At 41.8% G+C, this 72,089-nt stretch overlaps 1 protein-coding gene and 2 pseudogenes across 2 annotated transcripts; 1 reads left to right on the top strand and 2 right to left on the bottom strand.

The window, feature by feature from the left end:
- Positions 1-38,015: 38,015 nt before the first annotated feature.
- LOC148015686 (uncharacterized) lies at positions 38,016-39,047 on the bottom strand. The gene has a single exon (XM_087665232.1). It carries the CDS (start codon positions 39,045-39,047, stop codon positions 38,016-38,018), a length of 1,032 nt encoding a protein of 343 aa, XP_087521358.1.
- A 2,291-nt stretch (positions 39,048-41,338) lies between these two features.
- On the top strand, positions 41,339-55,034 carry LOC148015687 (uncharacterized; annotated as a pseudogene). Its single transcript, XR_015688375.1, has 7 exons — positions 41,339-41,469; positions 41,571-51,480; positions 51,578-52,067; positions 52,149-52,231; positions 52,318-53,159; positions 53,243-53,343; positions 53,792-55,034. The product of XR_015688375.1 is annotated as an uncharacterized LOC148015687 (transcript).
- LOC148015688 (MFS-type transporter clz9-like) lies at positions 44,594-45,587 on the bottom strand (annotated as a pseudogene).
- Positions 55,035-72,089: the final 17,055 nt, after the last annotated feature.

The raw sequence follows: 72,089 nt of genomic DNA on the forward strand, positions 1-72,089 counted from the left end.
CGGATTTTTGTCCCTTTTTTCATGTGAACATACCTTTATTCCATCAAAATTCCATTTTGAATTGACATTCTTGTCTAATAACATTCCTCGGACATTTTTCCTTTTTGTTGCCGCATGTTTTGCTTGACAATTTGTCTTGAATTGATTTTCATTGCATTTTTTGTGTATATTTTTATTGTTTTTTTCATGCGAACCACCCCATTTGTCATCAAAACTATGTTTAGACCTAATATCCCTCTCTATCCCATCAAAATAAACATATTTGCTTGATGTTGCATTCTATTTTAACTTTTTTATTTTTTGTAGTTAATTTCTGATTAAGTTTTTGAGTTTTCTTTTTTCCATGTGAATGTGCCCTATTCTTATTAGAACGGCGTTCTAACTTGACAGGCATGTGTAGCACCTTTGCTCGGACATTTTTCCTTCTTTCCACACTTCATTTTGGCTGATGGATTTTGCATTATTAATTTCTAAGTGTATTTTTATTCATGTTTTTGTCCTTTTTCTACGTGAATGCCGATTTTTGGCTCAGATTGTGTGTCGAGCATCCACCGTGTCACGTCCCAACCTTTGCTTGCTTCTCTCGTTCCCATCTGATCCTATCATGACTTTTTTTTAAACCCAAGTTCCGTGTAAGTGCGTGGGATGGGGGGTGTTCAATTTTTTTTTACTTTTCTTTTTTAAAAAGAAAAAAAACCCTCCAAAAGTTTAAAAATTTTTCCCTCCAATTGTTCCCTCTTGTACCCTCCCCCTCTCCTTTCTCTCCTTCCTTCTCTCTCCTCTCTCTACCTCTTGTCCTACCATCTTCTTCTTCTTCTCGGCTCTACACTCTCCCTCTCCTGGCCTTTCCCACATTCCCCCCATCCTCACTCATCATGGCCTACCCCCCATCAACCCACCTTGCCAGCTTGTCCCATCGACCCAACCCCTTGCCCACTGTTCCTCCATCCCCTACGCCACCCCCCCCCCCCCCGCCCTGTCCCAATGCGCCCATGCACCCCTTCCCACCCCCACAACCCACCCACCCTCCTAACCATCCCTCCTGCCCGTACCCTTGTCCCCCCCCCCCCCCCCCCCCAAAAAAAAAATTTATCCATCCCTTCCCCCCCTTTCACTTGTCCCCCCCCAAATTTATCCACCCATTTGCCCACCACCCCCAATTTATCCCCCTATCCCCAATTTAGCCCCCCTCCAAATTTGGCCCTTCCCCCTATTTTTGGTCCCCGCCCCACCTTTGGGTCCTCCACCCTCCGTCTTCAATCCCCTCCTTCAGCCACCCTCGCATCGTATCATGGGTGTTCATGTGAATCGTGTCAGGCACATTCGCTATTTTTTTTTCATGGTCATTCATGCTACATGGTCAATCACGCACAACTTTTCTTAGTTTACGTGTGGATGCCGTCTACGTCCCTGTTCATGTATGAGGACGCACGTGTGGTTTTCCCCGAGTGGTGGATTTGTTGTTCTTCAAATGTTGTGTTGATGGTACTTGCCTTTTTACCCACATATTATTTATTATTAAAAAACAAAGAAAAAACCAAAAACCTAACAAAAATACATAAAATTTCATTAAAACGTCAAATTAAATGGGAAAATTTGTTAAAATTTTACACCAAATTAAAAATTTTTGAAAATTGAAACAATGCATTTCAAGTGAAATTTTACATTAAAAATTTAAGAAAATATTTTAGAAAATCTAATCAAATTTCATAAATTTATGAAATATCTATAAAAATTCATTAAAATAACTAAAAATTTGCCAAAAAATCCAACACACTCCCTTACATAAATTTCACTCATTTTTAATTGAATATTTTCTGTTGCCAACATAACATCATAATTGAATAAATAAAACAAACATAATACCCAAATTAAAAAATTTAATAAAAATAAAAACCTAATAAAACCTAACCCTACTCACTTACAATTTACATAAATAAAATCCACCCAAACAAACAAAATAATAGCACAACCACACCCTTTAAAAAATTAAAAAATCACAAATAAAAATGAAATAGTAAAATATAAATACAATTATAAAAGAAAAAACAAATACCACAAAAATGAAAGAAAAAACCATAACTCGCAAACTAAACCAAACACTCCTATTATTTTCAATGGCAGGTATTAGCCATAAGATTTTTTTATTTTATTGTTATGTAGGAAGTCGACTCTCTATTGGTCGACCCGCTGCACTCTGATTTGTGGATTTTTTTCTGGATGTGAAAGTTATGATGATTCTTTTTCCACCTTGCATCAGACTTTGAGGGCGCCATATACACATTATCAAGTTCCATTTTTTTTTTCTTCTTTACGTACACCATAACACATATTTAATTTGTAAATAAAATTAACCCGACCATTGCACCCACCAAATTACCAGAATACACCCTATAAAATTTTATAGTAAAATCAATTGATCGTTAATTGTGAAAGGAACCCCCGTTGTTGCAAAGCACATGGCATATTAATCCACATAATTTTGTAACTTAAAATTCACCCCTAATGTCCATAATGCACATGCACACATGTTGCAAACACATTTAATTTGTAAATAAAATGAACCTCCCACCATCACGCATGCACGCACTTTGCACCAAACATCATCTTATTTGTAACAAGGAATTGCATTAGTAGAGACCAAAGTTTACTCTAAGTCTGAGTGGGGTTGGGTTATGTGATTCGATTCACCATACATTAATGGATAATTTAATAATAAGTTGCAAAATAAAATGTTCACCCATAAAAGGAATTCATGTAGTTCTTACCCACCCACATCACCTCACCTTAGGATGATGAGATATGCTTTTACGGGGTTGGGGTTTATCAATCAAATGGTAGTCTTGTCAAGTCTTATTTGTTATTAGTGGTTCTAACATGAGTCTGTTATGGTTTCTTTGCTCAGGTCTGAGCCAGGGATACGGTGTGACTTAATTATATTTAATTTGGATTGCTTGATTACGGGGGATTAGGGCACATGTCTGTCTGCATAGCATGAAGCTTTCGGTCACACATGTGCATAGGTCATATCAAAATTTTTCTGTAGGTTATGGTTTGCTTGGGGTTGTCCGGTTTAGTCTTGTCAGTCTTGTTCTTTGCTTTAATTTTTTTTATCTCAATTATGAACCATGTATTGGTTTTTTATAGAAATTTCCTACTTTGGTTTCTTGCTTTTGTGTGTTTTTGCTTGAATATTCTGAATGGTACCTTCTGAACCTCCTACGCTTGTGATTTAGCATCTTCCCCTTTCGATCCATGATTATTGCATTCATAAGGCTAGTCTTCATCTTTTTGTGGCCCTAAGGTTCCCTCTAGTGGGATATGAAGCTTTATTACTCTTTTTTGGAGACTTGCAAGAAGCTTTTAGGATTGGTTTATGGCCGTTGGTTTTATTTATCCCTTGCCACTATCAGTGAGGCCGTGTTCCTACCTTTTGCAACTTCTGTTGTGTCTAGTGGTAATCATTTATTATCCACTGTAGAGATTCTTGCCCTATTGCAGAAGGGGACCTCTATTCCTTTGGTAGCGAATAAGGTTATCACTAGTTCATGAGTTTTAGTGGCACATATTTCCTCTCCCTTGTGAAATCAATTATGCCAATTTCTCCATGATCGATTTATATTAGGCAAACTTCATCCAAGTGTTTGTCTAGGGAACTATTCACTACATCTATCAGAATCCTTGAGGGGGTTAAGTTTAACTGGACAACCTTTTTGTTGGCTAAAATGGATCAACATTTTCAACGTGTAAAGAAGAGTCAACTTAGTGTTGTTTTCTATGGGGTTTTTCTATAGAAGATCATCAATTGGCACATCCCCTAGGTGGCATTCTTGTGCCTGATCTTGTTCCACTTCTGCAGCAATCTTCTACTTTTGTTCCTTCTTCTCCTATGCAACCCAACTCAAATTCAACGAATGTGCCCCCTGTCATGATCATTCATAAGAAGCACCACACACAATGTCCTTTTAATTTTTCCCCTATTCCATCCCCTGTGGTACATATTCTAATACCTAAGGTGTCTAGTAGTTCCCTTCCTCCATTTCTTGCATGTCCTAATTTGTTTGCGGTACAACAGGAAGGTACATTGGATTCACAAATTCCTTCATCCCTCCAAACATTGATTATTGGCACCTTGTTTTCCAAGCTTATGTCAAATGCCCAAACTACAATGGAAACAACTTGGACTTCCTGTCTCCAGTTTGTCTACATAGGAGTTTTTGCCTCTTTGCAGGACAAGGTGGATTCCTCGATTTGTTAATTGAGTAAGACACTAGAAGATTTGGCTTCAAAAAGGTCTACCCTTAGTGGCATCCATAAGGAAATGCAAGGAGCTACAATTTTAATGGATTCTCATAAAGGTGCCTAAAATAGTTACCCTCTCTGTTCCCCCTCTTGCTTCTATTATTCCTTCTGTTGTGGCTTCTAAGGAGAAGCTAGAAAATTTACAGGAACATGCTAGGTTGTGTGATGCCTTTGGTACCAAAGAAAAAAGGTTACAGCATCATATGGATTGTGTGTAAGAAGCTTTTACTCATTGCAGTGAACTTGTTTTCCCTCCGCCCTCTTTTTGGCTTAAAATATCATCACTAGAGGTTGGCATTATATATCTTTTTGAGTATAGTGGGTTTATAGTCTCTAGAGGGTGGTTGGTAGGATCTTTGGTTGAGTGATTTGCTTAAATTAGTGTTTGACAGAGCCTCAGATGACTTGCTTGATCCTCAAGCCAAATTACTCTCTTTTATGTATATTAAAGGAGATTTGCAAATTGCAAATGAGGAGGATTTGAATATTTATGTGGGGGATGTGGTTTTGCAAGCTATATTGTATGTACATTCTGTGAAGTTCAATCTTGTGGATGGTCTGTAAATTTTTTATCAACGCACATCCTGTGCTGACATGGGTCCATGCTATTGACCGAGTAGTTTTTATAAGTCTGATATCCAACAATTGCATACTAAAGTGTTTAACACCTTGTTAATAATCCCTTGTTTACTGAGGAGTTCTTCCAAAATTTTAAATTATGTTGTTCTATTTATCCTCATGATCCTCATGATCCTATTTCCTATTTCCTCAATGCTACTCGCCTTCCTTCTTATATTCATCTTCTTACCACTAATCCTAAAATTCCATTCCTATTTTATCTTTTACCCCTACTTTATTCCTTCATATTCCAATTTTTACTCCCTACCCTTTTGTTGATCCTAATATATATTCTCCTCCTACAGATCCTTCTCTCGTTATTCCTTCTATTTCTATTCCTTCCAGCTTTTGTATAGAATCACTTAAAACCTTTTTAGTATCATTTCCTTTATTTTCAATATCATTATCTTTACACTTTCAATCTTTCTATGGTCTATCATATCCACCTCTTCAATATTCTACCCTCATTCCTATTCCACCTCCTACTGAATATATCAATCTTCCACCTCTATATGTATTGGATAATCCTCAATTTGATAATGATGTCCTCCATCACCACGGCAGTGGACTTTACATGATTTTGTGACGGGACATGTATTAAATTGGCCCCTCATTCCTGGTCCTAGGAGACTTCAACATGTTCGAACTCATATCTTCAATTTGCTCGTGTGCATGCTCAGTACGAGGATACTTCTGTATTCCTTGCTACACATTTTTGTTGGTATCTTGCCTTCATGCATCAACAGTCAAATCTCAACACTCAGAAGACCATTCCAAAATTGACAATAAATCCTAATGAGAATGTGACTGCTCAAATGGATGTGATATACTAATTTGCACATGCATTTCCTACCTGATTCATTATCTTATTTGAAAGGATGTGTTGTCTACAATTCCTTCAGAATGTACCTCTTCATTTTGTGGATGAAAGCAAAACCCTAGAATATCTCAAGCTTAGCATGAAGTTTAAGAAGAAATATATTTATCCTACATAGAAGTGATGTAGTCTTTGGATGTATCATCTTTTTTATGAAAATTTCATTATTTTTAGCTCTCCATTTTTGGGGACTATCCACAAGGAGATGATGAAGTTTCTGTTGAAGAATATTAAAGTTAAAGCTAATCAAAGTTGGCTAGTAGTTGAAGTTAAAGATTGTCTAGATGACTATATATTGCAATGCAGAATACTCTCATATCCTTTACTAATTTGTTTGATTCTAGTTTGGCATACTAAGGATTGATCTATACTTTAAGGTGTTTTCCTTTTGTCAATATGCTTGCTAGATCTAGGTTATTTTGATGATTGATGGGATCGAGGTTGGTTTATAAATGTTGATTGATTGATAATGAAGATAAAGTGATGAGCTTTTATTTTAAGCTTTTATTCTCCTTTTCTAAGGTTGCAAGGACGCTTCATGATTAAGTGGGGGGATATGTTGAGTGCTGAAATGAGGGTGTGTTGATTGAACTTTGATAACTTTGGAAGTATTTTGCAAGTATTTTGGGATAGTTTGATTATGTTTGGAAGAGTTGTGATGGTTTTTTATTGAGATTTGATGTTCTTATAGATTTTGTGATGGGTCTATTTGGTTCTATTAGGTCATTGTTGCCTCTGTTTTGATTTATTTTCTTTTTGTTTGTGATGTTGGGATTGTGAATAAGTCTTTTGAAGAATAAATGAAAATATGTTGGATGCTTTTGAATGGTTGAAGTGATTTTGGTTGGAGCTATATGGTTTTTATGCTTTTTATTGGCCCTCTGTTGAGCTTCTATAGAGCCTTTATCTTTGTTTTATTTTATTCTGTTTGCTTCTGTAAACGTTTTATGGGATAGATGTTTAGCTTGGGAATGTTTTTCAATCTTGGAAGAGGAAGAATGCAAGCTCAAAATAGTTCAAAGAAGCAAAAGAAGTAGTTAAAGAAGACTTGAAGTGGATATCGTGATAGTGATAATAGTGAGCTCTCAAGGGACACTATAGTGGCTTTGGTGACTCTTCATATCAGACATACCTCTTGGGAGGGGTATCCAAGACCAAGAGGGAATTATTTAGGATTATTGATTATTATTCCAATGTACTATTGAGTGAGGATATGTGTGAGAGAGATCAAGAATTAGAGATAGTCATTTCTATGCTTAAAAACATTGTATCTATATGAGAGATTGAGAGAAGACTATGAAGACATTGAAGACGAATACTATGAGATGAATACTATGAAGACATTGAAGATGAATACTATGAGATGAAATTCCATTCAACGTGGAGCATTATTTTGTGTTTTTATAGTTCTTTGATAGATTCTAATAAGAATATGAAGAGTATGATCAATTTTGTTAAAGATAAAGCCGTGGGAGATTCTTTCTATAATGTTGCTTGAACATTTGATTGTGCTTGGTATTATTTTTCATGATGTGGTTATATAAAGGATGAAAAAAGATTGTTGATGCATATAAGATAGATTTTCTTGCAATAAGATCCTTGTTTCCTTGGTGTTCTCTTGAGAGCTCCAACAATCAAGATGACTATAGGAGAAAAGATGTCTATAAGAACATGGTGTTGACTTTGATTAAGTATTTTCTCCTATGTAGTCAATATAGCTACCCTATGCTAAGTTTCGGCCTTGGTTGTGTAGTTAAATGTATGGATCTTTATCTTATGGATGTAAAAATAACTTTTTTACATGGGGACTTGCATGAGGATATCTATATGCAACAACCTAAGGGCTTTATGGAAAATAGCAAGAAGCACCTGATGTACGAGTTGAGAAAGAGCCTTTATGGCCTTAAGTAGGTACTAGGGAATGGAAGCATAGGTTTAATGATTTCATGTATTCACAAGGATATACTCACAGTGATGTGGATTCGTGTTTATACATGAAGTAGGCCCATGATAATAGCCTTATTATCTTGGTGCTTTATGTTGATGATATATTGATTGCTGGTGTGGCAAAGCTTATGATGAATTGGATGCTTTGAAGACTTGGCTCAAGAAGAGATTTAAGATGAAGGATATAGGATAGACCTCACATATTCTTGGTATGTGTATCACACATAATCGCTCTTAGGGGCTCCATTACCTATCACAAAAAGCATACATACAAAAGGTGCTTGAGTGATTCTATACACAAGATGTTAAGCCTATTAGCTATTCTTTACCTTCCCATGTGAAGGTTAGTCAAGTTGATTGTCTCTAGTAACCATGAGTAGAAGGTCAAGATGACCAAGATCCCTTATGCATCCATAATGGTTAGTTTGATGTATGCCATGATAGCCGCTTGCCCTAACATAGCATTTGCAGTGGGACTTGTGGCACGCTATATGGCTACACCTAGCCAATGACATTGGGACACTATAAAGGGTATCATAAGGTACCTAAAAGGCACTACAAATATATGTATTTTCTATGGTGCCCAAGATATTACACTCATGGATTACATTGACTCCAACTATGTAGAACATGCAGATAATAGAAAGTCCACATCTAGGTATTGTTGAGATGACAAGCTCAACACATGCGGACATTAATGATGGACCGCCTGGTTAGATGGGTCCACACGTCTATACTTAGCATGTCAGTAGTCATTATGACTCTCACATGGCCACTAACTCATTACTTATTATATTCAGGTTGTTACACCTATTTACAACTGGCATAGTTATAGCGCCAGTCGACTAGTGTAGTCGGTTATGCATTGTTTGACTTAGCAGGCCACTTTCCTTTATGTTGTATCTTATCTATACTTTGTGTACATTGTAAAATGTGTGGAATAAGAAGAAGAAACCAGCAAGAAAACGTTTTGGTCTCCATCTCTCTTCTTGTCTCTTAAGTGAGCTTCTCCTTGTGCATTCTGTGTGTGTTCGGCGCAGCATCTCGAGCAAGTCCCCCACCACACGATTCTTGACATGGTATCAGAGCCGCGCCACTAAGAGAGGCTAATTTCGAAGGCTGAAGTGAAGGAGAATAAGCAAGGTTCGAGCAAGCAAGCCACGAGTAAGAAGCTCTTCCATCCTTCCACTCTCTCTCTCTTGGATAGTGCATGTGGAGGCACCGGAAGCAGGGTTGAGCAAAAAACCTCAGATTGCTGTGAGATTTGGTGTGCAAGCCGTGCACTATTATTTTGGGCATATGAGGCCGTTTCGGGCCCCGTTTAGAGCCACAAGGTTGTGGACAGCAGTTTCAAGGTATATTGTGATTTCGGTTGTATTAACCAAAAGTGGGTGCACAAGTTACAAATTGCGAATCTATAATTTTTGAGGTGTTTGCAGGAAGCAAACATAAGGTTTATCCGTAAACAGGTTGCAGATTACATGTACTGTTGAGCAATTAGTGAAAAGGTTGCTTGGTGTATTACTGTGCACGTGTTGTGGAAGATTGCAGAAGACTAGCTTGCTGTGCTATATCCTTGTTTGTGATAATGGCAGCGAACAGTGGAAATCCTATTATTGAGAAGCTCGACAAGAACAACTACCCTTCATGGAAGTTCCGTGTGACGAACTTCCTCATTGGAAAGGGCCTTTATGAGTTTATCTCAGGTGAAGAAAAAAAGCCAAAGCTAGGTATCCTTCCGATTGTAGATGAGTTAAAAGCATGGAAAGAGTGGAATGCGAAAGGCAAAAAGGTGATGTATTGGTTATCTGCAGTAATTGATAATACTATGCTGGGACATATCAGGAATGCAGAAACTCCACATGCAGCTTGGACGATTTTTGAGAGTATGTTTTCAGTAAACACAAAGGCACGAAAGATTCAACTCAAGCAAGAGTTGAATGCCTTGAAGAAAGAGAAAATTTCTATCAATGAGTATGTGTTAAAGGTGAGGAGCATTGCAGATGCTTTAGCAGCAATTGATGCAATGTCGGATGATGATGATTTGGTTTCATTCACTCTGAGTGGCCTTAACAATGAGAAAGCATGGAAATCATTTGTTACTTCAGTATATGTACGGAAGCCATTTTCAGATTTTGATGAGCTGATCTCTCTCATGATTACTAAAGAAATCAATATGTAGGGTGATTTATCTGAAAGAAATGATGAACAGGTCCAAGCATTTTACTCGAGTTCAGGAAGGGGATGTGGTAGATCCTCTTCAAGAGGCCGTGGTACAGGACGTGGTAGTGACAACCAGCAAAACAGATTGAATCAGCAATTTGGCGATATGCAGGTTTCAGGAGGTCATGGTAACTTTAGAGGCAGGGGAAGCTTTAGAGGAAGGGGTGGATGGCAGAACAGAGGTTCTAACAACTCTGGTATTGTGTGTCACTACTGTGGCAAAACAGGTCATATTGCAGTCCAATGTTATGCTAAGAAAGATGATATTCACAGTGGTAAATTACAGCAAGGAAACTATGCATTGTCTTCACGACAGAATGAAGACAAAAATGAACGTATGTTTGTTATGCAGCATATGTTAAATGCTGTTACAGGAAGGGGAACACATGATGATTTTTGGTATGTTGATTCAGGTGCATCCAATCATATGACCAGCCATGTAAAATGGTTTGGAGAGATGTAGGATTTGCGAAATACAGGTTATGTGTAGACGGGTGATGATTCATGCCACCCAATTTCACACATTGGAAAAGTTCCCTTGTCCTTGCATGATGGTAAGACAACGAGTCTTTCAGATGCATTACATGTGCCATCTATTACAAAGAACTTGGTGTCAATCGGTCAAATGGTAGAGCAAGGGTTGCAAGTCAGATTTAATGCAAAGGGCTGCTTTGTAGAAGACTTCAATGACAAGTGCAGGTTGGTTGCAAAGGGAAGTAGAGTTGAACGTATGTTTACTCTGGATGCTGGAATTCCTACTATGAATGCTGCTATGTATGCTAAAGGAAAAGGTGTTGTTGTTGCAGATATTGAAATTTAGCATAAACGCATTGGACATGCAAATGTACAAAGACTGAAATTAATGCAGTCCAAAGGGTTGGTTACAGGTTTGCCTACATTTAGAATTACAGAATTTCATAAGGTATGCGAAGCATGTCAGTTTGGTAAGCAGGCAAGACAACCCTTTTCCCATGACAGAGATGTAAGCAGAAATATCCTTGATGTTGTGCATACATATATTTGGGGGCCTACACAAAATATATCTCTTGGAGGCAGTTCATACTTTATCACATTCATTGATGATTCTTCTAGAAAGCTGTGGGTATAGTTTATGAAGGAAAAGAGTGAAGCGTTTGAGCACTTTAGAACTTTCAAGGCTGCAGTTGAAAGAGAAACAGGCTTGAAAGTAAAGTGCTTGAGGTCAGATGGAGGGGGAGAGTACCTCTCGAATGAGTTCAATGATTTTCTAAGGTCTCACGGGATAAAGAGACAGTTCACATGCAGGTATACCCCACAGCAAAATGGGGTTGTAGAAAGGAAAACAGGCATATTGCAGAAGTTGCACGCGCCTTGATGGCTGAAAAGAATATGCCTAAGCATTCTTGGTCTGAGGCTATTCATACTATTGTTTATATTATGAACAGAACTCCCACAGCTGTAGTTCATGGTATGACTCCTGAAGAATGCTTTACTGGCAAGAAGCCTGATGTATCACACTTGAAGGTATTTGACTGTGTTGCATACGTTCATGTGCCAGATGAGCTACGCAAGAAGCTTGATCCAAAGGCAGAAAAATGTGTTTTTATTGGATACTCTTTAGAGCAGAAAGGGTAATGTTGTTATAACCCTGTCACATGTAAGTTCAAAGTGAGTAGGGATGTCATCTTTGATGAAATGAGCAGTTGGTATGCATCTAGTGGTGATGCATTGGATGATGATGATGATCACGACACTCATGTGCAGGCTGAAAAGCAAGAATCACAGACTCTTAGTGGACCAGAGACATCATCTGGTAGTCCTTGGTCTAGGAGACTAAGGAGTGGCTCTACATCTTTAGGTGTATCTAGTAGCACTACAGGTAAAGACAAAGGAAAGAATAAAGTGTCAGATGGCATTGATGCAATTCTTGATGGAGACTCCAGTGGCTTAGAGAGCTTGGATGATGAGTTTGGCATTCCTTCAGTGAGGACTCCAGGTGTGCAGAGAGCACACGTCAATGCAAAGACTCCATTGAATGATCTAGTGGTACGCAGGTCTAGCAGGGTGAGATACCCTGTTAAAAGATTCGGTTTTGAAGGTTATGCAGCTCACCATTATGCTTATATGGTGAAAGTGATTGAGGATGTTGAGCCCACATGTTATGAGGAGGCTGTTGGTCATGCTCATTGGGATGCAGCAATGGATGAGGAGATGGCTGCATTAGAGGCCAATAAGACTTGGGATCTAGTATCATTGCTAAAGGGCAAGAAAGCTATTGGATGTAAGTGGGTTTATAAGATTAAGCACAATGCAGATGGTTCTATTAGTAGGTACAAAGCTAGGCTGGTTTGCAAAAGGCTATGCCCAGACATATGGCATAGATTATGAAGAAACATTCAGTCCAGTTGCTAGGATGGCAACTGTCAGATGTGTGATTGCTTTGGCAGTAGTCAAAGGTTGGAGGTTGCAGCAAATGGATGTGAAGAATGCCTTCTTGCATGGTGATTTGCAAGAAGAAGTGTATATGGATCAGCCAGCAGGTTATGAAGATTTAGAGCATCCCATGTATGTGTGCAAGTTGAAGAAGGCGCTCTATGGGCTCAAGCAAGCACCTAGAGCATGGTCTGACAAGATCAGAGAGTATCTTGTCAATATTGGCTTTTATGTTTCTGATGTTGATCACTCACTTTATGTGAGAAATGGAGATATAGGTTTGGTCATCATAGTCATTTATGTGGATGACTTGATTATTACAGGTAATAATGATAGTGGGATTGCTGAAGTCAAGGACTTTTTGAAGAAGAAGTTTGAGATGAAAGATTTAGGTGAGCTAAGGTACTTCCTTGGCATTGAGATGATCAGATGTGATGATGGTATATGGCTGTCCCAAAGACAGTATGGCTTGGATATGTTGTCCAAGTATGGTATGACAGCATGCAAACCACTTTCAGTCCCATTGGAGCAGAATGTACAGTTGAGTGCTAATGTTGGGGATGAGATAGAAGACCCTACTATGTTCAGGAGGATAGTGGGGATTTTAATCTACATGACCATTACAAGGCCAGACTTGAGCTACGATGTTGATCTTGTTAGTCAGTTTATGCAAGTACCTAGAAAGCCACATTTGGATGTAGTCAGATACATATTGAGATATGTGAAGTCCACATTACATTATGGACTTTTCTATGAGGCAGGTACAGATGTACAGGTGTTTGGATACACAGATGCAGATTGGGCTGGTAGTATGTCTGATAGAAGATCTACCAGCGGATACATGTTCTCTCTTGGTAGTGCAGCAGTTACTTGGAGCAGCAAAAAGCAATCTACAGTTGCTTTGTCGAGTACAGAGGCTGAGTATAGAGGTGCTGCTATTGCAGCATGTGAGGTGGTATGGCTGCAAAAGTTATTGGCTAATTTAGATGTGCAGATGGAAGGTCCAGTTGTCATTTATTATGACAACATAAGTGGTATACAGTTGGCTAGGAACCCTGTGTTCTATGCCAGGACAAAACATATTGAGGTACACTACCACTTTGTGAGAGAGAAGGTACTAGTAGGTGAGATTGACTTGGTGTATGTCAACACACAGGATCAGATAGCTGACATCTTCACAAAGGCATTGGGTACAGAGAAGCTTCAAAAGTTTCGAAGCTTACTTGGAGTTGCAGAGATGCAGTTGAGCTTGAGGGGGAGTGTTGAGATGACAAGCTCCACACATGCAGACATTAATGATGGACCTCCTGGTTAGATGGGTCCACACGTCTACACTTAGCACGTCAGTAGTCATTATGACTCTCACATGGCCACTAACTCATTACTTATTATATTCAGGTTGTTACAAATGGCATAGTTATAGCGCCAGTCGACTAGTGTAGTCGGTTATGCATTGTTTGACTTAGTAGGCCACTTTCCTTTATGTTATATCTTATCTATACTTTGTGTACATTGTAAAATGTGTGGAAGAAGAAGAAGAAACCAGCAAGAAAACGTTTTGGTCTCCATCTCTCTTCTTGTCTCTTGAGTGAGCTTCTCCTTGTGCATTCTGTGTGTGTTTGGCGCAGCATCTCGAGTAAGTCCCCCCACCACGCGATTATTGGAGGTATGTCTTTACTTTTCCTAAGTGTGTTGTTTCTTAGATATCGAGGGTGTAGAAATGCATGACCTTGTCTACTACCAAGGCAAAGTATATTACAACCGATAATACTTACAAGGAGGCACTCTAGCTAGGATATCTAGGCAGACCTTGGTATTATTATAACGCCTACATTGCATTAATATTCTATGAGTGCTATTCAATTGGCCTAGAATTTGGTCTTCCATGCGAAGACAAAGCACATTGAGATACCCCTTCGCTTCTTCAAGAAGGTGGTAGAGAACAAGTATGTTGACTTTTCAAGATCTCGATCGATGAGAATCCTACAAATCTACTCACTAGAATTCTCTCAATGGAACATTTTGCCTTTCCTTAGAAAGATGATGAGCATATGATGTGAGATGACATATATTCCTCATCATGTTATACTTTATGTACATCTATACTTTGTTACTTTTTTCTTATTCTCAGCTCACTTCAGCCACATTCATCTTTAAGTGGGAGGTTGTTGGGGGTAAATGCACTTATATCTACACTGCCCTATATTTACTACACATACTATCACTGTATACCTATACACTGCAAGTGGTAGGTACCCATCACTGCCACTTTATTTTTTATTCTTTCAGTGACTATTGAATTAGGGAAGGTCTGTCACACATTGTGACTATTGAAGTTCCCACACACACACACACACACACACACTCTCTCTCTCTCTCTCTCTCTCTCTCTCTCTCTCTCTCTCTCTCTCTCTTCTCTCTCTCTCTCTCCATTCGCTAGAGCCTGTATCTCTCTTGCTTCTGCTTGCTCATGCTTCCTCTCAAGCTCCATCTTTCATAAGAGCACCCCAAGTTTTTGGGACAAATGAACCCTTGGTCTAGTAGTTGTTTCAACTACTCCTTCGGTTCAATTGCTTCAAGGGTAGGCATCTTATATGGTCTTTTTGCGACTACTTTTGCTCTAATGTTAACATAATTTCACGATCTACTTCTTGTTCAATAGTTAGCTCACTTAGTTCTTTAAGGGAAACATCTGCGTACTCACTTAGCCATGAAATTTCATCTTTATCTTTATTGTGATCTACCTTGTTGAGTTTGCTTAGATAAACATGAAGTTATTTTCTCATTCCCATAAGAATTCAGGTTACCTTGGCTAGCCGGTTTACATTTCCTATGATTGAACTATTTTCCCAAATAGATTTTTGAATGTTACACAATCTTTCCTTTAGTGTACATTTGTTTGATTAAGAACTAGTAGTGCATCCCTAAAAGATAATCATGAACTCCTAGTGGCATGACTCTAAAGTTTGTTTTGGTGGGTTTCTCTCCTAGTTGAAATTCCACATGGTTGATTGCCTAAGTTGAGAGAGTTTCTTTCCTATTTGCCAGCTCTATTAGAAATTTCCTAGTAACTTTTAGTTTTAGTTTCAACCATTTTGCACACTTAGTAAAAATGAATGAGTGGTTAGCCCCAAGTCAATGGGCATTTGGAAGGGAGGAACTTAGTGGTCTACAAGGATCTAGATAACAAAGAATTGGCCTCCAATACCTTCGTTGTTTTCTACAACATGCATGAAACCTCTCTCCACTTCTTCCTAAGGGGACAAATCCACTTCATCACCCACAATGACACATACATGTCCGAACTCTAACTTTACCTTCTACTTCATGCTTGTATCCTCAATTGTTGAAACTTCCTCCTCTCGGCAGGTTTTGCAGCTAGCATTGATGTTGGCATTCATTTGTTTATCAGGACATTGAGCTTGAAACTGCCTTGCCTTGTTGCCATTATCATTATTATTCTTACAGTTATTAGCAAGATTTGGCATGATCCCCATTGTAGTACCCACATTGGTGATTCATAGGGGCCCTTTTGAAATGAAAAAAACTATTATTATATTGGTAGGAGTTGAACCTATTATTGTGCTTGGGAAGGGTAGCTATCAACATATGTGCTCTTAAGGCATCTTCCAAATCAGTAGGTCTCATCATCTCAAGCTAGCCATTGAGAGGATTATTTAGTACATGCCACTTGTTGACTCATGGACATGTATTGAGCATATTTTTGTAACATCTCAAAATAGGAATAGTAACCCTCTAAGATCAATCCTTGTTGCTTCAAGCTAAAAAACTCATTCATTTTCAAGTTGGTTTGATACATAGGTGATAGGTATCAATGTTGGACTACAACCTTTATCTATCCCCAAGTTAGTGTAGAGTAGCCTCAAGGATTGTCTTATTACCATGCCACTACTTCCACCAAAGATGTGCTTGCCTTGTAAGCCTAAGGCATGCAATTATTACTTGACTAGCTATGCTAGCTTCTATATAGCAAAGAAAAAGTCTTCCATATGCTCAATCCAAGTTTTGGCATTAATCTCCAATTTCATTCCTTCTCCATTAAATTCAAGAGGCTTAACCTACTTGAGAAGGAACTTCCTTTTTTGCTCATATGTCAAATCACTCAGAGATAGGGATACCTAGAAGATTAAACCCTCTTATTTCGTAATTAGAGACATAGCAAAGTTTGGTTACTATAATTGATAATTCATCTAGGAAACTTGACTAATTTAGAGTGTTTTTGACCTTCGAAGATCTTAAGATAATAACATTATACTTCCTCTTAGAAAAACTGTGTATTCACAGCATTCTTAGGTTTCCTATATTTAACCTAGTTGCTGATAGATTTATCCCTTAATCCTATTATAAATGACATGCTTAATTTCAAGATATAAAACTAATGTCATTGATTTATTATAGTACAAAGAAAACTTTCACGTACTTAATTTTTATATTCACTATCACACCATAGGCTTGTACAAAAAGTTGATATAGGAAGCTTGCACATGCTCAAAACGTTTTTATATGTAACCTATGACTACATGGTTGGGCTAGATGATTCTAGTGACACAACAATAGACCCATTGGTTCAAGACCATCATCTCTCCTTCTCCATGCACCATTTCATATGGCTCATATGAAATGTAAATAGTCAAACTAGGTGAAGTCTCTCCACCCAATGAAGTCTACATACATTATGCTCTAGCTCAACATTCATGTCAGTATCATATAGAGTAATAGATAGGTGTCATACCCATGCTACTTGTTAGGACTAGGCATGAACTCAATACATCATTACTTTTCCTTCATTTCACTTTCCTGCTTTATTACATTTTTTCCATAATAGTTACCAATAAGTTCTCTTTGTTTCCTTTTTTTCTATCAAGCCATTTTTTGCTATAAACATTCTCCTTGGTTCTATAGCTACCTTCTTTTTAATTCCAATGAATTTGAGTGTTGAATTACATCTTTCAATCTTGCGATAACTCTTCCTTAGATCTCATTCTCCACTAGAATATTGCTTATTGCGATTTTGCATTTGTGGATTTCTCATTTCTAGGGAAATTACCAAGTTCCAAGCATTCATATTTGCTAGGCCTTTTTTCAAATAATATCATGGGCTTTTCAATAAAAATGGTCCCTCTTTCCCTCTATTTTCATCATCAATATTAGCTTTCCTTAATTCACTTAACAACCATAAGTACTTCATTATTCAAGAGATTTAACACTCACTCCATTACCACATGTGATGTACCCACCAAACTGTGGTCTAAGGGTAATGTTTTAATAGTCATTTAGAGTCCTATCCTAGTTTGTGCCATCTAGACTAGATGCATAAACTTTTCCAACTAGGTAGCCTTGGGTCTACCTCATAGCAAAGCTCAAGACTCTCCATACCACAAGAATTGACTTAAAGAATCCTATGACCTAATCGTCCCAAAAAGCATTCTATGCCTAGCCAAGAAAGATCACATTGTAATTAATCAAGGCTAAGAGTGGACTAATTGCCACACTTGGTTCAAAGAGAGTGAGAGATGAAGGGGAGATAAGTTGTATCCCTCTACCCATAAGGCATAATCTTGAATTCAGCCCCCTAAAATGGTGCTTAGTCGATTCTAAGATACTAATCCTAGGAAGCCATTGATTGACCTTGATCCTATTTTCCATTAGTTTTGGATTGGGCTTGATCCTATTTTCCATTAGTTTTGGAAAGCACCTGATCATGTTCACCTAGCCATTGAACATTTCACTGAGGAGCCAGTCTTCTACTTTTCATGAATGCACCAAAGTATTCTTTAATTATCTAAACAAGGCATGCTACATACATTGTGTGACACATACAATTAGCATTCTTAATTAGTCTTTAGCATAAGGTTCATTACACTCTTCTTTAAGCACATTTATATGAAAACAAGTGAAAGCATTCATTTCAAAATAGTTAATCTAATATAGATATTCATAGTTGTAATTCTGCACCTAAAGAGCCATAACTCCAAAAATATCCATTAAAAAATGGTAACTACCTTGTTTGTAATAACTAGTACTAGACTCCCATTGTCCATTACATTGTATTTGTGTGTGTTTCTTCCGTATCATAGGCTCAATGGTGAATATTGTCAAAACTGGCCAAATCCCTTGGTTCTTACTCCACCATAAAAGGGGAAACCTTCTACACATGACCTCCAACCTACACATTTTTCAAGCACTCATAGGTAGGTAAACACCAACTCCTATATGAGAGTCCTAATGAAGCCCTTGGGAAGGCATGATGCCAATTAAATTTGTCCAACATTTGAAGCGTGGACATTGATTAGAATATTCTATTATATAAAACACAACCAATAATCTATACAATGCTAACAACCTTTCATTTCCAAAAATTTAGTAGGATGATGCTACCTCTTTACTTTTCATAAGAGTATTAAGCAATTTGGAGAATTTTGGGCTTGTCGAAAGGCCATAATCATCCAAAAATTCAACCACGTGATATTTTCAATTTGCAATGTAGAGAACAACACTAACATTGCTATGATTTTCATAAAACCAACTTTGTAGTTAAGTGGAGAACAAAACTCAAATTTTGGCCAAACATAAGCAATTGAAAAATAAAAAAGTTTAAATTGAAAAATCTAGATACAGTGGGGTAGTGGGACTCCAAATTGCACAAAAACCATACCAATGCACATAGTGAGGCTAAGGGATCCAAAATGTGCAATTTGATCAGATTCTTGGTCTCTGCATAGATCCACATGGATCACAATACATGTACTTAAACATCTAATAAAATACTATTTAGACCATAGCTTCCTTACATCATATAGAGCTTACCCGTACCAATATATTGGATTGCAATTTTGGCTTTACAAATGATCCCAACTTATGCCGTCAAAAAAGTACAAGGCTACTAAAAATGGATTTGAAATATGAATTTACATTTAACGTCATTGGAATTTTAGGTATACATCTACATGGTTAGGACAAGAGGCGAGTGTGGTCATTATTGGATTTGGTGAACATTCGTGGATTGCTATCTATCAAATTTCACAAAATGACTTGAGACTGAGACTTGAGAAGAAATTTGGAAGTTAGTAGAGGAGTTGAAGAAGTAACACCAAGTAAGGATTCTTATTCTAGTCAAGGTGAACTTCTAGGGATGAACAATTAAAACACTAGAGTTACAAACACAACAATCAAGTATAAGAATGTAAGGCACATCCTCCTAACCCTACTCTATACCTTATGCATTTAAAATCCAGACTTGAGGTAAAATAGTTATCTGAAAAGTGTGAAACCAAATCAACAAATGTCCTTACATTTTCACAATTTTTTTTAAAATTCACACTAGAATAAATTCTGACAAATTTTGGATTACATCGGAACACCGAGGAAGGGGAAAACATTCTTTCTCTTATATCTCGAGTAGGAGGGAAAGCCCCCTAATACCTTATGGACTCCAAATTGGATTTCATAAAAAGTAGCAGCCTCAGTCCATTTTTGTATTCTTGCCACTAGTGGAAGATGACATAGGATCCCACTAGCTAATGTTGACTTCTCATGTAGATGACTTAGAATTCCACTTTGAATACTTACGTAGATGACTTATAATTCCACTAACTGATGTTGACTTCTTAAGTAGATGACATAGGATCCCACTAACTAATGTTGACTTCTCAAGTAGATGACTCAACATTCCACTTTGAATTCTTAGGTAGATGACTTAGAAATCCACTTTGAATTCTTAGGTAGATAACTTAGGATTCCACTAACTAATGTTGAATTCTTAGGAAGAAGAAGTGAAAGGAGAGATAACAAGTGGAAAGAGGGAAAATATCTAAGTGAATTTCTCTCATTTGGAGACAAATGGAAAGAAGGAAACTTGTAGAAGAATTGAGAAGATAAATGATAAGGAAGAAGGATAAGTAAAATCAAATGGGAGTGCACTTATCTTATCAAAAGTATATAAAAAGATGATTTCTATTCACATTTAGGGATGAAGAGTAGAAAGTAAGATTGGTGCAATTAATGAATAACTTTGTAGAGAAAACCTTGTAGAAGCCATAGCCAAGTCTCTCAACTTCCCATAATCATCCACATACTCTCCAATCAAAGTATTATCTCCCCTAAATTAATCTATATACTCTATCAAGCTTAATTAAGGACTCTACACACTCCACTAGTTTAAGAGGAGTGGAAGGGTGAAGAAGGAGAAGAGGGAAGCTATCCTCTTCAAGGTCTACCATTTTCCCTCAAGCTTATTGGAGAAGAACCACGTTGTCAAATTCTTAAGGGCCATTCCAAATAAGGTCATGATTCCTCTCTGTTCTAATCCAAAATTCCTTAATCCTCTTCATGACATTAATCCTCTCCATGGTACTAAAGGTAAGCCTAAACCTAATTGAATGGAACAATTGTTAATCAAAAGCACCCCATTGGCATAATCATATATAGAAAATTTTGGTACTTCACTATCACAAATCACTTATAGGAATGTTACAATCTATGTTGTACCAATGATCATATGATAGTTGCACACCATTTGCACATTCTCACTTATGGAGTTTGCATTTTATTGCTCTAGGGATAAACATTTAGTGCACTCAAAGGTATTGCACTTGCACCTCACATTACAAGGATTTAAGCCTATAGCGACGGCAGGTAGCGACGCAGGTAGCGGCGTCGCTATTTAGCGTCGCAAATGCGACACCCCACAGGGGAAAAAAAACAAGCCGAAACCGAGCGTGGGTTTATTTCGCGTTTTTTCGTCTACTGTTTTGAGAGCAAGAGCGAGAGAGAGAGAGAGAGAGAGAGAGAGAGAGAGAGAGAGAGAGAGAGAGAGAGAGAGAGAGAGAGAGAGAGAGAATGACCGTCGTGAGATTGGGAGAGGAAGAAGGCTTGCCGCCGCCGCCGCCGTTGTTCGCGAAGGAGAGGAGGAGCCTTCATCATGAAAAGGAGCCGCCAAACCCTCGCTATATCTCATCACAGTGAGTCTATTCTCTCCTTCTTTTGCTTGTATAGGGTTTAATTCTCTTTCTCTTTTGCTTGTTTAAGAGAGGAAATGAGAGAGAAAGAGAAGGAGAGGGAGAGGGAGGGAGAGAAAGAGAAAGAGAAAGAGAGGGAGAGGGAGAGGGAGAGGGAGTGCATTCTCTCTCTCCCTCTCCCTTTTGCTTTTATAATTTGTGTATATATATTGAGAGAGGGAGAGGAAATGAGAGAGAAAGAGAGGGAGAGGGAGAGGGAGAGGGAGAGAGAGAGGGAGGGAGAGGGAGGAAATGGAAGAGGTTGTGGGCAAAACTCTCTATTCACTTTTTTGAAGTGTTCAAATTAACATATCATTCTTGTGTGTGCAAACTTGAGAGCTCTCTTCTCTCTCCTTGTATCCTATCTTCTTATGCTTCACATTGAGGGCGAGGGTGAGGGTGAGGGTGAGGGTGAGGGTGAGGGTGAGGGTGAGGGTGAGGGTGAGGGAGAGTGAGAGAGGAATTAAGTGAGGAACTAGAAGAGTGAAGCTTCTCTCCTATCTTGCATTCTTCTCTTCTTCCCCTTCTTCTTCTACAATTTGGAGGGTGAGAGGTGGAGTTGAGATGAGGTTGGGATATTCCTCTTTCTTTTCTATGCTTCCTCTCTTTGTTGGAGTACTTGAGGAATGGATGGATTGCAAAATGGAGTGGCGTAACCAATTGAGGGAGCCATGCTTGGATTGTGAGGCTGAATTGATTTGAGATGATGATTTGATTGGTTGAGTATATTAGAGTAGATAGAAATCAACAACTCAATTTTTTTATTAAAAAACTCTCTAATAATTTGTAGTAGAGATTCAAATTGCATTGATTGATGATTGCTATGAAGGATTAGTTATGTCCAACGTTTATCAATTGCATTAGGAAAGAAATTAGTTATGTCTACTGTTATGTCTAATGATTGCTATGGAGGATTAGTTATGTCTAATGTTTATCAATTGTATTAGGAAAGAAATTAGTTAAACTTTTTTGCTTACGACATGAAATTAGTTCTCTAGATAAAACACCCTATGGGTTGCATTCAAATTGAACTCACAATGTAACTCATCTAAATGCAACTCATTGGAGAGTGTTAGGAGCATTTAAATGGAAGGACCTCTTGACTAAAAGCTAGCAGGAAGAGAGGAAGATATTTTCCAAATAAAACATTTAAGGAAGAAAACGAAATGAGAGAGGGAGAGGAAGAGAGAAAACGAAATGAGAGAGGGAGAGGAGAGAGAAAAGAGAGAGAGAGAGAGAGAGAGGAGAGAGAAAAGGAAATGAGAGAGGGCACTAAGGCTCAATACATAACCTAGAAGCATATAAATACCACTGGCAACACTATGACAGATATAAGTACTAGATCCAAGACAAAACATCAAACCATCCTATGATAGGGGTACTACATCCAACGAGTATCAAGAGAGCATGTACATGTCACAATTAGTCCTATTGTCTCACTATAATATATCTAACAAATGGCTCATGTATCATCCAATAATAAGAGGCATGAAGTGTCTTAAATAAATGCTTGATGTGAGAAGTGACAGTCAAACTCAATGAGACTAAGCTTCAATCTCAATCCAAGTGCATTCTAGAAGCATGGCCAAGTATATGGCATCAACCATAGACATTAGTGTAGCATGCAAAGTAATCAATAAGCATCAACAAGCAATAACCATGAAGTTTCTCTGACAAAATAGCATTCAACCCTACTTATTACAGAAGTGAAAACCTCTATAAAATTGAGTAAATGAGTGCTCAAATTAGTCCAATAGCATGCCAAGACATTGATACAGCATCCCAAGTGATCTCACATCAAATAGACATCTCGAAAAGCATAAGTGACCTTCAATAAACAATGATGAGTGAAGGGTTTTTCCAAATTGTATTACAAGTCATTAAATTATTTGTTGTAACGTAGACAATATGGAAAACAAAGAAGGTCGTGTTGTTCAAGATCGCGAGGTGTATCTTAATCAGCGTGTCCCATGTCCTTGCTCTCAATGCAAGTTGGCAATCGAAAACGTTGATTGTCTATAAAACACGTACGACAATTTGGTGAGTTTCAATCTGAGATCATTGATTAGGCAATTGCGTATTTTCAGCAAACGGTAATTTGAAGTTAATATCAATCATGCATTGTACTCGCAAGCTAATTGAATACCATATACAATAAGATTGGGTCTTGCTGTCAAATTTTCTATCCAAGGAGGTGATGTCTCGTCCCAAGGGGGAGTACACCCTTTGCGGCCAATTAGAAGAGTACGTGGGCGTGCAATGGATGGAATACAGGAGCCAATCCACCACTCGCAAGGCCAATCTATACCGTCAATGCCAGAGGAGACAGGCAACCTTCCAGACCTACCTAGAATCTTGGAGCCTGAGATGGAGGCACTGATCGATGCATTGATTCTCATGGATGTCGAGACTTTTGATCCGCTTAGAGAGGAAGCATCCATACCATTATATGATGGGTGCCGAGTATCTCGGCTGAAGACACTGTGCAAGCAAAATACGGGTGGAGCGATACGAGTGTGACCGAGTTGTTCATGTACCTTGTACATATGCTTCATTGATTTTTTTTTCGGCACTATTATTACAAACATTTGTGCTTTTTCAAGGTGTTTTATGATTTTTTTCAGGTTATTGAAATATCATATATTACCACTTGCAAATACCATGCCTGAGTCTGGTGATGATGCACGACATGTTTTACGGAAGCTTGGCATGGACTACAATAACATCCATGCATGTATCAACGATTGCTGTCTGTTTCGAGGAGAATACGAGACTATGGAGACATGTCCAAAGTGTGGTGCTCACAGGTATCGATAGGACTTGCAAGGGCAAACCATCCCTTAAAAAGTTCTCAGACACTTTCCGCTTATTCCCCACATAAACCACATGTTTTGTACGTCCGGCATGGCGAGCTTGACAACATGGTATGCACAGAATAGGTCCACGGATGGAGTTCAACGAATATCAGCGCATTCGCGCGCATGGAGCCACATTGACTCTACCTTCCCAGGCTTTGCCCGAGAGCCAAGGAATCTTCGGCTTGGTCTCGCAATGGATGGTGTTAACCCATTCGGTCTACGCTCAACTTCGTACAATGTGTGGCCTATAGTCCTTGTCAACTACAATATCCCTCCATGGCTTTCTACGAAGAAAGGACATCTCATCCTTAGCTTGCTCGTCCCAGACCACTACAAAGTAAAAAATATGGACGTGTACCTTTTTCATTAGTCGATGAGCTTAAGATTTTGTGGGAGGAGGGGGTCACTGTGCAAGATATGAGCAGGCGCGATGGTCGGCGGTCAGCCAATATTCGAGCCATTTGCATGTGGAGGATGCATGAGTTTTCGGGATTGGGAGAGTGCTCAGGTGAGCAGGCCTCCATTCTCGCTTGTAATATCTATATTTTATCTCATTCAATCAAGTATTCACTAGGTCGTGGTGTTGAAACAGGTCTGGTTACCTCAGGTTATCATACATGTCCATTGTGCGGGCCACAGTTAGACTCCCGAAAGTCACGAACCATGAAGAAGATAGTATATCAAGGACACACTGCTTTCTTGCCAGAGGATCATGAACTCAAGGAAGGTTTTCTTGGACGACCTCCAACACGTATGAACGCCGCAGGCTAGTACGAGCTGAAAATGGTCCACGCGGAATCACATCCAAATGGAATGCGGCGGTTCTCAGTTTTCTACGAGTTGCCATATTGGACCCACTTACAGGTCAACCACTTGTTGGATCCCATGCATATTTTCAAGAATGTGGGCAGCTTATTATGGGACCACATCACAGGAAAGAGTGACACTATAGGGGCACGAATGGATTTGAAGGAGGTAGGTAAGATGGAGGCGCTTTGATCGCAGTCGAGTGCTAATGGTCACGTGCAGCTTCCTCGCGCTCCTTGGGTTTTTTCCACTAAAGAAGAGCGCATTGTGAAGCAAGTAATCAAGTCTATCCACACTCTGACGAGTATGATGCGTTCTCTCAAGTTCGCATTTTCTAAAGACGACCAATTATCAGGGCTAAAATCCCATGACTAGCATAAGATATGTCAGGTTTGTACTACGAATGGATTGTAATTAGCATGGGCATTTTGCTATTTGGAATGTAGCCATTATTCATAATGCTTTCTCATTTGTGGTAGTTTGTACTACCGATCACCATCGCAGGATGTCTTACTCCAGAAATACGCAAGGCCATTTACAAGTTGTCGACTTTGGTGCAATGGATCTCACAGAAGGAGTTTAAGACGTCCTCTATTGAATCCACAAGGCGGGGAGCAGTGGAGACGGTCTGTCTCTTTGAGAAATACCTGCCCACCACCATGCTCACGATACAAATCCACTTTCTTGTGCATCTTGTAGATGAAGTGGAGATTGCTGGACCTGTCCATACGCGATGGATGTTCTTCTTGGAGCGCTTCTTGAAAACCCTGAAAGGCATTGTGCGACAACGAGCTCAACCAGAAGGTAGCACGGCCGAAGGTTGGTTGGTGTCTGGCGCTAGTGCATATTTCACAATGGCTACCAACGGTGGAACCAGACAATGAAATGCTATGGTCGCTGAAGGATGATGATAGACTGACTGGAGATGTGGTGGTTGGAAATGGGGTAGAAAAAAGAATGGATGCCTCAATGGAAGAGAATGTGAATCGCTTTTGTATGTTGCACCATGCCTCTATGGAGACGTGGCTCGCCAAGTACCAGATCATTAAGCAAGATCGAGAGGAAGCGCTAGCTGAATTCCGATATAGTACGCGTCATTGACCGATTCGATATCCCGAAGGCATGGAGGAGATGCCGCAGTTTATGTCAACGCGATGGTTGCATGGAGCTTTGACCGCAGCGTCTCGCGAAGGGACAGAGATCTCAATGGAGGAGTGGGAATTCTCAAGGGGATGTAGTCCAAAGGTGATGAGGGGTTTAGAATATGTTGTATCTAAATTTTATATGCGACATCTAATTTAAGTGTTTCAATGTACAGTACAAAATATATAGTGCAATTTGGTCGCACGGACGGCATTTTCGCGTGGAGCGTATTGACAAAATACGCTCCACAATGGACTGTGGTATCATGGCAAGGTTCGAGCAAGAGAGCTAGCGACAAGCAACGGATCCAAATACGTTTGTGGATGAGATTGAGTATTTTGGGAACTTGCAAAGTATTGTTACGGTGGATTACCGTAGCTTCTCCATGATACTATTCGATGTGCAGTGGTTCAGAGTGGTACTTGGAGGAGTTGGAGCAACAGTTTGATGAGGTCTATCTGGATTTCTCGAAATAGATTCCGAAAAAAAATGGACGGATTTGCGCGACACCTTTGTGTTGCCGGCCCATTGTGAACATGTGCATGGACTCATTTGCTTGCTAATTGTATTACGACATGGTTTATGTCACAATGGTTTGAACTCTCTTGTACGTGTTTGTGAACACGTAATCTTCTATCCAAACCCCCGACAACCTCGATGGTGGTATGTTATACCTTCAACTCCCCGAAGTGCGAGAGTATATGATCAAAGCGATGTTCCGAGCATAGATGAAGATAATATGCAAATAGAGGGGTCGATATTGCAAGGGGTGGAGGCCGTCGAAAGCTTGGAGCTAGCATCGGCTAACAATGATGGAAATACAGGAGTCCAAGAATTCTTTGAGAACGAGGTGGACTCATTCTTTTGTGGTGACATGTCTATCGACCTTTCAGTGTATGCGGAGTTGTGTCAGGAGATTAACATGGGACCATAGGATACTTCATACTTGGAGCATCCACTTACTCAATTCGTTGACCAATCGCTTATAAGGATACATAAGATATGCATTTTAAGTGAGATTTTTTTAAATGATTTATATTATTGTGCTTCATATGATTTAAATTGATTATTCTAACATCATTTTTTATCTGTGCAAGTGACATTTTCAGGATGAGTCAAGGGATGAGCGATGAGGAGTTACAGGACACCTTCGCACGCATGTCTCCAAACCAGATCGCCAAATTCAGAAAGATGGCAGACCAGGAGCTGTCTCGGTCTTCGTCAGGGCACTCTGCTAGATCTGTTTCAGCGCGATCGGATGCTTCGGCTTCTAGCAAACGATCTCAACGCTCACGACTTGGGCCAGAGGGAGGGAGTGCATCGGGATTAGGGGGATGCTGCAGAGATACAGAGGTAGTGAGCCCGCGGTCGACACGGGATATAGATGCGACTCCTCGCTCTCGTGGCTTAGGTGAATATTGTGGAGACACAGACGCGGTGTCTCCGTCTCGTCGATCAGCTGGAATCGTGTCACCTCCAGGATTTGTCACACTTGTGGGGACGTCTACTCCAGTTACTCCCGCTTTTTCGCAGTTAGGTGGCACCCTTGTGGGTGCCACTCCGAGAGATATTACCCCCGTCGGTACACCGGATGCACAGGGGTCTCCTGGATATGCCCAGGAACGTGGACGCAGATGGGAGAGGACCCATCTTAGGTAGACTCCTGGGGGTTACGGATATCTAGTCGATAGTAGGTCAGGAGCCATCATCATGAATGATGAGGGGAGGAGGGTGATGGCTCACATGAGAGAGTTGTGCCAACAAGTTTTTCGGCACAACGTCTTGGATCATTGGAAGAACATACCGGAGGGGAGCAAGGACTACATAGTAGCATCCTTGCGCAAGGAGTTTCTGGTGCCAACCGCGCAGTAGATAGATTCTTCTCTACGGGCTGGATGATGGATTGCATGCGTGCATACATTTCACATAGACGATCCGACGCACGCAAGGCAATCAAGAGTGGGGCTGCAAAGCCCGAGTGGTTAGATGCAAAGGATTGGCGCCGACTGAGGGAGGAGGCTACAAATTCTCCAGGACGTTGGAGTCAGCAGCGCGAGGCGACGAGGGCACGACTCGAGGCCGGAGTGGTCCATCATCTTGGGAGTGACGGCCACAGGACATATTTGGAGGACTTTGTAAGTTGTTCTTTTGTTGTGCTTGTTTATTTTTTTGAAATATTCTTTGTACTGATAATCATGTTTCTAACAGTTAGCATTTTGTTTTCTTTGGAGCACTCCATTACAAATCACAATCCGACTGGCCTTGAGACTCGATATGCAGAGAAGCACGGTCTCACTGCATTGATTGACCGATTGTATAGACGCGGCGGCCCTGTAAGTCACTCATCTTTCTTGTCTGTAGTTACCATGAGATATTTGAATGCATTATTGTATGGTGGACTGATGTGTTGTTTCTTTTTCTGCAGAGTCCGTTCGATGCTCCTTTGTGGCGGGACGAGCTTTCGGGGGACGAGGATTTGTAGCTCGCCCGGAGCTCACACACCTTTATTTTTGAGTCGCCTGATCTATGTAGACATTTTCTATGTATTAGTGATATCCTGTTATGATTGTACCAATCGCTTTTTATGCGACCATGTATTTATTTCATGTATCAGTTTTATGATTTAAGTATACATTGTTTTTGTTTGCAAGCGTATTGTACACAGTAGTGCAGAAACTATTTTGTATGGCTCTCATAAAGCACATAGTGCTATTCACAATTTTTTTTCCCCTATTACCGTCACAAATTTTACTGCTCGTGTCGGTATTGGCGTCGCTATCAGCGTCGCATTTGCCAATACCGATGATAGCTAGCTGATAGCGATGCCAATACCGGTGATAGCGACGGTTTGCGACACTAATAGTGATGCCAATACCGGTGATAGTGACGCCAATACCGACTGTTCTATGGCGTCGCCAATAACGACGCTTTTTACGACGACGGGGGCAAATTTTGTTGTTTGCATTTTCGTCGGTATAAGGCCTATATCTTGTAGTGTCATGGTTTGCACTAAAGTTAGGATCATTTTTGAGAACCTATTGTATGATGTTGCATTCTAAAGATTTGCACTTGCACCTCATGGTTTGTACTAAAGTTAGGATCATTTTCGAGAACCTATTGCAAGACGTTGCATTCTAAAGAATTGCACTTGCACCTCATGGTTTGTAGTAAAGTAGGATCATTTTTTAGAACCTATTGTAAGATGTTGCATTCTAAAGATTTGCACTTGCACCTCATGGTTTGCACTAAAGTTAGGATCATTTTCGAGAACCTATTGCAAGATGTTGCATTCTAAAGATTTGCACTTGCACCTCATGGCTCACATTAGAGATGGATCATTATTGAGACATTTGCATTGTTCATTCAAGTTTGTCTAGTTTCAAATTTGCTTTGCAATTATTGGGGGGGGGGGGGGGGGGGGGGAAGTAAGTGGATAGCTTCACAGAATTCATGGTCGTGTTTCTTGAGCATAAACTCCCACAGCTTCCATGGAGATACCCATAGAAGGCAAAGGATGCAATAAAAATTGGGAAAGCATTTAAATATGGGGTTTAACCAAGAAAACTTACGATGAAACTATACACTGAGCTCTCATGAGAATTGTTGTCTTATTTAAGTTATTGGTTAAGATTAAAAGGAAGTAGGAACTAAGGGCTTATAAATCAAGGAATACCTAATTCCTTCAACTAGGATTAGAAAATTTATTGAGAATATGTGAAGTGGATAGCCCTAGCACAACATATATATTCTAGGAGTGAATTTGTCTGAAATGTTTGGATAGAAGGCCGTGGCCCACCAGGTGTTTACCTGTAGGGACAAGCAGGGAGGGCCCTTTATGGCTAGGCCAGATAACTAGCAAAACACGGATCTAGAGTATGGCAAAAGCTATGGAGGATGGAAGATGAATATACAACTCATGATGACATATAATTAAATAAACTAACTCTTACATAAGTGAATTAGGTTCCAATATAGATTAGCTTGGACTCATAAACACATTCTTGTGTAAGATGGACAATGACACTGACAGTGACTCAAACTGATAGTTCCATTACCTTGTTGTGAGTGTCAACCAAGTACATGCCTTTATAGCTTTTGGGATAGTGCCATTCTCCTCACTGTGCATATGGGATTCTAAACATCTCTTCCTAGAGCATACATCATTTGTTTATCTTCCGTACAAAGCCACTTATGGGCAAACCTCTTTTGGGCACACATTCAGCCTCTATGGGCATACATTTGGCCTCTATGGCCAAGCATCATTTGCTATTCTCAACACCCCCCTCAAATGGCGAGTCTCTACCCTTGCTAGCTTTTGCTCCCCCGACATGATGACATGGCCCGAGAGACTAGCTCTTTGGTAGCCTAGTCAAGTTAAGGCTTGAAACTTTACATCTTTGGTAAGGGATTTTATATCTACTATGGGAAATAAGATTCACTACGGGAAATAAAGATCCACTATGGGAAAACAATATCCACTATGGGAAATAAAGATCCATTATGGGAAAACTTCCTTGTTGTCAACAGTGGAAATTTCTTTATCTTCTTCATGCTTCTTTGGCATCCTTTGCTTTTCTCAATCTTTTTGTCTTCATGCTCTTCATCTTTGGCTTGTTTTTCATTATCTTGTGCTCTAGTCTTCTTTGTGGGTCCTTTTGGTCTTCTTTCTCAGTGAGTTTGAGATGGGTACATTTTTGTGACTTGACATGACTCGTTGAACTATTACATAAATCTTAGGATACATGGCTTTTGAGATTGACTCATGGGGCTTGGCATTACATTGGATTTTCTTCTGAGATCATACAAACATCTTGTCCTTCATTTTGCTTGCTTTGTTACTCTTTACTTTGCTTGTAGCTTCTTTGGCCTTGACTTTGCTCCTTCTTATCCCCCTCAAGCAAAGGTACCACTAACTTTGAGTTTTGTATGATGACCAAGGCAGTTGGAATGTCTTCAAACACTTCAAATAAATTCATTGATTGCTCTTCAAAACAAGTAAATCCAACCATCCCTGCAAGTAGAATAAACAAGTCTTGTATATAGTTGAAATGAGCAGCAAGAGTAATGCTACTCTTCATAAGAAGACTCTTCATGCTCTACATTCTCATTACTGAGAATCAACCTCAAATCTTTGATTTTGCAGCAGAAGATTTGAAAGATTTTGTGTCAAGAACACAAGTGCAAGGTAGTTTAAAGACACACTCTGTAGTATCAAGAGATACTATGTCTAGACTTGAGCTTGAAGTACTTGATGTCAAGCTTGATGATGCTTGATGTCAGGTGGGCTGTTTGATCTTCAAGATTGCTTCAAATTTTCTTCGTGAGGTTTGCACTTGTTGGAACCCGATCAGATCTGAGTGTTAGAGGCTTTAGTGTGTTGATAATAGTGAGGAAATAAAGTGAAGAAGGAGCTTGAGATGAGGAAGCTATGGTGGATTAGGGTTTGACAAGTGGGTGACTGGTTTTTTTACTATGTGCAGCCACCATAGTGAATCATTTGCCACAAAATTTAGCAGGGAAGAAGCTTATATAATATGCTTCAAATGCCCTATGGCTACAAGCTGAATCGTGGCATGCATGAGTGGTGGCAGCTGTACAACAGCACATAGGTGCAAATAGGGTAGTGAGTTCCAATTTCCACAATGCTTGAGCTAGGGAGTAGCAATCTTATCGATTGAGATGCCAAGGGGAAGCACCTTGAGCAGAGGAAGATATCTCTAAAAGGAATCACTGGAAGATATTGCCTATAGATAGAGATCTAGAAGCTCCAAGGTGGGTAGGTATACAATAGTTTGTATGCCACTTGTCCTATTTGAGAGTGCCTTCCTTGATCTGATCTTGATTGTAGTAATTAATACTACCTTGGGAAGGAATAAAAAAGATTTTGTTAAATAAGTGGTGGGAACAACCTGATGAATGTCCCTTAATAAGGGTATACAACAGTTTGTATGCCGCTTGTCATGTTTAACAATGCCTTCCATGATCCCTTGGGAAGGGATATCGATTGAATGGTTTGGTGAGAGGGTGGATTCCAGAGGGTTATATTGTTGGCCGAAAAGTTGATCCCAATCTTTGTATTGCATATTAAGTCAAGTTAAGGATAGGATTCCGAATTACGGACTGGGAATCAAACTGGGAAATGTGGTATACTTGTAGTTGATAATGACACTCATCTTAGGGGAACGCATCAATGGCTATGCTTAGCCATAACCGAGAAAAAAGAGTCGATGACCCTGAGCCAAGGATGAACTAGAGAACTCCTGCTAGTGGACCCTAGAGGGTTAAGTTCCACATTAGTCATATGACTATGATTAGATAAGAGTCATTTCTTGTAGATGAGATTCCCTGATTGAAAGTCAATGTAAGGATATGGAAAATCTAAGGTAATATGTCCCCCTTGAGTTGGTATCAAAGGATAGGAGACGTCCGACCTTGATGTCGATCTCAAGTGGGAGGGATGCCTACGGTTGGATATAGTCATGTCTCTGGAACAGTCTAGAGGATTGGAGGAGTTGGATATAGTCTAACATGGGTATGGCCCTCACAAGGGGAAAAAAAAGCATATTAGTCTAGCTTATTGATGAAGCTTAGATCTAGCAGAGTTAGGCAACATTGGACTGCCAGTGAAGGCCTTGAGAGTAGGGCAACAACTAGAAAGGGTATTTTCATAATTTAATTTTGCCACATTTGAATTATTACATTTAACTATTAACCATTTTTAAGGGTTATTATTGCATTGAGCAACTTGTGTACTAAGAGCTTCTGTCAAAAAAACAAATGAGGATTTATTGCATCTAATATACCATCTTTTGCTTCCAACTGTATATCAATAGTTTCATTTGCTTTCTCTTCTATTTAACAACTCACATTGCATGATTTATGTTGGCTAATATCTAAGATTTTCCTAGAGAATAAATTTGATGGTTGAGGTTTTTTTTAAAATTGAATTGATATCTGTCATGCCTAGTAACACTACCCTTTTTGCTTTGGCACTAGACTGGTAATAGGACACTTTTATGTCCTAGGACACTTTTACGTCCTCTTAAGTGAGCAACTTCTAAGAATTATTCAAAGAGATAAAATTTGAAATTTGTAGTCCTTTATATCCATAAAGTTGACTCATGAGCTAAAAAAAACTTGGCATTTTTTGGGGCAGTAGATTTGACCTTCAATTTGCACCTCAAGCAAAATTTTAATGTTTTTAATGCTTTCTAAAGGCAAGTTTTTTAATGCTCATGGATTCCTTATCATATGAGTAGTCTTTAAGGAGTTTTTGGGGCACCTAATATCTCTTCTAGATAACAACACGATGGTATAAATATTTTTGGCTTTTGCAAGAATCAAACTCATTTAGAGTTACGGTTATATTCTCTTCCATGTTGCTAATTTGATAGGAGAAGTGAGGTAGCTTTGAAGCTAAGATACAAATAAGATTATGATTTTCAAATTTGGCTACATTTTGCTAGTTTTTGTAGGGATTGTAAAGGCTACATTTCAGAAGCCATTTTTTTCACATGTAGAGTTTCAAGTGTTCTCAATTATGTCCAAATTTGTGCTAGGGATGCCAACTTTTATGCTCGTAACACTCTATGTTGTTTTATCTAAATGTAAAGGACTAGAGTGTATAAAGAAAGCATACATCTAGTGTAAAAAATGAGCGTAGCTAGAGAAACATTCATGATAGTTTTTGTAGATTGAGAAAATTTTGATTTTTTAACACCTAATTCTTTGTCCAAAATAAAAATTTGGCAAGCATCAACAACCATAGACTTTGATCCACAACCCATTGATGTTTGCTAGAAAAATATTTTGGTGTTGTAAAAAAATCCCTTATCTCTGTAGTATAGGATTGACATCAAGAATTTGTTGTTTTTTATGAAATGCACTGCTCATTAGTCAATGTGTATTAGCCATTTCATCATGCCTGGCAAGTCAATGTGGTTTCTCTATCCCAACTGGTTTAGTTCCCAATGTATTGACATTGATATTGTTTTAATATTGAGAAATTTATATTGGAGAATCTATTTGCAACAACCCTCTCACATTGGCATGGTTGTTGAGGAGCAATTCTAGGTTGGTAGAGTGAATTATTCTTGTCTTATAGTACATCTAAGATGGCTAGAGTTCCATTATCCATTTACACTTGTGACAAAGTAGCCAAATTTTGGTTTGGTACTTGAGAGAAGCTAGAGGAAGCAAGTATTTAATACTCACGTGATCACAACTTTTTTATGTTAATAACACTTGTGAACGTGAAAATAACATGTTACCAAGTTGCCATGTTCAGAAACTAGTCGGTAAGTAGTAGTAACCTGGAAACTTGCAAAAAGCCTATCGGGCTTTTTCATTTTCTCGAAGGGCTTGCTAAGCTTGTCACATATCCCGATAGGCTACAATTTACTATATATAAGGGCCCTTGGGGCCCTTTGGGGATTCATTCTCCTCACCATCCTTGCAGTAGCACACACGCCTGCAATAGGTAATGAGTGAGTGAGTGTGTACGTGTGTGCTCATGCGAGCAATCACAGTGTGCGGCAAGATGTGTGCAGCCTACTACATGAGCGGTGTTGAGCATATAAGGCCATTTCTCGAAATGGTACTTACAATGGGGAGCTTAGTCTCGGTAACACAACGGTATGTGTCCAATGGTAAGTATGGCACGTCATAATGGTACTAGCCAGCAATGTGGCAAGCATGTAGTATCTTTGGGATGATGTCACCATCCCTTTCCCTTATCGATTGTGCGGGCATAAAGTTTGTAGCACAGTTGAATTTTGTTATCTCATGAGGTTATTTTGATTGATATCTTGGGTTTAATGTATGTTTAATGATATTTTATTTATTTTTTAAAATCATAAATGATCTATGAAATAAAAGCCCATATGCTTATTAAGTGTTTTGTATTAATACATGTAGTTTGTGCTATACTTGGAGCAACCATGCTTACTATAGAGGAAAATAAAGCCATTATGTGTGCCATACGCATGGAGGCTATTATCCAATGGTTTGAAAAAACAAAAGATGGCATAAGGAATATTAATGAATCAGATATCCTTATGCGTGACACAGTACTCCAAGTATGGGAGAATGCCCAACGTCAACTACGCTCACAACATGCAGCCCATTTGTTGGAAACCTCCAAGCTGGTTGAGTTTGATTATATGCACAGGATTTGAACAATTCATGGGAACATGCACACTAATTATGAGGATCTAAAGAAGTGAGTACCTCCTTCACTTGATTTACACAAGTTGCACTTACGAGATCAGTTGTGGGTAGAGAAAAGGGTTAAGAGCATGCACATGAAGCAATTGGATGCTGAGTCTCTTCCCAAGAGAGTGTGCATTACCCAATATATTGTTGCTGAGTCCTCTAGGGTGCCAAATGTATCCGGGATAGGTGCCATCATGCACACTCTTTACGATGCCATGTACTCAAACCTCATAGGCATCCCACATGTCCCCTTGGTTGAAGGTGCAACCATAGGGTCGGGAGCTTTTGGTGAGTTGAAGCAATATACAATACAAGCTCTCTCCTTTCTCCCTAAGTACATCACATATTGTGAAAAGTTGTATAAGGGAGAAGGCTCTCAGAAGTTTGAAACAGAGCAAGGAATGTAGGTGCTTCACCCAACCATTGTGAGGTGCATCACCCAACCATTCTGAGGTGCATTTGCTTTCACCAAAGTGTCACCATGGATCACCATCTTTCCATTCTACAATGGCGGCTCCCTTGGTGATATGAGGCTAACAGTGCCAATGGGGTATAGTGAGTTCACAAAAGCAATGTATCACCTAGAATATGGTTGGAACAAGCCCCCCCTCTTCCCTACCGACCAAAGATTAAGTCAGGTGCAGCTTGCTAGAGCCAGGACAATGGTAGAGAACATGCCACACATTATGCATGCTTTAGTTGATGGCATGGTAGCTGCCCACATGGTTGGAATCCTCCACATTGATTTACATTCTTTCAATGTAGTGTTGGACCTCACAAAGGATCTCAAGGCTTGAGTTGGCATCATTGATTGGGGAATGTTACTTTGAGTACTAAATAAGCGGCCCTCTATCAATTCTGTGTATGAGGTAGAGAAACACTTGGCAAAAGTTACAAATGCACAAGCCTATGTTGATAAAGAGCGCAGTAAACGACCATGGCTAGCTCCTGAGTTGTACAATCCTTTTTTGAAGGATGCATATACTCAAGCAAGTGATGTGTATGCCCTTGGATATCTTTTGGACAAACTCCATGACTTTTGGAAGAAAGTTCAAGAGTTATGGATGGGTGGTATCACTCAAGATAGACAAACCATGGAGCACATTCATTACAAGGCCAGAAATTGGATGCTAGTGGAGGATCTAGTTGAGAGAAAATCCCCACTACAAGTAGCAAAGTTCTTTAGGACTTTGAAGACTGAATTGCAAGGGCACAATGCCCTCTAGTTGAACTCACCCTTTCTTTTTACCCAGGATAGAAATGTGATAGCATATATTTTGTAATTAATATTTTAAGCTCTTTTAAATTTAAAAGTGACTTGTTTGAACCTATATCTCTTTTGAAAAGTGACTTGTTTGAACCTATATTTGTCTTGAAAAGTGGCCCGTTTGAACTTATGTTTTAAGGTATACTTGTATCAATGTCTTGCACCATTATTTTGCATTCAACTCTTGTATTCATGTCTTCTACTCTTGTATTTATGTCTTCTACTCTTGTATTGATGTATTCTATTCATGTCCCTATAGTGTATACAGATTATTATGTCATGTATGTTTTTTCAAATATGGCAGATCAAGATGAAGGCTCCATTATAAAAGGGGGGGCCTTATCGCATTTATAGCGTGCCCCCGCCCCCCCCCTACCCCCCCCCCCCCCCCCCCCGCAAGATACAAAGGATTTTTTAGAAGTCCATATGTGGCAATAATTGGCAATGGATCATTCAGCAATATGTGCAACAATATGCATGGTAAAATAAATATGTATTACTATAACTATTACTGCGCCTACAACCGCACATATTGCCACGCTCGTTATTGCATGTGCCATTTTTAGAAAAAAATTTGAGATGATCGTTTGGATAGGTCCATGGTTGGACCCATCCAAAGGTCATCTCAAAATATTTTAAAAATATACAATTAATTAATGGCAAACATTTTAATGCAAAAATTATTGGACACAAAAATAAGACAAGAATATTTTGATTAATGTCAGTATTACATGAACATTACAAATGGCCCATGACGAATGATGCAGCAAAGTACAAAATGTCCAATATGGACTTGGGGGAGGGGGGGCAAAAAAAAAAAAAAGGTATGAAGGGGACGCTCCATGCTAGGTGCTCCCAGTGTCCATGTCCTCGTCCTCGTGTGGAGCGTATTGAGGCATGTCTTGACTCTGCAAGATACCAAAAATATTAAAATTCATATTAGAATTAAAATTAAAATATTAAAACTCTAAAAAGGTTATTACTTAAAGGTCGCAAGGTCCTAATTGCATTGTTGAACTCGTCCATGCTAATGTGGTTGTTGTCACGCAACCATTGCCAGGTCTCGTACTCGGTGTGGCTCATCCGATACCTCACCGCCTCTCGACTCAGCCGCTCCATGAGTCCATGGTGATATTGTATTGCCAATGGAAAAGACAAAGGGTAAGTACACTTTTACAAAGAGTGATATCTAATTAAAGGTAGAGAAATGCCTAAAACATTCACATATTTTATCTTTCCATACAGATTTTCCTCGCGACTCGTAGTGCATGGGCGTTTAGCATGCCCTTGCATCCCTCTACTGGGAGCGTGCTCTTTGGCTCGTTGCCACTTCATTCATCAAGACGTTGTATGCTCAAACCAATGTCCTTCAAAACTAGCATGATAGCATCAAACTTTGTTTGAGCAGTGCCATCAGCAACCAAGATTAGTCGTGCAAATTCTACTTTGCATATGCCTCTTCCCTCGGAGTATAAGAATGAAATATAAATGATTAAGTGCTTTTCTAAACCCCTGTCAGTTGTTTCATCTACCATTAAGGCATAGTAAGGACTTGACAATATCTCTTGAAGTTGCAATGCATAGAGATGTTCTGATATAGAGAAAGCAAACTCCTTACCAGCCATAATGTTAGTATAAGATGAATAATCATGATAAGAAGGCATTGATTCCAGTGCCACTGCATAAGCCAACTCACAAATCTTAACAAACTTTTGGATTGCCAAGTCTTCTTTCGCCACAAAGTACATGAGTTTCATTATTGTAGTTACTCTCTCCTTATTTCTATCATTGATTGCTTTGACCTGTGTGGTTACTTTGATTCCCTTTACATTAGCATCATGTCTAGCTTGTGCCCATTGATGCTCCTTAGAGATGACATGTTTTCGAATTGCACTAAGTTGCATGGTTTTACATCCCTTTCCTTTTCCCCATGGTCCTTTGACCCTAAACTTTTCACACCACTCACATTTCATATACTCATTCTTTTCCTCCACCACACGTTTTAAAAAAGGATATTTTCTAGTCCATTCAATTCGAAATTTTCTAGAGTACTCTTTTGATGTTGCTATGGAGTCTCCTGTGTTAGCTGCATTTTCTGAAGTGCTACCCGGCATATCAAACATTTCTATATCACCCTCCATTTCATTATCCTCATCTTCATTTTCAATCTCATTGTCTTCATCTTCATCATGCTCTGGAGTATCACCAAAGAGTTGACGATGAAGATCTAGATCGACATTTGGATTGTCTTCTATATAGACATTAAGATCTATATTTGGATTCACTTCTAGGTTGACATTTGGATTAACTTTTTCCTTTTGTTTTCCCTTTCCAAGTATATCAAATAAGGTTTGTTGACTCATCTATAAATAATGTAAAAAAGAAATATTTCAATAATGGTTTTCAAAGTTCTAATCTTTCTCATATAATTTGAATAGACAAATACTTGGAAGAAATAAAACTCTTACCTTGATGCTTGTAAAAGGGTGTCCTGTAAGTTACTTAGAATCCTCACAAAGGGTTGATATACTAACTTGATCAAAAGCCTAAGAACCTGAAATGACATATAAGTTTCAACCTGTAAATACTACTATATTAGGGTGTTTTGAGAATGTATGGATATCTTTTGATAAACTAGAGTACATTATACAAATGAAAAATATGGTACTTCTTTACCTTATTATGAATATTTCTCTCAAGCACTACGCATTTTTTATCAAGACGAATTCTTCCAAATGAAACTCTTGTAGTAACCTGCAAAAAAATAGATTGTAGTTTTTTTTCTAAGTCAATGATGTTAATACTTTTGATATTTAGGATTAAAAATTTCATGACATTTTGTCTCACCTAGACATGCGCTTGATGAGCCGTTGAAGATTGGCGCTTGATAGCTGGGATGTCCCTAGACTTGCTGGAGCTTGGAGATGTTGTTGGACTCATAGGAGCCTGGAGAACAGTGGAGATGTTGGCAGTTGCTGGACTCTGAAGCAAGTGCTCAGGATGAACAAAGCAAAGAGGTTTACCCCTATTTTATACATAATCAAGAGAACACAGACTGAGTGTTAGATTTCAATATTCAAACCTATTTTATAGGTAATCCACTAGAGATAAAGCATAAAAGAATGAAACGTCATGAGTCAGGAGTCAGGACTCTTGACGTTTCATGAGTGATTGAGACCTTTAGGATTTAGGCTTTTGGTATGCCCCCTCCAACATGCAAATAATTGCAATTTGCCAATGATGTTTGACGACGTCTCTCTCTGCATAATCGATGTCAATAGACTCGCATAAGATTGCAGCATAGCAGACTAGTCAATGCAGTAATAGAAGCCCCTTGAGAAAAAAGGGAATATCCCCCTCCTTCACAGAGTCAAGGGGGCCCAGGCGGAGGAAGTTCGAAGACCTGTAGCCTTGTAGGTTGTTGTGCTGAGACTGGCGAGGGATCTGGCGCCCAATCGTGTGCCTCAGACAGGAGTCAACGTGGCCCAAGAAATACCTGTTGCTGTGCTGCAGAAATGCGCAATGGAAGAAGAGAGAGGCGGCAAAAATTAGAACATCCAAATTGTTTGTAAAGGGGGAACTGGCAAGCTCTGCGAAAGTTTGGCACTTGCATGACTGATTCATGTGCCGACTCTGCACGCATGCTTCATGTTGACGTATCGTGCCACGAGTCATGATTAATGATGAATGACCCATTGAGAGTTGAGATCAGGCCGTAGGCCTTAGGCGAGAGTAATGAAAAATAGCATTCAGGCCGCAGGCCTCAGGCGAGAGTAATGAAGGATAGTATTCAGGCCGCAAGACTCAGGTGAGAGTTGAGATCAGGCCGCACTGCGCAGGCCTCAGGCGAGAGTAATGTACGAAACAATAGCATTCAAAAGCAAACGAAGAAACAATATCATGAACGATTCGAAACAGAGAGAGAGAGGGACCATGTACCTGTGGTCGTACAGAGTGCTGAATATTCTTGATTGTCGGCCTAGTAGAAGGCGGGAAAACTTGCCCCTTCATCGTTCTCTTCACAGGAGGTTTGAAATGCAAGCTGCAGCTCCTCAGTTAGAGCTTGGGCGTACGCCGTAGCCACGTAGGTTCCTTCAGTCCAAAACCCTAGCCCTTAGGTCCTCAAATATATACTTTACATATGTATATATATTTAATATATGCCTATGGACAGTATACATGTTGGGCAGGCTGATCTATGGCCCATGGGAGATGGACATACTGGTAATGGTGCTAGAGCTCCAAATGTCCTATCTTACTCGGACATTTAATATATACCTATGACACCTTACCCCTTTGGAGCAGGCTTCATTTGAAACCTTTACTCTAATTCTTAGGTTTCATTGTGACCCTTTGTCCTTAATTTTTAGGTGTCAATTGACGCCCAAAATCCTCAAGATGCCCAAAATGGGCTTCAAATTTAAACACTGGTGGAGGAGCAGATGCGGCAAGAGGCCATCATGGGGGACATCTCTGCCACCCGACATTGGTCCGTCATGGGAGGGTCAGCCTAGCAGGCAGCAGTGCTCTACCCCATGTTGAGGTGGAGGACAACCTCTTACATGACATGGTCAAGGACCTACTTGCCCGTAAGGCAAACGCCGAGTGCGAGGATGATTGTGCATGCGTCGACGCCACATAAAAGGAGGAGGAGCATCTACTTCAAGCGGCGAGCATTCCACTCTACAAGGGATGCACCTACTTTATCTTGTGAGCCTCGCTCGAGATCTTAAATCTTCAAGTAATGTTTGGATGGAGCACTGCCAACGTTGACACTCTTCTCAGGTAACTTGTTTTCGAATCAAACATGAGATGTGATGTTTTGCAGACTACTCCTCATGCGATTTCTTCTCGTGTTGAAAGGGATATTCTGTCTTTTACTTCAGCCATCATAAGCAGTAGCAGCAGCATTTGTTGAGCCTGAGAGCATGGCCAATATTGGAAATTATCTTCTCCGCCTGTTGACCCATCAACCTTGTAGCTTTGTTGCTATATGTAGCGCTTTGATGTCGCATCTCTGGCGTCTCCAATCTTGACTTTTGATTCACAACTCTCAGTCACTTCTTCGTCTAGCTATCTTACCGTATGAGGTGCCTCCTATCTGCTACAAACCAAACGCCTTCCTGCGCATTGAGTCCACAAGCTGCTGTCCAACCTGACGAAATCATCTATAGCTCCACGATCTGCAGCAGTAAGCTCTTCCTTTGGCTTTCAATGAATGGAGTCTCTTCGTTTGTTGAACTTCCTGCGCGGGATGTGGTCTGTTGGACTGCACTAATAGCAGGATATGCAAGTCATGGCTGTAGTGCAGATGTATTGGACTGTCTTGAACAGATGCAATGTGAGGGTGTGTCTCCAGACGCAGCTACCTTTGTGAAAATGAGTGCCAAATTTGGTGTCACACCAGATGTACAGCACCACTGTTGTATGGTTGATCTCTTTGGTCGTGCAGGGGAGTCTAACAAGGCTTTAGCAGTCCATCTAGTGACGATCTTCCAGTCTGGATGGCTTTCGTTGGGTGCTTGTTGGAAGTGGAAGAATGTGAGGCTTGGGAGACTGGCTTTTGATCGTGTGCTTCAGATAGATAAGGCTGCTGCTTCAGCCTACATCTGTATGGCTAATATTTATGCAGCAGCTGGGATGCAAGAGGATGCAGAGGAGATTGAAGTCATGTGAGTTGCAAATAAGGCTTGGAAGAAGCCACGATGTTGTTAGTGGATTGATGACAGAGGATGTTGTTCGGAGATGCTAACTGTGTTCATATATTTGAACATGGAAAATGCTCCTGTGAGGACTATTGGAAATCAAGCTCTTACGTGTAAAAGACTTTTCCATTTAATGTTCTTACATGTAGAGATCTTATTTTGTTGTCTTGTTGACCTAATTTCTGACTCAGGGCTATTATGAATTTCCCTTACTGTGCTTTACTTGCATGCTATGTTTTGCTTCTGCAATTCTTGAAGTATCATAGCTCCTTTTCACATCTTATTCTTATACTCTTTATTCACCTCCTCTCTATATGTAGGAGAAGCACAACTAATCTTTGACCACTGTATGAGATTGGTTGTGGGCAGGGACATATGAACTTTCAATTGTTGCAAGGCTTTCCTAGCTCAGGGTTGGTCACAGGACTTCCAAAGTTCAAAGTGACAGGGCTATCATGTATATATGGTGCTTGCTAGTTGGTCAAGCAAGCTTGCAGGCCATTTCCCAAAGAGAAGAGAGCATGGACAGTGCTAGAGCTGATTCACACAGATATATGGACAGCTTCACATCCAGAGATGAGTGGGCCGTGCTATTATTTCTTTTTCATTGATTACTACACACAGAAAATTTGGGTTTATTTTCTGTGGGAGAAGTTAGAGGTCTTTGAAAAATGTAAAATCTTTTGCACTGGGGGAGGAAGAGTGAGTAGTAGTTACTATCTGTTCGGATGGATGTCCAAGGAGTTATGAGTGGCAGGTTTCAGACACATGCACAGCTGAACAAAATGGTGTTGCAGAGTGCAAAAATCACAGCATAGCAGAGGATGGAAGGGCTCTCTTGAATGAGAAGCATATGCCTAGATATTGTTGGATAGAGATAGTGTAGTGTGCAGTCTACATATGAATTGGAAACCGACCACCGCAGTGCATGATAAGCTTGCTAGTTGGTATTCACCATTGGTCACCACATATTATGTGCAGCATGCTCACTGATGTGGATAGGAATGGAGTGCAAGGACAAGCACAAGCTGGAAATTCACAAGCCTCAGCCAGTGGTTTTGACTACAGCAAGTTCTAGCAGCCTATGGTCTTGGAGACTCAGAGCACATGCAGGAGGATCAAAAATGGCCGGAAACAGATAATAATATTACTGCAGCAAGTTAGCCCACTCCCTTTGACTTTACAGGGTTTAGATCAATGCCAAATAGCCCAGAGAATTATGCAAGAGAGAGCACAAATGTATAGCCATTGGTGGATGACATTCGCAGTTAGATGGGACTTCTGGATTAGCAGATCTTGAGCAAGAGTGGGTGTTCAGAGAGCAGTGCTAGAGAGTAGTCCAAATTCTCCATCTACATGTGTTAGATACCAGTAGTGCAACATTCATACATGACAAATGTATTGGAAGAGGAGTGCAAGAGGTTTTAAGATGGAGTAGAGAATCCTTAAGAGCGTAGATGCTATGAATGAGGAGATGGATGCCTTGGAGTAGCAAGGTGATTGGACATAAGTGGACTCGCCTGGGGGCAAGAATGTCATAGGATGCAAATCAGTATACGAGATCAAGTATAATGTAGATGGGAGTGTTAGGTTTCTCAAGGCTACCTATCTACCATACATAGGGGTAAGTATAATCTAGACCGCATAGGGGTAAGTAGCATCAATAGCATGAAACAAAAATACAAGGGAGCTAGGATACCTATTGGCTAAGCTTGCATCAGTAGCATGAAACAAAAATATTGTTTATGCTGATATGCAACCAGCAACCAGAACACAAAACCATGCCGCCTTCTTACAAAACACCATTGGAGTGAGCATGCCATTACACTACTACTCCTTGCCTCTTTTGCTTCATTGCATGGAGCTGTGCTGCCCTCCTCAATCGAGATGCCTCGGTAGGAACATGTAGGGGTTGCAAACATCCAGTGTCCACCACTAACCCCTCCCATAGGACTGCCCTCACGTGCCTTTTGGATTCTATGAGTTGTGCTTCCCATCGCTTCCTTTCATCCCTTGCAAGCTTTTCATTTTCTTGTTGCATCCTCTTAGCTTTAGCGGCAGCCATCTTTGCTTGCTTGTTTTGTTGGCATTTGTCTTTCCTCCTTTTGCTGTTCCAATTCTAGCTGCTTGGCATTTTTGGCTTTCGTGGATTTGATATATTGGTCGGATGTGAGGATGAGTGAGTGAGAGTAGTCTAGAAAGGCCTACCCATTGACCCGATTGATAGTGACATTCTCCCTTGGCACTCCTAGGAGCTCAAGTAAATTGGGTGTTGTAGTTGAGGTAGGTCTTTGCAAAGGATTTGATGTCAATGGTGGAATGATTTTTAGTTCATGGCTGGTGGCAGCCATGCTTGAAAGCAGCTCGGCAACACTTCCCTCCAATTCCTCAAGCATAGGGGTGCCGGGCACTTCACTACAATCAAGATAATCTTGATCGGTTGTATTCTCCGCTGCATTTTGTGTCTCCAAATCTGCAACCACCTCATGCACATCCTTGTTGTTGCATGGCATGTCCTCATATTGCAATGTGTCATGATTTAAAGGCCATATTCCAATAGCATGAAATCCGGCTTTTATGTTGGACTCAGTGCATGCAGTTGCAAGGGCCCTCGAGGCAATGCCAGTAAGCTCTCCCTTTGATGCTTGAGTAGAGTATGTTTGCAATTGCCACAAATTTCTCTCTTTTGTGAAATAGGATGAAGGGTTTGAAAAGCGAAACATCCAAAGGCTGAAGCTTGTGAGAGGTGTGAGCTCGAAGAGTGACAATATCTATGCCAACATCTTTTGCCTTTTGCACAACTTCATGCGTCGTGTGGCTACCATGTCCAATCAGCAAATGCCGAGATGAATGAGAGGGTGGGGTCGGCACAGCATGCTGAAAATGCTCCAACCATGCCTCAAACAACTGCCCCGTCATCCATGCTTTGTTTTGCATGGACATTATAGCCCCTTCTTCGCACTCCAACAAATAATTTTGCATGGCTTTCTTGCCTTTGAAGATGTAGTACCCTGGCAAAGCATAACCAGCTGCATGTACACAACACAAGATAATCAACCACTCCCTACTATCGAGGGTCATGCCATATACATTTTTGGACCCTTTTCCAGCTAAGACACGCATACCCCTATCCTTGCTTCCTTGCACTCCAGTCTCATCAGCATTCCAAATATGTTGAGGGTAATTATGCTGATTATACAGTATGGCCAAGCTATCATGGAAGGTTTTCACCACTTTCGGCCTAACATTGATAGCTTGAGACCTATCAAGACTCTCACACACACGAATTGTGAGCTCTTGATGTTACTGACAAAAACAATCCCACCAACTTTTCCCTAGGATCCCATCAGTGAAAGGGTTGGGTTGGGATTGGACTATCTTAGCTGCCTTCAACTTTAGAGCAATTTATAGATATCCCATGACCAGTGGTTTGCATGCTAAAGGCCCAATCAACAAGGGCCTTTTTTTCTTTAGCATGTAGTATGGTAGGTGGGCCCTTCATCCTTTTCTTTGTTCTCCCATTAATCCAGTTTGCCAATGATGTTGGGCTGATTCCAAACAGCCTATTGCATTCTCTAATTGATGTACCTTCTTCATGAGCTGCAATTGCCTTCATCAAATCTTCTTGAGACCATTTTGGTTGGTGTCTCTTCTTGGCACTACATTTAGATCGGTTCTCGGGTGGATGAGGCAAAGGGTTTGGTGGAGGCAAAGAAGGGCCCTCATTTGATTGGGCAGGTTTAGGGAAAGAAGGCCCTTCAATAGGTTGGGATTGTTAGCAGTCATGTTTGTCATGCCTTGTCATCTCCTGCCTGTGAGCCTCGGTCTGAGTCAGACGAGGACATTAGGAGCTCTGACATGTCTGTCATGTGTTATGATGGGGGAGGCTAGTCACTCTCGACTGGCTGTCTTAGGATGTGCATTTCTTTTTGGCCTCTTTTAGTGGGCAGCCACTGGCTGCCCGGCCACTTTTTTTGTCACTGATGTGGGGCGCCCATTTTAGGGCATTTTTAGGGTTTGTCCTTTTGCCTATTTATAGGCAGCCCCCCTCTCCACTTAATCACTTGTCTTCTTGCAGATTCCGACACTCCTCCCTTGTGGTGGTGCTGCCATCTTCATCAGCCTGATCTGGTGCCCTCACTGACGCTGTGGGCTGCGTGCAGGGACTGATCAGTCTCCTTCTGCCTTCCCATTTGTATTCAGCATTCATTTCAGTCAGTGCAGATTTCTCTTCCTTATTTTCTGCTTTCTCTCTCTCTCTCTCTCCCTCCGTGTTCGTATTCCCTCTTCCGTAGCGCACTCTCACATGGTATCAGAGCCGAAGGAGAGTACACAGAGCTGAGATTTACACGGGAGAACACCCACAATCTTTGCATTTGCTACTGGCGTCATCCCCAACAGCCAAGGCGGCCCTTCTAGGAGGTCACAATCCTTGCGTTTGTTGTAGGCGCCCTCTCTAGTGGCTGCCACGTCATCAACCACCTCTTTCCAGGATCGTTTTCATTAGGGCGGCCACTCCTACAGCTGGGCGACACTCCTCCAGGCTGCGCTTTGCTGATCTGGCTGTCGTTCCATCTCCAGGCGGCTCTTTTCCTGCTGGCGACCTATTCCCAGGCTGCATTTTTGTGCTGGCGGCTTCTATCTTGGTGATATTCATAAGATAACCTTGCGTTTTGCAGCTCCAGGTGTCTGTAGGCCTCCCCAGCCTGCGTTTTGGTGATTGGTGACCATATTGCTGGTCATTCTTCGGCATCGGCAAAGTTTTTTTTTGGTGTTTGGTGTTTTGCAGATTGAAAGATGTCTTCTCATTAGTTTACGGGCTTTGATGACTCAGATGACGAGCTTTTGTCTCGACACTCATCTGAACGGAGGCGTGATTTCTATCACGAGGACCGTTGTCCGGAGTCTATTCCTCTTTCCCGTTCCCCTTCTATTCATGTATCTCGGCGAGCCCCTTCCAGTGGGCCGAAGATGCAGCCTTTGGTACCCCCTGTACAGGTACCCGTACTTCCTTAGCTGCCCAAAGAGGACCGGTTGGATGGCTCCAACTTTTCTCTATGGTCCTGCAAGGTGGAGTGTATCTTGGACTCCTTCGATCTTTGGGAGCTTGTTTCTGTTCCTATTCCCCGGCCTAAGGTGGATCCCGCAGATGGGACATCTATGGATCGTGTAGCATTATGGGATCGGCTCAATTCTAGAGCTAGATCTTTTCTCTTTCTGAGTTTGCAGGATTCTATCCTTGTTCATGTTCACAGGTTGAAGACTGCAGCAGATGTGTGGAGAAAGCTTGTGTCTCTCTATCAACAGAAGACGTTTGCCCACCGGATATCTCTCGAAAAGAAGTTGTGGATGCTCGCTATTGATGATAGTCCTTCCATGAAGGACCACATCAACAGATTATAAGATATGAGGGATGAGCTTGCATCCCTCGGTCGGACGATATCTTTTGAAGACATGGCTATGATTCTCTTGACTCAGCTGCCATCACCTCGGTTTGATGTCTTCTACACCGGGCTTCTTACTTCGAGGACCCGTGCCCAGCTTCTATGGGAGGAGCTATCCCCGCTTGTCTTGGAGCATGACGAGCGACTCAGAGAGGTCAATGCTAGTGGATCCGACTTCACTAGAGCCTTTGTTGCAGGTTTGGGAGGACAGAAGAAGAAGAAGTCAAAGGCTAAGAAGAAGGACAATTCTTCAGGCTTTGACTCAGATTCAGAGAGACCGAAGTGCCCCCACTGTGGGAAAGGGACACATTCCGAGGAGAAATGCTGGAAGAAGTACCCTCACCTTCGTTCGGGAGCGAAGGGTGGATCTACATCGGAGCCTTCTTCTACCTCTACACCAGTTGTTACCCATGAGTCAGTGTTCCTTCATATCCATGTTTTGGAGGAGGATCCTTCTTCTGTGGGGCTGCAGTGTTTTCTGCGCAGCCTTGGTTAGTGAACAATGGTGCTTCGAGTCATATGACTCCCCGAGGTGATTTGTTACAGGATCTCCGTCCATCAGAGGGTTTAGTCAGTATTGGTGACATTTTCTCGGTACCTATTAGTGGTGTTGGCACATTGCCTTTGTTTACCGACCGACCTTCGAGCTCCTTTTCACAGGCCCTACATGTTCCTGATTTGGGCCTTCCCCTCCTCTCAGTTTATGGCCTTACGAGGCTTGGCACACGAGTGATCTTCACCGAGCATGCCGTTATTGAGGATTCTTTTACAGGAGCTGTCTTATCTACAGGTTGGCAGGAGAGTGGGCTTTACAGGCTCCATTCCCCTTCTTTGATGCAGGGTCCTCCGCGGTAGTCTATTGCTACACCCGTTCCCGCTTGTGCACCTTCTATTCCACAGGTTCCTTCCCATCCCCCACCTTCTCCTCTGGTGGTTCCCTCGTACCTCTCATCCCTTTTAGCGGGGGACTATCTCGGTGATGCGGCTGTGGATTCCCTGGCCCCTAGTGTTTTAGAGGGGGATTCCCAGGATCGTGAGAAGCTCCTTCAGGGGCAGTCTACATCGATGGACTTTATCGACATTGGCATTCCTCTTGCCACCCCAGGATCTATTTCTTCTTCGGCCTTCAGCCACATCCAGGATCTGAGAGGGGGTGTTAGCAGTCATGTTTGTCATGCCTTGTCATCTCCTGCCTGTGAGCCTCAGCCTGAGTCAGACGAGGACATTAGGAGCTTTGACATGTTTGTCATGTGTTATGATGGGGGAGGCTAGTCACTCTCGACTGGCTGCCTTAGGATGTGCATTTCTTTTTGGCCTCTTTTAGTGGGCAGCCATTGGCTGCCCAGCCACTTTTTTGGTCACTGATGTGGGGCGCCCATTTTAGGCATTTTTAGGGTTTGCGCCCATTTTAGGGCATTTTTAGGGTTTGTCCTTTTGCCTATTTATAGGCAGCCCCCCTCCCCACTTGATCACTTGTCTTCTTGCAGATTCCGACACTCCTCCCCCGTGGTGGTGCTGCCATCATCATCAGCTTGATCTGGTGCCCTCACTGACGCTGTGGGCTGCGTGCAGGGACTGATCAGTCTCCAGCCTTCCCGTTTGTATTCAGCATTCATTTCAGTCAGTGCAGATTTCTCTTCCTTATTTTCTGCTTTCTCTCTCTCTCTCTCCCTCCGTGTTCGTATTCCCTCTTCCATAGCACACTCTCACAGGGATTGAAGTTGAGCATGTTTGGTGATTCTAGTGGGATGTACCCTCTTGTAGTGCAAACAGGTAGCTTTGGGAGGAGGAACACTCCAACGATTTTGAGGACAGCTCACCACCTTCCTTTATCGCCTATGCAAGTTTGTCCTCTTGCTCGGCATGGTGGGAGGAGTAGACCAGCAATGTGTTAACAAACACAATCGGTAAGAATGTGTTAATAAGCACAATTGGTGGCTACAAATTGTAATAACAAAAACACAATGTTAGAAGCTGAGTTAATGTTGAAAAAAAAAATATGTTGAGTCTACATCATGTAGTGAATACCTTAGTCAAGTAAAAATGCATAATCATGGCAGCGAACTTTCTTCTTTGGTTGCTGTTCCAAGGGTGGAAGTTTGGGACCTTCAACCCCTTCAGCTTCGGGTAGCTTGGGGAGCCTTGTTTTGGGTGGTGGAAGTGGAACTTGCAATTTGGGAGATGGTGGTGGCTTTGGGGGTTGGACTGTAGCGGACTGTAGCTCTCAATTGCTTCTTGACAAGGCAAAATGCAGGAGATACTACGTGGATTCCTCCGCATCGACAAATTCTGCCCCCTTGCTTGTTCAGTAGTAGATTGGTGCATAAAATATGGGAGACAAATGGATGTCTAAAGCAAGACATGCCTTGCACTCACACAGAGTAGACATGGCAAGAAAAGATTGAGTGGGAAGCACGCTTTGTAGGTAGCATCAGGGCATAGTAGATGAGAAAAGGGGTTGGATTACTTGTAGCATAGAATTGGTTTGCAGCAGTAGGGAAGAACTAGACAAACTCATAGGACACTAGGCCTATGACACACAAGCAGGGAATGATCTTGGGAGAAAAGTAGCAGGTTTGTAGTTTGCAAGTACTTTCTCGGAGTTGGAATATTTGGAGGAAAGCAGTGAGTTTGCAAGTTTGTTTGCAGTAGATTTTGTTTGCAGCAAAAGCACTTGCAAAAAGCAAGCAGGGAATGATGTGGATAGATGAGAATATATAGGTAAAGGTAGGGGGATTGGATGCTCAGCCACCGTTGAGATAGAAGGACAATATTTGAATTCAAATTAGAGAGTGCAATATTATGATTAAGGTGCAATAAAGGCAGGATATTTCTGAATTGTGGAGCAGGTCGTGGTTGGGTAAGTGGGACCTTGTGCATTGGTTTTGTGGTATGCAGGGATGTGAAGAGGAGCAGGGAAGCGTGGAGCTGAACAACAACCGAGGATGAGAAGAAGTAGACTTTTCATGTTGCTCTAAAAGAAGGCGTGCAACATAATAGGGCCCTAGAGAGAAAGTGACGCAGGGAGGGCACGCTTCTCCAAGGACCCAAGGGTGCACCCTATTTTTTGGGGGCTGCACACTTTTTGGTCCTCGTACCCTACAAGGAAGGAATGCAAAGCAACAAGGTTCCCCAAAAGGTGTTAAGATACTTTCCACTCATCCCTCGCATCCGACACAGGAGCAAAGGAACAAGCGAGCTTCTCACTTGGCACCCAACAAATTGCTCAACTAGTGGGGTTATGAGAGTTCCAGTTGACTCTCCCGCGTGGAAGCACATCGAGGCAACATGGCAGAAGTTCAAGGTTGAGCCTTGACACCTACGTATTGGGCTCACTATTAATGGGGTAAACCCATTCGATGTGCGCTCCACATCTTGCAGTACTTGGCTGGTTGTGGTTGTGAACTACAACATTCCACCATGGGAGGCAACCAAGAATGGAAACATTCTTCTCTCTCTTCTCATCCCAGGCAAGCATAAAGGGAAGAACATGGATGTTTGCCTAGAGCCTCTCATTGAAGAGCTCCAGGAGCTATGGAAGGGGGTGGCGGTCATGGATGTTTCAAGACCCCCTCCAGATCGGCGTGCTATCATCAAGGGCATCTTGCTATGGACCTTGCATGATTATCCAGGGCTTGGAGAGCTTTCACGTACTCATTGTGCACACCTTCTCTTTACCAATGTGTTTCTTAGCACCCTATTCCTCAAAGTGAAACTAATGCATGCATTGTGTTGAAACTAATGCAAGATTATCCACGTCAGGACATAGCGCTTGTCCTATTTGTGGTCCATCACTAGTGATGGAAAGGCCTCCTCTACTTGGCAAGGTGATATACCTCAACAACCATTAGTTCTCGCCTCTCTACCGTCCTCACTTTACCATATTGGGCAGATTTAAAGATTCAACATCTTTTAGATCCCATGCATGTGTTTAAGAATGTGGGGCAAGCAATATGGGACCACATAATCAACAAGAAAGACTCATTGGGTGCTAGGGAGGACATGAGGGCTATAAGGCATCTCCCACCATCGGCCTCACCATGCATGGTTCCTCGCGTGAAGATGATTGATCCTATCAAGAGTAGAGCAAGAGGGAATGAAAGGTGACATTGCTTCTATACGCACTCCAAGGGGCTACATGCATTCGCTCAAACGTGCCTTCACAAAGACAAAGAAGGGGGGCTCTACTCAACTCTACGGGCTAAAGAGTCATGATTGGCATAAGATGCTACAGGTAACAAGTCTTTCGTTTTAATTCCATGCACATTAGGGTGTAATTTGTGCTCTCTCTTAAGCGTTCATGTGTCATGTGTAGTTTGTTCTACCTATAAGCATAAGCAGATATGGAAACTATGCCAAGGTGAAAAGTGCAATATTCAAAGTGGGATAGGTGGTAAGGTAATTCACAATTCACTTCATGCATATATGTTGTTGAAGTTCATAAGTACATTCCATTAGGCTAAATCATGAATGTGTGCATGCAGATTTGTAAGCTCCAAGGAGATAGAAATCTCAGCCATACCAGTACCTCGCCTTTTTGCAGTGGAGGCAGTGTGTGCTATCAAAGAGGCATTTCCACACTCCATCCTTGTTAGCCAAGTGCACCTATTGGTACATCTCATTGATGAGGTTGCCATTTGTGGCATCGTGCACTCTAGGTGGATGTTTTTCCTTGAGAGATTCCTGAAGACTCCAAAGGATTTTGTCAGGCAACGGCACAGCCAGAGACAAGCATGGCAGAGAGTTGGATAGTGCAGGAGACCTTTGTATATGTCTCCCAATATCTCTTCACTATTGATCCATCTTTGCCCCGCCTATGGACCAAAGAGGATGATCCAAAGAGGCATTCACATGTACCTAGTGGAAAAGGGGCTCTTCTTGTTATGGATAGGGAATTTCAAGCCATAGTCAACAACCATTGTATATTCAACACTCCCATCATGGCAAAGTGGGTGGATATGTTCATAGAGGCCCGCATAACACGAGAAAGAGAGAGAGAGGCATGGAAGAGGGCGCGTGAATGGAGTAGGCACCTGCATTTCCAAGGGAGCTTGCAAAATTCCCAGCTCTCATTGATGTAGAGTGGATACACAATGCAATGACCAAGGCCAAAGCCCAAGGAGAGGAAATAAGCCTTAGGCAGTGGGAATATGCAAGAGGATGTCTTCCAAAGGTACTTAAGGACGGCTTTGGTATGTGTGGGTGTTATTTAGTGTATGCATCCTCTATGTGGTCTGAGGGACGACATTTTTGCACACTCAAGATCGTGAACCACAAACGATAGTGGCATCATGGGCAACTTTGACACATCCACTACAGAGGTCAGGTATTGTGGCACTATAGAGAGAATACTCAAGGTGAATTTCAGAACCTTTCAAACCTATCTTTTTGAGTGACGTTGGTTTGCAGGTGTGGTGAAGAGACATGCGAATGGCCTCCACATGGTAGTTTCCACCCAATTTCATCGAGGAAGAACTGACAATTTGATACACCCCGCCAGTTGTGAACAGGTAACGACAAAGCAAGCTTTTAGACTTATTGATATGGTCTTTTTGAATAATTTTAGAATCCTTATCATTCAAAAGCTAAGGGGAAAAACCAAAGGAACACCATCAAAACCGCTTTGTACCATGCACAACAGAACATGTGTTTATTTTGTGTTCCAAGCCTGTCCTTCAGTATACACAAGGTTGTGACATGCAAAAAATAATTTATGTGAAAGCTTATATGAGCTTTATTTGCATGCATGAGACAAACAATCTTATAGGTTGCCTGATACACCAACATCATGTCTACACATGATGACCTTTATAAAAGATGCAGTATATACACTTTGTTTATGCATGCAATTGTGCACAGGTTGAGGGTTTGTGCAGTACATGTGGATGTGTGTATACGTGCACGCACATATGAAGATTTCAGACTAAGCGGTGATGATGAATAGTGGGTGATGTGCAGAAAGTGCATGCGAGAATAGGGAAGATATGGGTGAGGCTGTCTCTGGAAGCGGAGAGGGCGTACACAATGTCATACCCTCTGTTGGTACTGCAACCAGGGGCAGGGCTGAAGAAGGTGGGCGACATGGAGGTAGTGGTTCACTTCTCATGCGTGTCCATGTTCAGCCTGATACACATACTCACAGCCGCTGCTGCCGCGCATGCACTATCTCCATCCTCTCTCCATGCAGCAGCAAGAGGTTCTCCAAACCACAGCCATGAAGTTGGTGGCGCTCCGCCTGTCATGGTGCAAGCCCCCCCTTAAGCCCAAAGTGGTCCAGTACACGATTGATGCAGAGTCGGCCCTTTGGAGCATGCGTCACAGCAAAAGCCAACTGGTTTTGCATCTCCAGCATGTTGGGGGGATGCCATCATGAGGTGGATGAAGGATATTCAGCAATGGCGCAATCCTATGACCACCCTTCTTGTTCATGTTCTCTTCATTATCCTCCTCTGCTACCCTGTGCTCATCCTCCCCACCATGTTTTCCTACATGTTCCTCATTGGCATCTGGCAGTTCCGCTCTCGCACCTGATTGCCCCCCCCACATCGATCCCTGCCTCTTTCAAGCCGATGCCATTGATTGTGATGACTTGGATGAAGAGTTTGATACACAACCCACTTCCAAACCTGCCCACATTGTCAAGCTCCACTACGAGCGCCTGTGCAGCATTGCTGGCCGTATTCAAATGATTCTCGGCGACATTGCCACACATGGTGAGCGCATGCATGACCTTCTAACATGCCAGGATCTGCGTGCTACTGCCATCTTTGTCATCTTCTGCTTCTTCACAGCGGTGTGGCTCTACATTGCCCCTTTTGAGTTGGCAGCCTTCCTACTAAGCATCCATTTTTTGCGACACCCTCGGTTCTGTGACCCCCTTCCATCCATCCTTCTGAACTTTTTTCAGAGGTTGCCAGCTCAGTCTGATTGCATTCTCTAACACAAAAGATGGTAGGCTTGCATTGAAGCACATTTCTTTTGAAGATGTGGGTTTCAATTTTAATGTTTTCTTGTTACAGACAGCCATATAATATATTACTTGTTACGTGAGAAAGCAAGCGAGGGAGCGTTGGCTTGTGCGTTTTGATCTAATGCTGTTCATAGCAAACAGAAAAGGAGGTTCCCGACCCCAACTCTAAGCGAGAATGGTCCTTAACAAGCCACCATGTATGCTTACATTTGCATTCGTTTCATGTTTCAATATAGCTTTTTGTCACTGCATGTCTAAACAAACCTTCTGACACTAGAAGATAAGTCTAATCAAACTGCTTGCAACATTTTTATCCTAGGAGAGTATGCAAGAATGTTCAGCAAAGTTGTTGTAACTCACACCTTCGAAGCACATTCCTACAAGTCTGCAATCTCAATCTATTTGTAAACTTAAGTCCATTTTGTTTGCATTACTGTTGTAGATTCAATAAAGTTAGATATGATCATGAGCACCCACAATTAGATTTTTGTACCATAATCTTTTCAATGATGGAACAGGCGAGATTAGCCAATGTTCAGCATTGTCACTTGAATGATAGCTCTAAGAGCACTTTTCAATTTCTTGAGCTCCTCCATGTAATAACATGGTTACACATGCGAGAACTCATGGCAATATGCACATAGGTTGACCTCCTCTTAAAGAGAGAGGGGCTTACAGAAAACCTATAATTCACTCGTGGCATGGGGGTGATCTGAAACTGCTTGGTGCTTCAACTACAAGCGGTGATTGTCTAAACAAACTAGAAACACATCGATCCGAGAAGGTTGCAGCAAGAGACAAAGGCAGGGTCCCTGGTATTCTTTCTTTTTTGATTGATGTCAATCAGTACACATTAGAACTGCTTTCTTGCTCGGAGAGGTCACGCTCACAATGTAAGTGCAACTGGCACGTTGGCCTCTCTTTTGTAACTACACCCACAAAGAAACTCCTGAAACAACATAAATATCAAAAGCATCTTGTTGCTGAGTACCCACCTGGGGTGATTTCAGAAAACATCAGCAGTGGATGGCACTTAAAGCAAAGGCATAGGGCTGCCACATCAGTAGCTTCCGTGCAGTCTGCCATGTCATCACTGCATACGTACAGCCTGCCATGTGAGCAATCCAGCTGTCCTTACGGATCGCCACATCAGCTGTCCAGCCTTCCAATTGGGTGATGAGAGTGAAATACCTCCCTTGTATAGACGAGTAATCGCTACTGATTACACCTGTCAATATAGACATACTGTAGAATTAGAGATGCAATGTTGCAGACATTTATCTCACATATTCAAGCAATTCACAAAGTCTATCTTGACCAAAATCCAAAGAGTTTACAGTGTTGCAACAATCCTTAATGTACATACATAAAAGTCCCACTGGCAGTACTATCAACTTTGTACCTCTTGGTGTGCTAAAGAGCACAATCAAATGACTACTAGTCTATACCTAAAATCTTATTCATTGGTTAACAAGGGAGCCGGGTGGCTTCCCTCTATGCAGCAGGCGGCACTGCATCAAGCTTAAGTGCTGAAACTGCATGCGTGTTTGGAATCGTAGGCTCCAAACCATAAGCCTTGAGGTGAAGATCCAGCAACTCAGGGTGAATTGCGAAGCCCCCTTCCTACAGCCACTCAGCATCCAAATCCATGGTAATTATTGAACATTGGCAAGTACCCTTGGTTGTTTGGTAAGGGACTAATGCTTAAAAATGTCTAGTCCAACAATAAATCCGAGTATGCTGCATTAACTCTAGTACTTGAATGGTGTTTAAATTTGGGGATTAAACGCTTAAATGTGTGTGGGGAGGCTCTTTTGTTAGTCAAGCAAATGTATGGCAGTTGTCTAATGTACTCCATGTACCAAATATAACAAAGAATTTGGTACCAGTTGGACAAATGGTTGACCAAGGATTGTAGGTCAGATTTAGTGCAGACGGGCTGTATGTAGAGGAGTACAAGAAAAATGGAAAACTGGTTGCACAAGGAAAGAAAGTAGGAAGGATGTTTACTCTCAATGTGAACATGCCTGAGATGAATGCTGCCATGTTTGCATAGGGTTCAGGTGTTGTTGCAGATTTGGAAATTCGGCATAAACGTGTTGGCCATGCAAATGTGCAAAGGCTGAAATTGATGTAGAATAAATAACTTGTCATAAGTTTGCCAAAATTTAGAGTTTCAAAAATGCAAAAAATATGCGAAGCTTGTCAACTTGGAAAGCAATCAAAAGGGTCTTTTCCGCAACAAAGGCATGTGAAGAGAAATGTATTGGGGGAGTCGGTACATGTTGATGTATGGGGTCTTGCAAAGAATGCATCACTGGGAGGATGCAGATTTTGTGTGACATTCATTGTTGACTATTCACACAAAGTGTGGGTTTACTTCAAGAAGGAGAAGAGTGAAGTCTTCACTTATTTTCAAAACCTCAAGACTTTGGTTGAAGAGCAAACAGGGAAATATGTACAATGTTTGAGGTCAAATGGAGGGGGGGAATACTTCTCCCATGAATTCAATAAATTTTTGATAAAGAATGGAATTCAGAGATAGTTTTCATGCAAATACATTGTAGCAAAATGGTATTGTTGAGCGTAAGAATAGGCATATTGCAGCACTTACACGTGCATTGATGAGTGAGAAGAATATGCCCTTCTGTTATTGGATTGAGGCCGTCTCTACTACAGTCTATATTACGAATAGGACTCTAACTCTAGCTGTATATGATGTAATCGTGAGGAGGAATTTACAGGTAAAAAGCCTGATGTTTGACACTTCAAAGTGTTTGGATGTATTGCTTATGTGCATGTGCCAGATGAGTTGAGGATTAAACATGATCCAAAAGTAGAAAAATGTCTGTTTATTGGCTATTTGATTGAGCCAATGGCTATAAATGGTACAATCCTGTTACACGTCAAGTAAGGGTGAGCCGAGATTTAGTGTTTGATGAAATGGCAAGTTGGTATGCTGATGTAAGAGACCATATGGGGGTTGATACAAACAAAAATGCGGTGTTTAAAAATTCTGATGCGCAATCACAAGTGCTGAGTGGACCTCGAGGGTCACAAGATAGCAGCCATGTTGTAAACCCATGGAGCGGAAGACTGCATAAAAAAGCGAGTCTTGCAAACTCGTCAAATGTATACAAGAAAGGTAAAGAGAAAGTTGATGAAGGCACAAGAATGCCTAAAGTTATTGCAGGACATGATGATGCGGATGGTGATTCTAGTGGGTCAGAACATAGTCTTGAGGAGGAGCTCAATATACCCTCTGTTAGGACTCTAGGTGTGAGAAGATTGAATGATGAAAACAGGGTGCCTAGTTGTGATCTAGGGCCACGTAGATTTGGAAGAAACGGGAATCTAGTACAGATTGACGTATGATAGTTATGTGGCTACACATTGTGCATATATGGCAAAAGTTGCATGGGATGTAGAGTATCATGAGGACATGTATTTTTGAAACCTCACTTAACATGTGGATTAATTTTTAATCACATGATTAAGTAAATGTTGCAAATATGAGGTGCAACTGGGATTAACGTAAATTTACGAGCCTGGGACCTGAAGAAATCACAGGATGTTAAAGGCAAAAGTTGCTATAAGTTATGGCGCACAGATACTTGGTGGTATCTGGTGCCAGTTGTTGGCCTAGGTCATCCATTTGGCCATAAGTGTCAGTTGGTGACACTAGAGAAGTGGTGTTTAATGGTATCTAACACCAATTTGATGGTCAAATATGGCGTAGAGACACTTGGAAATGGAAGTAGCCTAGCCAATTTAATTATTGGTCAGTCAAATTATTTTTCAGGGCGCTGAAATAATTATTAGATTAATTTTCAGTATTTAAAGGCTGAAAATTAATATTTAATTATGGATAATACTGGAAAAACCATTTGGGAAGGTTGACACTTGTAAAAAATGCCCATGCAAGATTGAAAAACGTCTTTAGAGGCTAGAGAGAGGCATATTTATAAATTCAGCTTGCAAGAGAGAGGGAGGGGAGGTTGCTGGTATGATTTGCAGCCATTGGAGGACCTTCTGAGATAGCCAAGGGTAGAAGAAGACCAATCAACAGTAGGAGACAGCATCTACAGGCGATTAAGGCTGTTAGTGATCAGTCCCTGGCAGAGCAGTCTGGTTGGACTGTACCAGTCGGCCAGCCATGTGGCAGTACAGTCGGACTGTACCAGTCGGCTGCATTTAATGCAGCCGACCTGCCTTTTTTGATCGCATTCTTTTTGGCTATTTATAGCCGACATTCTGCACATTCTTCCACACTTCTGTTTTGCAGATTTCAGGTTGGAGATTCGAGTAGACTGCAGCGTCGACAGCAGGTTGCATCGTCGAGGTGGAGACACGCAGTCCCGCGCATTGCACCCGTGTATATATCTGCATATCTTTGTATACAGCACACCTTATATAGCAAATCTTTATCTTCCACTGTCTCTTTATCTCTCTCTTCTCTTTGTGTTCACTCTCTCTCTCAGTCTTGGTCCCACGCTTCCGCATCGCTGCACTCTGACATGGTATCAGAGCAGTGAAGAAGGGCTGACTGAGTGAAGAACCTGCCTGAAGAGGAGATTCCATCTCGACACAAGGCTGCGTTTCCAGCGTTCGAGGGCGAGCGGGAGGGTCGCGCATCGGAACAAGGCTGCAGCGAGCGTGGGCGCGCGGGAAAGGAGTCCAGTTGGTGGATTTGTTGCTGTTTGCTGCTGTTTGAAGAGGAGGAAGGCTGTGTTTTCAGCTTTCAAGTGCAGGTTTTACTTTTTCATCGCCTCCGGAAGGTGAAGATGGTTCGGGACGCAGAAGAAAGAGTCCTAGCAGGCTGCGTTTTCACAGTTAGAGGGGGCTGCTTTTGCATTTGTGCAGGCATTACAGGTGAAGATGTCTACAGAGATTGACTTGGAGTTCCAGACGATCATGGATCGGAAGGTGCCTGTCTTACTGGCTCTTCTCGCAGATCAAAAGCTCGATGGCGACAATTACCGCTTTGGCGCGTGATGATGTTGGCCATTCTTGAGTCTTACGATTTGGCAGAGCTGGTACAGGAGGAGATCGATCGGCCCTCGATGAGAGATGAGCCCAAACTCTCTTCCGATGCTCGTGCGGAGTTGGCCAAGGCCCAGTCTCACTGGGACAAACTGAATGCCCGGATTCGTTTTTTCTTTTTCTGTCTTGTACTACAATCGTGATAGCCCACATCGAGCACTTGATGGTGGCTTGGGTGATATGGCTGGAGCTTGACCAGATGTATAACCGGATGACCCTTATGAAGAGGGTTTCTTTGGAGGTGCAGATGCGGACCTTGTCCGTGAACAAGTCTTCTTCGTTGCGGGAGTACATCAACAAGCTTAGACAGCTTCAGATGCAGGTTCAGAATGCGGGGAAGCCGATTTCCTCCGAAGACATGGCGATCACACTCTTGTCCGAGTTGCTGCCACAATTCGGTGCTTTCTACTCCGCCCTTATTGCTTCGGGGCGTGAGTCTACTCTTCGGTGGGAAGAGTTGGTTCCTATGGTCTTGGACCAAGAGGAAGAACTAAAGGGACATCATGCTTCCAAATCGGAAGCTTTGACAGGTCAGTTATTTAGATAAAGTGCCAAGTCCATCATCAACTAATGCAAATCCTAATCCTTGGCATCCTAGGGAAGATTCCCCATACCACTTATGAGATAGGTGAAACTTCACATAAAGGCAATGACCATTTGGGTAATGCAAATGGGGGTGGTTTTGCAAGTGGAGGTTGTTTCTTTGCCACTAGAGTACCCATTGGCATATCTATCATCAGATTCATATAAGGCAAGTGATGAAGTTAAGACCACTTTCAAGATAGATCGTAGACTCTATCATTTTCTAGTCATGCCATTTGGATTAACAAATGCCCCCTACCTTTCAAAGTCTCATGAATAAGATTTTGCACCCTTTCCTCTTTTGTTTTGTGCTAGTGTTCTTTGATGATATACTCATCTACAATAAATCGTTTCTCAGAAGAAGGGGAAGGACCAAAAGAAGAAGGAGTACAACAAGTCAAAGAAGGACAAGGAAAAAGAATCCACATGCCATATTTGTGGTAAGACCGTTGGAAGAAGGATTGCCCCGACAAAGACAAGAAGGACACTAACAAGAAGGACTCGAAGGATTCTGGAGCAATGGCTGCACCCTCATCAGCTGCGTTTCTTCATCTAGCAATCATTGAGGACTCTACACTGAAGGCTTCTGATGCTGTGATGACAGCTCCCCAGGCTCGAGAGTGGATCGTAGACAGTGGTGCCTCTCGGCACATGACTCCTTCATCAGTTGGTGTTGCCCAGTTGCGACCTTCGCGTGGGCAGATTCTCATTGGAGATAGCTCTTCGGTGTCTATTGGAGGACAGGGTGAGATGCAGCTTATTTCAGATGGACGTGGTGGTACTCATACCTCCGAGGTCTTGCATGTGCCAGGTTTAGGGTATCATCTACTTTCGGTTCATAAGATTTGTTCACTTGGACTTTTGGTGGAGTTTGACAGTGATTCGGTGCAAGTCCTTGATTGTGGATCAAGGAAGGTTCTCTCATCAAGATATGAGGAGAATGGCATCTACAAATTGACATCTTCTACGGCTCTCCCTACTCTTCTTCTTACCTCTCAGATACAGTCAGAGCTATGGCATGCTTGGTTTGGTCACCTCAACTATGACTATCTTCGGAGGGCATCACGTGGACAGCTTGTTCTCGAGGGTTGTCGGACATAGTGGTGAGCTAGCAGCCATGCGTCTCCTGCATTCGTGGGAAGCAGCATAGGGATGCAATTCACAATAAAGCTTCGCGGCGGTCTACTTCCCCGATGGAGCTTGTATCTACGGATCTTTGTGGCCCTTTGAGGAACGAGTCCTTGAAAGGGAGCTCGTACTTCATGTTGATCGTAGATGACTACAGCAGGATGACTTGGGCCTACTTCTTGGCATTGAAGTCGGAGGCTTTCTCCCACTTCAAGGATTGGCTTCTCTTTGAGGAGAACCGATCGGGTCGGCGATTGAAGACCTTGCGCTCCGACAAGGGTGGTGAATTTGTCTCTAATGAGTTTGCTCGTTTTTGTGCAGATAAAGGCATTCACCAGGAGTTTGCTAACACCAACACTCCTCAAGAAAATGGCATTCTTGAACGGAAGAACCGAAGTGTGATCGAGATGGTGCGCACCATGATGGAGCACCGACAGACACCTCAGTTTCTGTGGGCCGAGGCTGTGGCTACTGCAGTTCACATCCTCAACCGATCCCCTACTTCGGCTGTTGATGGGATGACACCTTTTGAGGCTTACTTTGGGACTAAGCCCGATGTTTCTTATTTTAGGGTTTTCGGGTGTGATGCCTATGTTCACATTCCCAAGACTCATCGTGATAAATTTGAAGCGGCTTCTCGAAGACAGGTGTTCGTTGGCTACAGCTCTCAGTCCCAAGGCTATCGTTTGTATGATCCCATAAAGCAGGATGTCTACACCAGTCGAGATGTGCGGTTCATGGAGGTTCCGGCCATAGCAGTGGGTGAGGAGCATCCTGTTCTTGGAGATCCAGGGGAGAGTTGGGCTCCGAGACAGTTACTTTGGAGCCCGCGCCTTTTGATTCCGATTCTGTTTCCGATACAGAGTCTACTGTTCCATCGGTCACCTCTGAGGAGTTACCATCGGTGGATATCCCAGAGTCTTTAGCTGATGGAGAGCGACGAGGAAAGGTTTGGCCTCCTCCTCGTTGGGCCCGTGACACACTCCGAGATTCAGGGATCGAGGGGGTCCCTGAGGAGTGGGGACCAGAGGATGGTCCGCGGCGATCACAGAGGCACCAGGCACATTCTACGGAGCTTGTTTGCTCTAACTATTGTTTGATGGCCCATGTTATGCAGGATCGAGAGCCCACCTCCGTGAAGGAGGCTTTACAGTCCGCACCATGGAAGAAAGCTATGGAAGCCGAGTTGGAGGCTATTGAGAGGAATGGCACTTGGTATCTCGTGCCTTGCTCCTCGCATAAGAAGGTGATTGGCGTCAAATGGGTCTTCAAGACCAAGTATCTTAGTGATGGTTCTTTGGACAAGCACAAGTCTCGCCTTGTTGCTAAAGGTTTTGCACAGCGGCCCAGGATTGACTGTCATGATTTTGCCCCCACTGCTCGTATGGCGACTATTCGCGCTGTTCTTGCCTTGGCTGGCCATAGGAGATGGCCTATCTACCAGTTGGATGTGAAGTCGGCCTTCCTCAATGGTGATTTGAAGGAGGAGATCTATGTCGAGCAGCCTCCTGGCTTTGGATCTTCAGGTGGACAAGTCTACAGGTTAAAGAAGGCATTGTATGGCCTCAAGCAGGCTCCGCGTGAATGGAACGAGAAGATTGACTCGTTCCCCTTCAGTCACAATTGGGATATCGGCATTCCAAGGCCGATCCGCAGCTTTATGTACACACTTCCGAGACTGGTTGTGTGCTTTTTGTGTTGTATGTTGACGATTTGATTGTCACAGGTGATCATGCACAGAAGGTCAAAGAGACGAAGGCAGCTTTACATCAGGCGTTCAAGATGATGGACTTGGGTCTACTCCACTTCTTCTTGGGCCATGAGATTTATCAGTCTCAGAGGGGGATTTTCATCTCTTAGCAGAGATATGTACAGGAGCTCTTGGTTTCTTTTGCGATGGAGGATTGTCGGACCATTTCTACTCCTATGGATCCGAACTGGAAGGCCACTTCACATTCAGATTCTCCCTTGGCGGATGCTTCCCGCTACCGTGAGTTGATTGGATCATTGATTTGGCTCCTCAACACTCGTGTTGATCTTTGTTTTGCTGTAGGTCTCTTGGCGGGGTTCATGAGTGAACCTCAGACGGTGCATTGGCAGGCTGCTTAGAGGATACTTCGGTATTTGAGGGGGACCTTTGACTTAGGGATTCATTATCCAGCAGGCACAGGTGGTTCAGATCTTGTATTTGCAGGTTGGAGCGACTCGGATTGGGCTGGTGATGTGGACCACAGGCGGTCTACTACAGGGTACTGTTTTACCTTGGGTGCAGGTGTTATCTCATGGAGTAGCAAGAAGCAGCCCACAGTAGCCCTTTCGTTTACTGAGGTGGAGTATCGGGCCGCGTCTTCCACCACATGTGAGGCTGTGTGGCTTCGGAGATTGTTGGAGGAGCTTGGCTGCCCCCAGACTCGTCCTACTTTTCTGCGATGCGACAATGAGAGTTGCATTGCCTTGGTATGGAATCCTGTTTTCCATGCTCGGATGAAGCACATAGAGATCCAGTACCACTTCGTTAGGGAGAAGCTTTTGGATGAGACCATAGCTGTGGAGTATTGCAAGACAGAGGACAATCTTGCAGATTTGTTTACGAAGGCGCTTTCCCAGGCTCTACTTCGGAGACATGCCAGATTCCTCAGGCTTTTGCTCCGTCCAGTCTTTGAGAGGGGGTGTTAGCGATCAGTCCCTGGCGGAGCAGTCTGGTCGGACTGTACCAGTCGGCCAGCCACGTGGTAGTACAGTCGGACTGTACCAGTCGGCTGCATTTAATGCAGCCGACCTGTCTTTTTTGATCGCATTCTTTTTGGCTATTTATAGCCGACATTCTACACATTCTTCCACACTTCTGTTTTGCAGATTTCAGGCTGGAGATTCGTGCAGACTGCAGCGTACTTCGAGGTGGACAGCAAGTTGCATCGTCGATTTGGAGACACGCAGTCCCGCGCACTGCGCCCGTGTATATATCTGCATATCTTTGTATACAGCACACCTTATACAGCAGATCTTTATCTTCCACTCTCTCTCTCTCTCTCTCTCTCTCTCTGTGTGTTCACTCTCTCTCTCAGTCTTGGTCCCACGCTTCCGCATCGCTGCACTCTGACAGAGGCAGGGTAGCAGCAGTTAATGACTGATTTTCTCCAATTCTTTGCATCTACATGCTGTTGTGGTAGGGCAGTAGTTGCACTTGACTGATTTTTAGTCATTCTTTGCGACAAAACTTTGAATTTTCTCTCTCTACAGCTTTCCCTCTTATCTTCTAGCCATTTCACAGCCTCGCTTCGAAGATCTCAGCATTTGGTTCCTTGGAGATTGAAAAATTGCAAATTTCTCTGCTGTAAACCCTAATTTACAGCAGAAATTAGGGTTTAGCAGCAGCCTTGGGAAGCGGACCAGAAATTGGAAGCTCCAAGTCTTGGATTCAACAAGGCTGAAGGTGAATTTCAGCTGAATTTAGGTGGAGAACTAGCCAGCCGTTGAATTTGGGGCATTTCCATCATCTATGAAGTGGGTGAAGGCCAATTAAGTGCCCGAATCAAGAGGCAAAATAGATTGAAGACTTGATGGTCACTTTGGACAGCAATTGGAGTTGAAATACCGAAAGGGATTCGGAGAATCCCATTGTAAATCAGCTTTTTTTCTTCAATAAAGCTAAAAAAATACCAAAAGGGGTGCCAATTTTGGGGCCAATCGGGTGTGCATTGTCTAAGATCAATAGGTAAATTTGTATTTTCAGATTTGCATTTATTGTTTGTTGCTGTTATTAAGTTGTAATCAGGGATTTACCACCCTATCTAAGGAGGAAGGCTGGTTGCATGGTTTTGTTGCCGGGGCACCACTCAATCCCTTGATTTGGTGGGTTTGAGGCACCTGATTGCAAGCCAAAGCTTTGTACTAGTGCTGATTTTTACTCTCAGCTGAGAAATTATTACAGCAATATGTCTTCATACAGTGAGATGGACTCAAGCAGTGATGATGCCTCTCAATATGAACATTCACATGGGAATGAAGGAAATGCAATGCTTGACCTTGGACAAGGCTCAGACCATGGACAACAAGCTGAAAATGTTGCTATTGGGCAAGATGCACGGTCTTCCGGGTAGAAGGAGGTTGATGACCAGCAAAGTGAAGAGGAATTTGATGACCAGTTCAAGACTTGCATGAGGACAATAGTAAATCTTTTTGCTGAATTGGCAAAGGATCCTCAATTTACCCGATTTTTGAATGCTCCAAAGAAGGACAACAAAGGCAAGAAGAAGAAGATGTCTTCTACACCTTTGGGACAACAAGATGCTAATGAAATAAAATAGTTGGTATCTACGGGGCAAGGAATGCAAATGCAATGCCATCGCGGAAGTGCCAATCCAATGGATTTTGGACAGCCATGTGTGCATGCTATGATGAGGCAGCGAGGATATTTTGGTGGAAGCACGATTTTTCATGCTATGGTTGGACAAGGACCACATACGAGAATGTATGGCACAAATCCCTATGGTATGAAGCACCCAATGCGTGGAGTGCGAGGCCTAATGTATTCAGGTATGGCTGGAAATATGCAAAACCCTGTGTATGGCAGCATTGGCTTGATGCTTGGGGCACAAAGTAGCATGTTTGATAGTGCATCTGTACCCCCGAATGCTTATGGGGCTTAAGGAATGAATGTTGGTCATGCAAATGCTCTGTTTGGCGCTGGTTTTGATGTAAATTCAGCAAATGCATCCTTTTTGCAGCAGCCAGTGGATGATAACTTGACACCCAAAGGGGCAACAAAAGACCACGATGAGGATAGAAAAGGCGTGAAGTTTGAGTCCTTCAGTGGTGTACAAGATAGGTTGAAAGCTTTGACTTTCATTCAACAATTTGATGTAGCCTATTGAGGGGGGGAACTTTACGGAGTCCTTAAAGATTTGAAAGGCAGCCACTTTCTTGAAAGGGAATGCATTACAGCTGTGGTCCACTCTTTTGATGCAAGGTAGAGCACCATCAACGTGGATGCAATTCAAGCAAATGTTTGCATCAAATCGGTTGACAAGTACCTTTGAGGTGGACATCATGACAACTTGGAATAAGTTGGATGCTAAGAAATGTAAGAATTTGGAGCAATATAATAAGAAGTTTTGGGACGCATTGTTGCCTATTACTTCTTATCACTCCATACCCCTTCATGAGCAAGTGGAGAAATATGTTTGTGGGCTGCCCAAAGGAATCATGGATTTTTGCATTAAATCCACCGTGTTTAGCATATCTTAGCTTATAGAGATTGCTGCTACAGCTGATGCTTTGCTGCGTGGGAAGGATTTGTGCTTCCTAGAGAGTGGGAAGAAGCCAATAAAAAGTTGTTTAAGGTTGAGAAAACGGGCAGATTTGAAAACTTGCTTGAAAAGAGGCCAAAACAACAAAGAAAGGGCTCGAAAACATTGGCACAACATAAGGAATTGATGGCTGCAAATAAATGTTTTATTTGTGAACAGGAGGGTCACATTGCAAGGGACTGTCCCAATAGGCAGCAAGCTAGAAAATTAGAAAACCAGGGAGATTCTAAAGGAAAGATGCCCAAAACATCAGTGAGATTGGTGTCCGATGTTGTTAGTGATTAGCCCAATGATGATGCTACTGAGTTATGTAAAATATGGGGCAAAATTAGGGATTAGTATGCATTGATTTTCTTTGGTAATGGTGCACCAGTCAACTTCATCTCTATTGATATGGTTGCTCGTCTAGGCATCAGAGAGGATGAGATGGGACCCATGGGGGAAGTTGGAATGGCATGTAAAGGCCATGCAGAGCGTGTCACACTGCTCATTGGAAAGCTTTGGTTGCACATACAAGGATATGTGGACAGCGAAGAGTTTTTCATTGCTCCACTTGAGGGTTGTGATGTATTGCTTGGTATACCATGGTGTCACCGTATGTATGCAGTGATTGATTCTCATGCAAAAAAGATCACTATTCAGTATAAGGGAAAGGTATTCACACTTGATGTAAAGTTGAAAGGTAAATTTGTCCTTGTTGTATCTGCAACTGCCATTTTTAAAGTAATGAAAAATCATCTTTCAGTATACTTGGTTTTTACTAAGAACAAAGATGATAGTGAGAATGTTGGGAACATGTCTAAGTTAAAGAAGGATTGCATGTCATTTCTGAAAATGTATGCTGATTGTTTCACTCAGTCACTTTCAGGGTAGCTTTGCTTGAAAGGCCAGAAGATCATGGCATAGATCTTATCCATGGAAGTAGCCCACCTAATAAGCCACCCTACAAAGTCAGTGCAGCCCAAAAGGAGGAGATTATGAGTAAGGTAAATGAGCTGTTAGAAAAATGGTTGATTCAGCCCAGCTCATCTCCTTTTTGTTCTCCAGTGCTTTTGGTGCAGAAAAAGGATGGTTCATGGCATATGTGCATTGATTATCATGCTTTGAACAAGATTACAATAAAGAATCGCTTTTCGATTCTTTGAATCGATGATGTTATGGATAGACTGCAAGGGGTAGCTATATTTAGCCGTATAGATTTGAAAAGTGGGTATCATTAGATGCACATTAGACCAGAAGATGTGCCTAAGACAGCTTTTAGGACATCTTTTGGATTGTATGAGTTCTGTTATGCCTTTTGGACTTACGAATGCTCCTGCCACTTTTAATCGGATGATGGATCGTATCTTTAGGCCACATAGAGGATTTGTGGGCACTTTCTTTGATGACATGATTGTCTATTCAAAGAACGAGGTGGAGCATAGAAAACACTTGGATATTGTGTTTAATGAACTGCGCGACCATAGACTGGCTATCAATGACAAGAGAAGTGAATTCTTCTTCCATGAAATCCACTTCTTAGGGTATATTGTATAAGCTGATGGTATTCGCATGGACCTTACAAAGGGTTGAAGCAATACGATCATGGCCACCTTTGAGGAATGTGCACGAGACCCGCAGCTTCTTGGGTTTATGTTCTTAGTACAGGAAGTATGTATGCAAGTTTGCTGAAATTGCATCTCCATTGCATGCCTTGTAGAAGAAGGATGTGGCAGTGGAAATTTGAGCATTTGAAAAGTTGAGGAAAAGATGACTTTAGATCGTGTGCTTGTGTTGCCCGATCTAAGGAAGTCATTCATAGTTCAATGTGATGCATGTGGTAACAACATTGGGGCTGTTCTTATGCAAGACGGTTGAGTTGTGGCTTATGAGAGCCGAATTCTCCACGGTGCTAAAAAGAATTTGTAGGTCTTTAAGAAAGAGCTCTTGGCTATAATTCATGCAGTGTCTATGTGGAAACATTATTTGTTGGGGGCTGATTTTACAGTGTAGACAGACCATCAAACTTTGAGGTACTTTCTGACGCAGACAAAGTTGTCAGAGAAGTATATGAGATGGGAAAAATTTCTCTCTATGTTTCATTTTCAGATTGTACATATTGATGGTAAAAAGAATGTTGTGGCTGATGCACTGTCACGTAAGCCACAAATTTCAGTCGTCAGCATGGTTTATCACATTGAGTTGGATGCCATGAAAGAGCAATATGTTGATGATTCAGACTTTGCTAATGTTTATGATCAACTTTGCAATGGCCAAAGGCATGAACACTTTGTGCTAAGAGATGGGTTTTTGATGATGCATGGATGACTATGTGCCACAAAGCAGTTAAGGCCTAGAGTTGTCATTGAAAGTCATGTTCCTTCGTATGCAAGACACAGAGGTATTGATGCCACGGTCAAGGCAGTGGAGCATTTCTTTTATTGGCCAGCTTTGAGGCATGATGTAGAACAATTTGTTAAGACATGCATTGTATGCCAGAAGATAAAGCATGATAGACAAAAGATGCCGGGTTATTGCAGCCCTTGCCTTTTCCAGATAGGCCTTGGCGGAGCATTGCAATGGACTTTATTTTTGAGTTTCCTAAGACACCTACAGGGAATGATGAGATATGGACTATCATTTGCAAGTTTAGCAAACAAGTCCATTTCATTTCGATGAGGAAGAAAATAAAGGCTGATCATATGACACGATTGTTTTTGTAGCACATCTTTAAGTATCATGGTATGCCAGAGTCAATTATTAGTGATCGAGACCCTCGGATGACCAGTTTATTTTGGAAGGGCTTATTTGAGAATATGGGTACCACGCTGAAATTCTCATCATCCTTCTATCCGCAGACAGATGGTCAGTCTGAGAAAGCAAATTCCACAATGTTAGATCTTTTGAGGTGCTATGTTTCAGACCACAAGACACAGTGGGAGTAGTATTTGCCCTTGGTTGAGTTTGCTTATGTTAACACAATGCATAGTTCTACGGGCAAAGCTCCATTTGAGGTGGTTGATGTAAAGAAAATACCCTAACACAGAAGCATAAACATAAACGGTACGACAAAGCATAGACTGATAAAAAAACACAGTTAGGGTTAGGGTAACTCAAAGACAATGAATACAGTTAATAAATGAAATGATATGACTACTAATAATACGATGCTCATGCAGCAAATACACTATGTAGTGAATGAATACTGAACCTCGAACTCCTGTATCTCAAGGATCAGGGCAGGGGTAATGAGCAGGAGAGTGTGTCGTACTCCGAACGGATCTCGAATCGTAGCGAGGCAGTCTCCGGATATCGAACACCAGCAAACGTAGTAGTGAGAAGCTGGATCTGATGCAAACAGCAGTGAGGAGAGAGAAAGACTAAAAACGCAGGCAGCAGGTGAGAGAAAGACAAAAAACGTAGGCAACACAGCCTACAGGAGAGAAAGATTAAAAATGCAAGCAGCAGGTGAGAGAAAGACTAAAAACGTAGGCAAGATAGCCTGCAAGAGAGAGAAAGACTAAAAACGCAGGCAAGACGGCTTGCAGGAGAGAGAAAAATTGTAGTGACTGCAGTAGGAGAGAGAAAACTGTCAGGGCGGTAGCTGGGGTCTGCAAAAACAGCAGTTTGTTGACGTGGCAAGCTGTACGACAGTAGTGCAGATGATCAGAAGTCAGTCGCTAGGCAGAAACAACAGCAATCAGCGTGTGGAGGGTTGGAAACAGGTGCCAGACTGTAGGGAACAGTGATGGACAGCAAGGGTTGAGATGTTCTCTGCGAACAGGGTGTGGGCAGCAAGTTGATAACACCTGAAACTTGCAAAAACGAGATTGAAGGAAGAGTGGAGGGTTGGCTGCCAATTTATAGAAAATTAGGGTTCTAAATCCTCTCCCACTTAACTCTCGATCCACTCCCCGTTTTAGGGTTTTGGCTAAAATAAGCCTAAAATAAGCATGTTTTGGGTCTGTTTAAGTGGTTAAGAGCAATTCTTAGCACAACAGTTGAGGGTGGCAAGAAAGTACTATCTATTTTGCAAACTAAGAATAAGATCTTTGAGGCTAATCGTTTTGCGGAAAACTTGGATATAGCCTATGCAAAGATAAAATATGCACTTTAGAGATCGCAAGAAAAGCAAAAGAGGGCAGTTGATCGCCATAGACGTGCTTTGTAGTTTGCAGAGGGTGATTATGTATTGCTGCGTTTTGAAAGGTAAGGCTGAAAAAGATGAAAGGAAGAGAAAGATTGTATTCGAAGTTGAGTATGAGATACTATGGGCCGTTCCAGGTGTTGGAGAATATTAGCGATGTGGCTTATCGGCTGAAATTACCTCCACATTGGCCAATACACAATGCCTTTCATGTCAGTTTGTTGAGGCCTTTTCATGGTGATGTGTCAGAGGATATGTCTGTTGAACTTCAGCCTGAGGTTGAGGAGCTAGATGAGATTTTGGTACCTGAGCAGATTTTGACACATAAGGAAAGAAAGGTCAAAGGTAAAGTTTCAAGGAGATACTTGGTAAAATTTCAAAATTATTTATCAATGGATGGAAGAGGATGACTTGGTAGACCATCCTCAATTGTTGTAGCTTTACCTAGATGCCTTTCAGTTAGAGCCGACTTTAGTTCGGGCTCCATCAGGTTCAGCAGAGCAAGGGTCTGGAGTATTGCCTGATGCTCAAGGGGGAGGTAGAACTTTCCCTTCTCTAGTTGTGGACAGCTCTCCTATATAGTGGATCTCTGATGTATTCAGTATGCATCCAAGGTACTGCGCTGACAGTATGTTTGCCATGTGATCACTACTTAGTGTACTATCACTGTGAGATGTATGCAGATGAGTATGAGTTCCACCCAGGCACTGGAATTATACTTTTGCATCAGCTTATGATCAGTTTAGTATGAATTTTGCCTCAATTTTGAGACAAAAAATTCAGATCTGTTTCAGCTCAGTTTTTGATCAGCTTGAGAACCATTTATGGTCACTTTTTGGATCAGTTGTGCATAAGTTTTTGCACTGATTGCTGGTACGTTTTTCCAATGAGTTTGTGATCAGTTTGGGGTCACATTTGTAGCAGATTGTGATTTCTCAAATCAATAGGTGATCAGTTTATGATCAGATTGTACTCAGTTTTCAATGGTTTACATCTAGTTCCATGGACAATAGCATATGTTATGATGCCATTGATGTTTTAGCCATGGCTTATACTTGCTTTTTGCTATACTATGGTTTAGTTTTTCCAGATGAGTTG

The sequence above is a fragment of the Lygodium microphyllum genome, chromosome 24 (assembly GCF_053477565.2).
Source record: "Lygodium microphyllum isolate KBCC chromosome 24, Lygodium_microphyllum_v1.1.10, whole genome shotgun sequence".
NCBI classification, from domain to species: Eukaryota; Viridiplantae; Streptophyta; class Polypodiopsida; order Schizaeales; family Lygodiaceae; genus Lygodium; species Lygodium microphyllum.

Excerpts from the sequence above, each read along its gene's own strand:
- LOC148015686 (XM_087665232.1), bottom strand. The coding sequence starts at position 39,047 with ATGAGTCAACAAACCTTATTTGATATACTTGGAAAGGGAAAACAAAAG.